This window comes from Panthera uncia, assembly GCF_023721935.1.
Source record: "Panthera uncia isolate 11264 chromosome A1 unlocalized genomic scaffold, Puncia_PCG_1.0 HiC_scaffold_17, whole genome shotgun sequence".
In the NCBI taxonomy this organism is placed as follows: Eukaryota; Metazoa; Chordata; class Mammalia; order Carnivora; family Felidae; genus Panthera; species Panthera uncia.
In genome coordinates, this window is record NW_026057577.1 from 67,509,901 (window position 1) to 67,564,852 (window position 54,952).

The following is a 54,952-nucleotide window of genomic DNA, read 5'->3' on the forward strand; positions in this document are numbered from 1 at the left end:
TATAGATACACACACATACAACATACACATATACATATACACACACAATCTCATCTACTTGGCTTAATTAAGAAAGAAAACCCACAACTTTGGGCACTTATGAGCTTGAATTTTCATATTGTCCCAGCTTTTCTAAATTCTGTGTGTGTGTATATGTTTTCTATACATATTCTACAAGTATGTCTATATGTGTAGTTATGAATATATATGAATTATATACATACATATACAAATATAGTTATGGTCTTAGGAAAATAGGAGGTACACACCAGTTGTGAATAAGATCATCAGGAGACCAGGACACTAAGTACATTATCAGCTAACCACACCTCAGCAGAGACCAGCCAATCTCCACCCAAGGGCAACACAGCTAACCCTGCAGACCCAAGACCAGCCCAAGACCAGCACAAGATAAAGACGCTCCTCTTGGACCCCAGTGCCCTGAGATCATCAGTATTTCTCCTGAACCCAAGGGCTATCTTGGGAAAAAGGAAAGGGAGGCAAGGAAGAGATCTGTGGACTAATCAAAGAATCAATTAAACTGGAAGAGTCTGAGATACCATAAGCACTACAAGTCTAAAATTAGACATTAGGATTTTTTTTCCTCTGCTACATAGAAAAGTTGGGGTCAGATGGGGGAAATACCAGTGAGCAAGATTATATGAGCTGTAGAATGAAGAAGTAATATTTTCTCTGGCCACATCATAGACCATGAATACATCTTTAAATCACTACAGAACCGACACACATTTGAGATTTAAAAAGAGAAGTATATAAATAATTAAAAAAAAAAAAAAAAAACTTCTCCTCCTTGGTCACTCTCCTATTTCCTTTCCATTCCCCTCCCGTCTTGGTTTTATTTGCCTTTGAAATAAGATAACATAAAAACTGAAAAAACAGAATGGTCCTTGAAAGTATGAGTATTCGTTCTGCCTGCTGTTTACTCATTTGGGTACCAGAGCACAGAAATTACATCTTTCTGCACTGTTCTATAGGTTCTATAACATACGGATGCATACAAATTCACTTCAAATAAAGTTGAGAGCAAGAGCTTTAAAAAAATGCTTGTGAAGCACTTTGCAAATGTTATACAATATAAATAATTCTATATTTTTTCAACTGTTCCCAAAAGAGAATCAGGGCCTTGTCCTACTCTCTAGAGGTCAAGACAGAGTTAGAACTCCCTACTGCTCTGTTACATTTCCTAGTACCTATTGACCGAACCAGATGTTGGCAGGTATAAAATCTGAGACAGCTGGTTATCCAACCCCTGAGGGCCAAATGCTCCAAAAAAAATCACTTTTTTTGCAGCACACATCCTGATTCAGAATCTCTAAGCTAATTATCAGGGTAGTGATTCTCAACCTAATCATTTCTACTATGCCTCCAGAGTAAGAGGGAATCTCAAAATTAACACTTAGTGTGCGGAATTGTACACAGATAATGTGCAGATGGCCCACACAGGTTTAAATCCTTAAGGCAGTTTCCACTGCTGTTTACATTCCTCTTTGGTTTATAAAATCATCAGAAATGATTGACTGAGCTCCTATGGCATGCAACCAACTTCAGAGTGACACCAAGAGGTAAACTGTTTCCTAGCCCTTATTGAACTCGGGATTTGGGAAAAATATAATGCAGACAAAGATGTAACTATGCAACTGACATTGCACAGAAAATAAGCAAAAATCACAAACATGCAGGCTTAAGTTCATGACTTTGGGCAAAAGGCAACCAGTAACAAGAGTTATGGGCCATATCCTTTGTTTTTTCCCCTGGTCTGTTCACAAAGACTATCTGGAGTCAAGATTCAAAGTGCAGAAGAGCGAAAGAGGTGGGGTTTGCCAGAGAAGAGTATGAAATTATCCTGCTCACAGCAGAGAGTGACTACAAAAGCACAGAGAGGAAGAACGGAAAAAAAGATTTTTCTGGCAGTTGTTGACATTTTGGTTAGTGCTAAACAAAATATACAAGTTACCTGCCATCGTTATACATCCCTATCATCATACATACTGGGGAACAGGGTATCTGGGGTCAAAATCTGGCTCCTCTACACACCAGCTTCATAACCTTTGGCAAGAAACTTACTCTCAGTTTCTTCCTATGTAAAATAAGAATAAGAATGGCATCTACTCCATGGAGTTGACATAACAATTAAGAGATAGCACATGATAACTTTTTAATATGAAGTCTTCCATAAACACTGAGTAAAGTTAATTGTTGATGTTGTTGTTATTTTTATGTAGAAATGGGTTTCCTGTATCAGTCTTGGAAAAAATGCGAATTCCAATCCTAGTTACAATCTTGTTATGACATAGTACCTGATACTAATAGTTTATCTATAAAAAATAGAAAAAAATTGCTTATTCACACCTTTAAGTATATTATTCACTTGCAAAATAGATATATTGCTATTTTAGATCAAAATTCTTTGAGGATTAAATAATAGCAGGCAGGTAAAATGCTTAGCACAGTTCTTGCCACATACATAGTAAGTGCTCAAAACTAAGTTGCTCTTATGATCATCATCATTTCAGTTATTCAACATTATCATGATCAATTAAGCAAGGAAAAATTGGGACTCAGGTAAAGGACGTGTTACGGAGAAAAGAAATGAAAGGAAACGTGTGGAGGATGTATTTTTCTCTATGTGCATAGCAAACTGGGAGATGTCGAATTGATTTTACTGCCAGACAGATGACGGCTGCAGAGTTGATGAAGCTGACACAAGCAGGAGGCTTGCTCTTGACCCAAGAAGGAATTGTTAGTATGCTTTTACTATGTGCACCAAGCATTGTGCCAAGTATTTTATAAACATTAGCTCTTAAAATCCCCACAACCACCCTGTAAAATAGGAGGTATTGTCACCACCCCTATACGATCAACATTTTAATTTTAGCTGAAGAGGGGAATTGTCTTGATCAGAGTCTCGTGACTAGCAGGGGACAAAGTCAGGTCTACCAGGTGCTAGTTCAACTTCTTATGTATAATGTGACATTGGGAACTTTGAAGGAGGAGCCTGAGAGAAATATAAGGAAACAGAAGGGGAAAGTGTCTGTGACACAGTGGTTTTAACTTAATAGCCAGAACTGTTGAAGCACTCTCCTGTTACAGAGAGACCCATTCTTCTAGAAATGTGTTTAGTTTTTATCACTGATACTATGCACATTTTAGAATGTTTTTCTGGGAATTTCAGTCTTGAAAATTTTTCCACTCATGCTGGGAATCTTCTAGAATATTTTGTAGCGCTTAGTCTAAACAATTCCCAGGTGAAAAGGAAACTTGGCTTAACTTGAAAAATTAATCCTAGTCATCAAAAGCAAGGATGTAAGTCAATGAGATACTAAGGAAATACATATATATGAATAAATTAAGTATTCGGGATAGGAAAGCAAACTTTAAAAAATACTACTTATAACAATGAGATACTTTCCCCATACTCCACAGACACTGTCAATTTCCTCATCAATAAATGTCAAAGGTCAAAAACACCCATATCTTGGAAAACCATGGCATTTGAATGCTAAACAAGAGTACCCATAATTGAGGAAATAATAAATCATGTGAATATTTACCTTTGGATATTATTTTATCAACCATAACTAACTTTTTTTTTGCACAAGTAATAAATGCTCATTTCCTCGCTGTAAACAAAAAATTGAACATTATAATAAAAGTCCCCCAGCATACACACTTTGATCCCTCTTCTGAATAAAATTATTAGGATAAGACACATCCTTCTAAACATCTTTATATGTAGGACTCAAATCGTGATGCCTGGACCAGCAGCAGCAGCATCACCTGGGAACTTGCTAGAAATGCAAATTCTTGAGTTTCAACCCAGATCTTATGAATCAGAAACGTTGGGAGTAGCACCCAGGGCTGTTCTGAATAGGCCCTTCAGTGACCCAAGATGTTCAGTCAAGTTTGAGAAGGGGCCCAGCTCCCCATTGTCCAGGAAATTAACAGTGCACCTGGGCTCTTGTCCTCTAGGCCTCGGCCATGTATCCTTCTCTCTCTTTTTTTTTAATGTTTATTTATTTTGAGAGAGAGAGCATGCACTTGCGAGTGAACGGAAGTGAGGGAGGGGGGAGGGGGGAAGGGCGGGAGAGGGTGAGTGAGAGAGAGAGAGAGAAAATGAGCAGAGGAGGGGCAGAGAGAGGGAGAGAGAGAATCCCAAGTAGGTTCCACACTGCCAGCGCAGACCCCTTTCTCGAGGCTGCATCTCACGAACCATGAGATCATGGCCTGAGCAGAAATCAAAAGTCAGGGTTTCCACTGACTGAGACCCCCAGGAGCCTCTCATGTAACCTTCTAGCCTCCCCTTGCCTAAACGAGCCATCTTACCTTTACAGCCCAAGTGTACACATCCGCAGCCCCTAGTTCTGGCCCCGCTATCTTCTTCTTTCAAGGCAGGTCCCTAAATGCTCAGGCTCAGGGCACACACGCAAGCGCCTTAGCAGCGCCCAAAGGCAGGACGGGCGCCGCCTCGAGGGCAGTGGGTGGCAAGAAGCCAGCGGAGGCGAGTTTGGGGCAGGCAGGCAGGACAGCCCGCCAGCAGCGGGAATCGCTGTGCTCCTCCAATCGGAAGCGAGCAGATGAGGGGTCCAATGAGATCCTCGCATGCGCAAGAGAGGGTGTTCCTGTGGCCAGCAAGTGGCCGAGCCCTGGGGTCTGTGCTGTGGGCAGCGGCCAAGCCAACCTTGGGGACCTCCTCCACCTGCACCAACCATAACTAACTTTTAAATAAACTGACTCTCTCGTCTTGAACATTCCTGATAATGTGAATCTAAAAGTAGGAACGATGCAGTAGTTTTTATTTTTTCACCTTTGGTTCTTCTTTTTAACTCCACGTAAATAGATACAAGCAAGAATTGTAACTTACTCTACTAAGTACCAAGAACTTTAGAACACATATTACAGATCTCAGTTAAATTAAAAGTTGAGTCAGGTAGAACACACAATCTCTCCACTGTCCTGTTAAATTTCAGTTCAATGGGGAATGCTGCCATTTCTTCCACAGGTTTTCCTGTTACACTCTTATTTTAGGCCAATACCATCAGTACTCTGAAGCAAGTACTCTCAGATCCTAAGCAAATAGCATTATATTACCAAGAAGCAGGGTGTTTAATTGTTTCTAATTTTTCTACACAATCATTGCTTTGGTGTGAACCATCACAGATTGTTTCAAAACAGACCCCGGGTGACTACTCAGCAAAAGTCAATAGGCAAAGCAGAGGCCTAAAGTTTTCTCTTGGGGCATCTCTGCAGTAAATTGTGTTCCTTACACCAACTTCCAACTACCTAATTTTTCAAATCTTGCTGGAATAACAAGTGGCAAATTAGTGGATCTGTCACATGAATGCTATTTGCAATTTACTTGTAGTACACCCTTACTTCACATTCAGGTTTTGTCTTGATGTAATTGACTTAACAAGCAAGTATTTATCACACTTACTGCTCGAAAACATTAATTACCTTTGATCCTGCTGAACCTCACACCTACTTATTTTTAAGAAAATTTGACCAGGTTAAAAAGTTACTTAGATAATTACAACTCATTGTGTATTAGCAATTCCTCAGTATAGAATGTTGCATCCTTCGGAGTCCCACATACCTATTCAAACGTATTCAGAAATTTGAGGCAAAATATATTTATTACTCAATAGAAAATTACAATATTCCAGAAGAAACTGAGCTGTACAATGAAAATAACTTCAATAGTTATACCTTTTTAAAACTGATGAAGCTGAAGTATTTTAGAGTGCAATACCATATGTCTGTGTTAATGTGGCCAAGGTCCTGACGGAGAGATGCAACGCATCCCTCTTTATTAAAAAATAATAATAATAAAATAAAGACATGTGATCTTCAGTTTCCAGGATAATAAAGATTTTATGTCTTAGGTACAAGATTCATTGCTGATGAAAAAAAGTTAAAAGTCGTTTCAGATGTTAGAAGTGTTCTGAACACAAATCACACAGTGCATAGCATTTAATTACTTCATTTAAAAATTCTCAGGATGTCCAAAATCGATTCTGTGCATATATAATTGTATGTTCAATGGAGTCGTGGTCTAAGCACATTTAACTTATGTCAAATTAATAATATGCATTTAACAAGTTAAAAAATAAGGAGGGCAGGCGATTCTCCTCACTAAAAAGAGGAGGCTTTCACACTAAAAGAGCCTACAGTCTGGGATGTTAGAAATGGGAGATGTGGCTTCGTGTCCCCTCAGTCATCACAGTTTTCATATATGTCTCTCATAACCTTAGCATCCTATCAGGCTGAGTATGAGTCTGGGGTTTCATACTATGCATTTTGAGGTTAGTGTGTCCTATCAACAAGTTAGCTAGTCATCTGTTTCTCAACTAAGGGAAGAGCAGTTTTTTAAAGACGAGGAGGAAAATATGGGTATTTCGGACTCAATGAGACAATAGGTCATGTCTAGACCCCATGTAACAACTTCTTAAGGGAATTATAGTGTTATTTTGACTCTGTGTAATTTTTGTCCCTCTTGTTTATTTAAGAAGTTGATCTACATATAAAAGAAGAGCCCACTGTACCTAAAACTCATTGCAGCCATCTATCATCACATGTTCATACCCAAGTTCTCTCAATAGTGCCAAGAGACACTTTACCTCAGTGCAAAGTAGATTATATTTGCATATTTATAACTGACATGGAAGCGGCAAATACCCATAATGCACGGCATACTCATAATGCAGCTTGATTTAAATATGTAAATACTAATAAACATGAATATTTAAATCTCAATGAAGAATTCACATAGAAGTAGAGCACATCCAGAATGTAACTTGATATTTGCCTAATATTATAGCACAAACAAAAAGTTAATGCTACCAATTGGAGATGCCTAGTAAACAAGCCTATCTCCACCACACCGAAAAAGCCTGAGTAGGTCTAACCTGAGTAGCATTCTAGCCAGGAGATTCTCTAGGACTGAAGACAGTGGATAATTCCATCAGAATACTTACTGGAAATATCAAACTTTCTTCTCTAGCATTCTTAACACAGATGAAACCCAAATGTGGTTAAAAAACAATTCACAAATATTTACTGAGTCCCTACCAGGTATAAGAAACTGTCCTGGTTACCACAGGAAATTTAAGATATTTTTGCAAGAATTCTAACTATCCACTTGGAAACAAAATCATATCCACGTGAAAAATTATAAGTTAATTGTAGGATAGTTAGAAGTCTAAGTGCAATAATCTAAGGAAAAAGTGGTGATGGCCCAGAGCAGGATAGTAAACGGGTAATGATGAAGGGAGCCTTTAGAGACACTTAAGAACTAGCAAGTAACTCCAACTGAAGTGTGAGAGAGGAGTCAAAGTGGTAGATGGCGATAACATTAACCAAGGCAGAGAATACAGAAACAAGAAAAGGTTTAGGTTGGGAAAGATAACACTTTTTTTTAACTTTGTTGTTTGGGGCTTTGTTTCTTAAAATGGAGATTGGGGGGCTTTTTAAAGGACTGTTTTGTAGGAGGTTGTGGATCATCTGTCTCAAGCAATATACAAGGTTCTACTGATCTGTATAGATGACTGTCACTGATCTGTCACAAACACTGTTATATAGATAATTATTCAATCAGTGGAAATAAATGAAATATCCAATGAGTGTACAGACAGTATAGAGAAAGAATTGAATCTAGTGGTGTCCACATTACGAGCTCACAGCAGGAATAAAGATGGTGAGATGGGAGTAAAGAAAAACTTGTGGAATAAGGAACTGGTGAATTCAAAGAAAAGGAGAGTTTCAAGAAAAGAGGGCTCAGCCATTTCTGTCTGCTATTATGTTGAGGTCAAAGAAGATAAGAACAGAAAATATACTGGCATTTATTTTAGTAATTAGGTCACGTGTACCTTTGAGAAGACAAGAAAGGAGCAGGGGAGAAAGCCATATTTTATGCTAACAAAATGGAATTGAGGGTTAAAAAATGGTATTAGAACTCTACCAATCATCCAAACAAGAAAGGAGAGATATCAGATGGTCACAACAAGTTAAGAAATACATTTTTCAAAGTAGGGTAAAACCTTCCAGTAAGAGATGATCACAAATCCCACAGTGTCTCTTAAGAGCAGTCTGAAGCATAATTTCTTCAAACCTCTTCCCCTCCTTCCAAACTCTCCCTCACACACACTATCACCCCCCACCAGAGCCATGCTTTTCTATTGGAGGCATGCCAAAGTTTGACATGTTAAGTGAATGTCACATCTGTCTCAGTACATGAAGATGGCCGAGATTCCATCTAGCCTTTCTTAGAGTTCATCTTCATGAATACATGGAAAAGCTGTTCACGTTAATCTAAGAACAGAACGTGTGTGCTAGGATGCAAGTTCTTCTTGGTTTAGTAGAAAATGCAAACTCTAACATGGGGGCTAGTTTCATCTTGAAATGTTGTTGAAGAAACATGATACTAAATCATGTATCCAGATAGTACAGCCCCAGGCCCATCTCTGACCATGAATATTGCCTGTGTAGAACTAGTCAGCAGAAACTAGTAAGTAGGAGAAAAGTGAAAGTTCAGTTCTTAACCATCATTGTGTACCTGGGATCTAACACAATACCTAGCATGGAGCTTCAATTACTTTTTGTTAGATTGAACAACATTTTCTTTTTTTTTTTTTTTTTAACGTTTATTTATTTTTGAGACAGAGAGAGCATGAATGGGGGAGGGTCAGAGAGAGGGAGACACAGAATTGAAACAGGCTCCAGGCTCTGAGCTGTCAGCACAGGGGCCCGATGCGGGGCTCGAACTCACGGACCGCGAGATCGTGACCTGAGCCGAAGTCGGCACTCAACCGACTGAGCCACCCAGGCGCCCCTGAACAACATTTTCTAAACATTTATCCATTCTAAAATTACTCTATCGAACAACTTGTGGTAGGGACAAAAACATAAGACAAGGACACAAAAGGTTAGGGTTTCAGGCCTGCTCTGGAACTTTTTGATAAGTCTTTTATCTCTAATAGTTCTCCCATCTGTATTCCCATTCTGCCATACTTCACAGGTTTTAGAGGGGCACACATAAAAAAATACACGTGAAATTGCTTGGTATATTTTTCTATACTATACAAATATTAAGGCACTTTTTATTGTTACTATTAATATATCATTTAATGTGATCAGATGTTGACATAAAATGTGCATTTTTTTCTGAGTTGGTTTTGCTACAAGTCTTATTTTATTCTTATTTACTCCTGTTTATCTAATCCCTATTTGAAATCTGCTAAACTATTTGCCTATTTATCAGGGTGGCCCTAATTTGGAATACAGAGACTAATGGCATTGGAAAATTGCACTGAAAGGAGTCACCCATGTATTATGATAGATCATAAATATGGATGACTAGAAAGTAAGATGCTTCGCTTAAGATGCAAATTAGCAGAGAATGAGATGCAGTGAGTTGTGCACCAGAGATTCAAATCCTGATGGAGAAGTCCCTGTAGGGTCACTGACAAAAAGCAGGTTTCTGCTGTTACTCCCCGGCGAGGCTGTAGACACTCCCTGGGCTTGTCATGCAACACTAATTGAACAGGATACCAATAGGAGAGAAAGTGTGCCAGCCCCATCCCTGAGTGCGTAGCCACCAAGTCAAGTCTAGGGAAACACTCCTTGCAAAAAGCACACAGACACAGAACTACAACCTAGCAATCCACAGCCAGGCCAATCCTAGCAGCAGAGTGACTGAGAAATGAGGAAGGCAGAAAGGGAGAAACAGAAGCTTTGCAGGAAAAGCAAACAGTCATAATGAAGATAAACGGTTCTCCAGGGAACTATCACACTCTGTAATCCAAACACTCCTCCTTGCCCTCCTATAACTTGCAAAGTTTATCCCCTAAGTCCCCCATCCTGCCACCCTCCCGGATAAGATTCAGACGATGAGATTCCTGGTGTGATATATCAGACAACAGAGGTTTGGAGTATGTTCATTCATGTAGGGATGGTAAGAGTGTATGAATATGTAACCTTGAGTATGGCCAATAGCAGTAAGAGGGAGAAAATTAAAAGTCAAAAAGAAAGAAGATCAGCATGTAAAATACAAAGTGTCTGCTAGAAAAGTCCTTAATACAGGCAGAAAGTAACCAGAAGCATAGCTTAGTTGGTATGTACTTGAATTGCCTACTTTTTGGTGCTCTGTTAGTCCCCAAACCTTCTCTCTACTGCCCGTGTTTTGAATCTCTTCTCAGAACTGACGTTATAATCCAAATATGTCATGTTCTTTGTGGCATTAGTGGGAGAAGAAAAGACCAAGGGAAAGAGGATATATGAGAAAATAAAAATGGGAACAGAAAGTAAGAAGGAATATGAGTGAATAAAAAAACCAGGGTTCCATTGTCATGATTCCAGTCACCTAAGCACCTTTCACCAATTCTAAAACATATGCAAGGCCACATTCATCAAAGCCACAGCCTCGGGAACACCAGATTGGGAAACGTGCCTCTCTCAAGTCTGTCTTAAATGACCATCTTCCCAGAAACATCATCTGTTAAACTGAACTGCAAATTTCTCAAAAGCAGGTCACTGATCCTTTCTGCTTCTGGTCACAAGATGAAGTCTTAAAAGGAACTGCCTTTCTCCAAACACAGGAACTTGGGATTTTAAAAAGCCAAGAAAGGAAGATAAACAGAAACACATTTAGAGCTTCTATTCACTTAGTGATTCATATTTCACAAACAACTTGAGTATCCATTTAATAAAGGAAAAAATTACTATCAAGAAAATTTGTAATTTACCCAAATCATATTTAACACAAATAAATTCAAAGCACTTCAAATCCAATAGCCAAATCATTCTTTTAAATACATGAATGGATATATCAAATGATATTTATCCATTAAGAGATCTTTATTGAGACTCAGCTATAACGAGCTTCAGTAAATCAGTCTTGCCATCAAGGACGCCATCTTTAATAACTATAATCTGGGCATGGGGGTAGGTTGTTGGGGGGGGGGGGTCCCTATTAAGCCAAGATACCTACTATAACATCATATGCAATATAACTCAGAGTCTATAACAACATGGGGAAGAAGTGGCAAGCCACAGAGCAAAATAACTTGAGTGTGATCCCCATGTGAGGAGCTATCAACAACAGCTACAGATCATATATCAAAGAAGGACAAATGGTAAAAATAATAACTAACATTTATTGAGCTCTCACTATTTGTCAGGCACTACATATTATCTTTTAATTCTTACTATAATATCATGAGATAAGCATTATAATTAAGTAACTGAGCTCAAAGAAATTAATTTGCTCAAGGCCACACAGTGAATAACTGGGCAGATTTTGAACCCAGAAACTTGACATCAGAGCTTCTACTAACCCCGATGTCAGACAGCCACAGGCTCATCCTCAACCCTGCCCCTCTATGTGCTTCTATCATCTACTCTTCTACATGGATCTCTCATTCTTTCTCCTGAGTGTCCTTCCTTCTCTGAGACTACTTTTGTCTCCATTAATTTCTCCCTCTTTTTTTTAACATTTCTCTTTTCTATCCTTCTTTTTCCTTCTCCTCCTCCTCTCCCTCCTCTTCCTCTATCCCTCTCTTGTTCTCTAAATCAAATTAAATATGGCATTCAAATAAGTTCTTAAAATGATGACTATTTTATATCCCATGGGTTTTTTTTAATTTTTATTTATTTATTTTGAGAGAGAGAGAGTGAGCAAGCATGAGCAGGAGAGGGGCAGAGAGGGAGAGAGAGTCCCAAGAAGGCTCCATCCTGTCAGCACACAGCCCAGTGCAGAGCTCAATCCCACAACCCCGAGATCATGACCTGAGTCAAAATCAAGAGTCAGACACTTAACCAACTGAGCCACCCAGGGGCCCCATATATCCCATACTTTTAATTCAAAATGCATATTGGCAGTACAGCAAAAGGAGGTACCCTTTTATATTTCTAGGTTCCTTCCTCCCAAAAGAAAATGTTAAAAATAAGTAGCTTTCTACTTCTTTGTGGCCCTTGGATGATCTGTTTCTTGAATGAAGACTTACTTACATCAAAAGGTTTCACACTATCTACCATTGATGCTGTACAGTGAATTGTGCCCTTCCCAAAATATGTATGTTGAAGCACTGGACCCCATGTGACTGTTTTGGAAGTAGGGTTTTAGGAGTGATTACGGTTAAAGGAAGTCATAAGGGTAGAGCCTTGATCCCACAGAACTAGTGTCTTTGTAAAAGAAGAAGACATATCACAGATCACTCTCTTTGCACCACATAAGGACATTGGGAGAAGAAGGTGGCTGTCTGCAAGCCAGGAAGGGAGCTCTCACTAGGAACCAAATCAACTGGCACATTGGTCCTGGACTTCCCAGAACCTAGAACTGTGAGAAATAAATTTTTTGTTGCTTAAACTACACAATCTATGATATTTGTTATGGCAGCCTAAGCTAATACAATTGGTCTTAAAAATATGGCTTTCTTTATGCAAAAATTTCATAGTTTAAATTGTTAACACTATGATTTCAATATGGGTATTTACCTCATTAGTAAACAGCTTTGAACTTACTGAGCCTTGGTTAAGATGTTTCTTGGACAAAGAAGAAATATATTCCTAAAATGTTTATAAAACATCGATTGTTTAAATCACATCCAAGATTTACTGGGTCATTTAGGGTAGAAAAACATTTCCTCAAAAGCCAAGAGATTTTGACAGATGTAACCTTGATCCTTCAAAGAAAGAAAGAAAGAAAGAAAGAAAGAAAGAAAGAAAGAAAGAAGAAAGGAAGGGGAGGCCCCTATATTGATATACGTGAGTGTGAAATTTGGTGACATGTTGTTATTTTATTCAATATCCAATAGATGACTCTGCTACCAATTCCATCCATATATTTTAAAAGAAAAATAAACCATTCATCCAACTATCAGGTCCAGAAACTGGAAACAACCTAACACAAGAAAAATACTTTTTCAAAGTCTCTTTCTTCTCCATGCTAACAGCAGTGTGAGTAATATTGTTATGCAGCAGTCACTTGACCTGTTGAAACATCAAACAATATTAAGAAAATATCAGTAATTTTCATTAGTTCTCCACCAGGAACCTTTGGCTTCACCAAAAAGGGTATATGAGTTGCTTAATGGCCAAATGGCAAAGAAAACAGTACAGAGAATACTTCCACCAACATCCCCTTCCAGGTTTCCTGAAACTTCAACAAAATACAATTTGACGGCCTCTTGGATGACCTCTGAGAGGTGGAGAGTCACTGTGAATTCCTACCTCTTCTTCCTGTGAAATAAGCTGAGAAATTTCAGAAGAGGAGGCCTTGTAGCTGAGCCTGACTCAGACATGCTTTTTCTGATTCAGCCATAGCTTTGTTTGGAAACCTGTACGTCATGGCCTTGGCGGGCCCCCAAGCTTCCTCCTATGCAGTCTGCTATTTTTCCTCTAGCTTACCCAGAATAGCTGGGCAGAGATTTAGTACAGTTGGTATGCGGTGTTTATAGGCCAAAGTGTTGTCAAGTTTCTTTCTGTGGGCAAGCAGAGGTTCTTGAAGACTGGCAAGAACAAAAGGAAAGGTGCTTCTGGCCTTCTGGTTTTGTTTCCTGGAAGAATTAGAGATCCACTTTCCCTCTTCCAAACAACCCCAGGATTAGAAGAACTTTACCATGTTTAACCTCCTTCTTTATCTTCTTTATTCTCTGAAAAGTTTTTACCTCTTTATGAAACCCAAGTGCTTGGGATTATGGTATATCATTAGTCATATATTTAAACATATTTATTACCTAGGATCCTGCACAGGCAAGACAGGTATAGAAATCTCCTTTTGGAGACTTTTCTGGTATATTATTTCTAAGTATTCTATTTTAAAATGCCAAGTCCAATATTTGGGAATAGAAATGCAAGGATTAAAGAAAATAGGTCCTATCCTAAGAAGAAAAGAAGAAATAGATTTGCTAACTTTTAACTATTCGATCCAGAAGCCTTGTTTCTTTCCCCTTACAATATTTACACCTTCACTTCCCAGTCTTACAAAAATGGAGACCCCAATTCTACACTTCAATCTCCTCTTTTCTGCTCAGTGTAGTTCAATAAAATGGAAGATGGTCCAGATCTTTCTCATCTGTCATATTCCCTTGGGTAAATTGCTATTCCTTTTGCAATTTCCTAGTCACACCATTGCTGTTCCATTAGGCCATGGTACAAATTAAGATTCATGTTGGTGACTTGATTCAGGTTTTACTCTTTGAATGCCCAATTATAGATCAAGCATATGTCTCTGCCATGGAGAAAAAAAAGTCAGGAACAAAATCACAGATTACACTCAGGAAATCTTCCCACGTAGAATCCCTGACTTCTTCCTGCAGCCACAAGAAAAGCCACTCATGGCTCTCAGCTGCTATTTCTCCTGGCTAAGGCAGGATTATGAACCTTGGATGCCCTATGTACTCTTAAGGTCCCCTACTCCTAACCCCAATGCATCATTAAAAGTAAAACCCATACCAAACCATGAATGATTATATTATAGTTTTCAAAATTACACCAAACTCCTATGTATGCAAACACGAAATTACATTCTGCTTACATCTACTAATGTGCATTATGTATCTGTGTTTGCTTTGCTGGGCTCTTAAGTGCTGGGGTCTTGAACATGACCGTGTAATGCAGCCATGCTTGAGACTCCTGGCTTGGGTGCTTCTTTCTTTACATTTGTATGAAATGACTGACCCAACCTGACACGGCTCATCCCTGTGGAGGATGTCCCATGGAAACGGAGAAAAATATCAGAGAGGATCAAATACCAATGTTTTGTCCAGCTTCCAATGTAAGATCTCCCTAATAATAGGTTGGAGGCACCAGGAACACTAGATGTTTACATTTATTTTAAAAACACCAACTCCGAAAAAGAGTTCTTCTTGGCTCAGTACACAAACATCTATTGTGAACCCTTCATCCCCAGCACTTTTTAAGCATTACCTCATTAATCTTCAAAGCAGCTATGTAAGGCAAGTAGAACTATTTGCTCTGCAATTTTCAATGTCCCACTTAAAATGGATAGGAGAGTGTGCAGTGACAACACTACCAAGGTAGGCTCCCAACAGTACAGACCACCATACAGAGAGATGGAACCGCACATGGAGCTTCACCTTCCCAAGTCCTTGCATCCATTTCCATCTCCCCAGAATACTTCCTATTTCCTTTAGGACTGTATCCCATCTATAGGAGCTTCCCATCATATCCTTGCCCCTAAGCTCCCATTCAAATATGCCCATGTTTCTGGAATCCCCATACCTTTGCCTTTGTTCCTTCTTTTTAAGTTTATTTATTTATTTTGAGAGACAGTGTGTGTGCACACACATGTGCATGAGCAGGAAAGGGGCAGAGAGAGAGAGAAAGAGAGAGAATCCCAAGCAGACTCCTTGCTGACAGCAGAGAGCCTGATGCAGAGCTCGATCCCACAAAGCTACCCAGGCACCCCTCTTTGCCTTTATACTGAGCAAGACTTAGTTAATCTAAAAAATGTCTTTGTGTTACACAGTCAGTATGTTGTACATGTTAACCTTCTATTTATATTCTTACAGAGACCTTATGAAGATGTCTTAATACAAATATAATGAAAGGAATAATACTTTAAGCTGGAAGATCTGGTGAATATCTCCTACATGACATTAGACTCTTGTAGGTTTTACCTAATCGTGGAGTCTATGCAGTGAAAAGGTAAAGAGCATAGATTGGAATGAAGTTTAACCACCTCTCACTCTTCTTTATCATCTAAAAACTGTGTATGTGTGAGTATGTGTGCAACTCTTTAAGACTAATACTTTGTAGGTCTCTACTTCTGTACTCTAACCTTCATCAATATATAGGTCATCTGTGTTTTCTTTTACCTTTAGATATTAGTTTGCATTTTAGAAATTCCATTTATTATTAGTGGAGGAATAAGTGATGCTTTGTGCTTTCATCTTTAAGAAAATGACTAGGGGCGCCTGGGTGGCTCAGTCGGTTAAGTGTCCGACTTCGGCTCAGGTCATGATCTCACAGTCTGTGAGTTCGAGCCCCACATTGGGCTCTGTGGTGACAGCTCAGAGCCTGGAGCCTATTTCCGATTCTGTGTCTCCCTCTCTCTCTGACCCTCCCCTGTTCGTGCTCTGTCTCTCTCTGTCTCACAAATAAGTAAACGTTAAAGAAATTAAAAAAAAATTAAAAAAAAAAAAAAAAGGAAATGACTATCCAGGGGCATCTGGGTGGCTCAGTGAGTTGAGCATCTGATTTCAGCTCAGGTCATGATCTCATGGTTCATGAGTTTGAGCCCCACTTCAGGCTCTGTGCTGACAGCTGAGAGCCTGAAGCCTGCTTCAGATTATGTGTTTCCAACCCCTTTCCCCTCCCCAGCTCACACTCTGTCTCTCTCTTTCTCAAAAGTAAATAAGAATATTTTAAAAATTAAAAAAAAGAAAACTGACTATCTAGAGCAGTTCTGGAATGATTAAAGGCATCAGAAATATTATTATATTTTTACTGTAACCATTTAGAAATATTAGCTTTGAGAGGCAAAAGAGAGTTATCTAATACTATTTATTGGTTTATGTGTGACTTCCTTCCTATTCTAAAAGAGCACTAGTTCAGTTTTATTAAATCTTCTCCATACTTACTGAGATTTCTTCTTAATGGCACAATTCCATTTTAATCACCTGACCAGACACCATGGCTTGTCAAAGGCAGAATTTGCCTCCTAGTGTATTCAGAACACTTGTTGTATCCTTACTTAGATTTTATCTCAGAAATTACATTAGAGGCTAACATTTAATCTACATAATGACAGTTTTGTTGACATCCCAAGTCTCTCTATGCAATTTGCATACAAAGACACTCACTAATCCAGGAGGATTCCTCCAGGGACAGTTTGAGAGATAGCAAATTTTACATTAACCTAAGAAAAAGAATCAAGTCCCCACCAAGAGTAGACTTCTGGGAGAAATGAAATATAGCATGAAAAATAGCTTCTCATTAGCTTTTCTACTGTTTAAAATTGTACCTATAACACTTTTTCTAAGATGAAATTCTAAATTGGCTTCCATGTTTATATTCAGATGAATACATACATCTCCAGTGCCCAGCACAGTGTCTGGCCTATAAAGATGCTCAGCAAAGTTTCACTGGAGAAAAAATGAGTAGACAAACATTCAAATGTCAAATATTAATAATTTTTGGACTATCCTTTATTTTATATTACCCAAACCTCAGCTTTCTTCCATTAGAGGAACCAATCAGAAGTTGGCAATAGTTTAATTATATTTGAGAAGATATACAAAATCATAAAATCTATGCCTGTAAAACACGAGCCAAAAAACATCTAACGGCCTAAGTATGGCCATTCTCAACTGCCCTTCATTTCCTTCTTAAGCGCCACTTAAATGTTCCCTTATTGCCAATTCCAGATATGTGTCTTAAATAAGTAATAAGATAATTAGCCCTGAAATATACACACGTAACAGACTAACAACAAAAATAATAGAAGACCTTGGGAAAAAAATAATGCATCCTAAAAAGAAATCATGAAAACCCAGTGGAGAGTGAAAAAAGCTGGCTACAGGGCAGGACCAAATCAGATAAACATGTACTGCCGTCTCTATGATTTCACTTCAGCATGGAAATTTCTGGACACAGAAAGGATTGTCATGGAGATCAGAAGATCTGGGATCTGGCCTAAATGTAAAACTAACCAGCTCTGTGAGCCTCAGCATATGATAGCCTCCAGTCTGAATTGTGTTTTGTTTTGTTTTGTTGTTTCACTTCAGACACTGAGTAAGTATTTGACCCAACTTTCCTCATCTGTAAACATGATCATCTCAAAAGTCCTTTCTAAAACTAGCATGCAGTGATTCTAACATTTTAGATTTCAGTGGTGTGGAACAAGATACTAACTACAATTAGAAGAGGGTAAAATGTGAGGAAACTGCTTTCTGAAATTCATCTAAATACTGGATCCACCCCCAAATCAACATGAAGACTTCCTATTTTCTCTAACACTTAAATGCCTTATGCCCAAAATGTGTTATTTCACACTGAAAATCTGAATATTTTGAATTTTAAGAAATCACATGGGCTTGGCTTCGTGTTTGTACTTGCAGTGGATCCTCACATGAGAAACAGTATTGGAAGCCCTATCATAGTCTAGAAATCAACAGGATAGATTGGGCTAGATTGTTCCCTTAACTGCAGTTCTCTCACATCCCAGGGACATGTCTACACCAGCACCCCTAAAGCAATCCAAATTGAGATCTTCAAGTAGCCCAGTTGATTCAGCTGAGTATGACTAACCAGGTGCAGCCACCACCTAGAACCAGTTGGACATGACCATTCAGTAACCATTTCTTGTGGTCCTCCTCTGTGCCTGGTACTATGTTAGGCAGTGAAGATTAGAGGCGAATATTATGTACCTTCCCTTCAAAGTTCATAGTCTAGCAGTTCATATACAGAAGTTAATAGAGAAATATAAACAATGATATATGTGTTAGGATGGGATAAAGACAGAATGTACAATAGTACAAATGAGAGGCATCTAACAGTCTTTGGAGGTGAGAAGAGGTGATATCTGAGATCTGAAAGTCAACTGGAGTAGGACAAAGTGAAAAGACCATCAGGAAGAGTGGCCTTTCTGGTAGAACAAGAAGTCCAATGTTGGCCAGCAACAGACAATGGAGCAGTGTTTCTCTCTGCCCACCTGCAGAGTCCCACCTAGGGGAGCTGCTAAACATGCAGATTTCTAGGCTCCTCTGCACCCTGACTAAATCAAGAGTCTCTTGGGGATGTGGCCCAGAGATCTGATTATAAAAGTTCATCAAGTGAGTCTGATGAAAGTTGAGGTTTAAGAATCACTGCAATACCAAGTAGCCTCTTCATGCATGTGGCTGCCAACATCTAAGAGCTGAAAATAGTCACATATATGTACAGGAAGATAGTCAACAACAGAGAATCATGAGTGGGTTCCCAGCCATCAGGTTGAATTTTGGAACATATTCAAGTTATGTAAAAAAAGGGATTGTGGTCCTGGACAAATTACCAAGCCAGGATTCCACCACAGAAGAAAATGCCAGGATTTGGGGACCAGAACTAGAAGACAGAGTAGAACCAAGTTACAGGAATAAAGGGAAAGTTTAAAAGATAACTAGCTCTTAAGACCAGAGATAAACTGACAGCATGGGTGATCTCCTGAGTGCCAGAATGTTGGGCCAGGTCTGTGTCCAGGAGCCGACTGAACTCTGATGGTATAAGAAGATAGTGTCTGAGTCTGATAAATCAGGCAGACCCATATATACTCTGGGAACAGATGACAGGGTGTGGTGTACCAGCTTATAACTTAGTATTCTAATACTATTCATTGTATTCATTGAAACTTATTATGCCCTATTTTCATTCTCAGTGCTGGTAGATACATGGCTCTCATTATTTCAACATCCATATTCTTTATAATTAAGTAGAATCTGTTCATATTCCTAACCAGACCTAAATATCAAATTGAGGTATCCTCCAAAAGGATTAGAGACCCACTTTTTTGATATTTGAGATCAATACAAGTTTGTGACTGTAATTTGGAATCACTGATCAATGCTGGACTTTCTAGTGCAAAACAATCAAAAATCCTTTTGCTGAAAGCATTTTTCTGACTTAATCTGCATTTAGAGGGTAATTAATTTCACTTGTTGTCCCTAAATGATTAGCACAGTTTCTTCAGGTCACAGGATCAGTCAAAGGAACTATGAGCAATACTGAACAAAAAGCCCAAGCTGTGTCCTGTTATATTAATGAATCCAACACTGGTATTCATGCCCTTGGTATAACAGACTGGCTGACATTCAACCACTTCCAGTACTTATGGTAGTTCTAGTCAAAAGGTGTACAAAAGCCTCTTCAACCAGGTTTTTTGAATAAGAAAACAAAGTGTAATATATGGCATGGGCTCTGGAATCAGAAAAATCTGATTTAATGTCAACTTACATTAACTTGTGTAAACTTGGGCAAGTTATTTATCTCCGAGATGCTTATCTGTAAAATGACAGTATTAATACTACCTGGCTCTGTAGCTCATTGAACTGCTTTAGAGATTGAGATAACTGTATGTAAAGCATTCAGAAGAGCACATGGCCAGTTAATTGCTATCATTCTTGTCCCTATTTTAATTCAGGCCGCTCCAGCCAGCAGGTACTGTGAGATCACATCCACAGGAATCACCTGTGTTTTACTGGGACGCATCTCCTCTTGATAATACAAAGTGCTCCACAGATTTCCCCTGGAAATTCGTAAGGGAATGTTGCCTGTACTCATGACCAAGTGCCATGTACTACAGTGCGGTCTCCATCATGTTCTTCCTCTCCTGCTTGGTGCCCTGAGTAATGGCGAAGGTCCATGAGTTGATAGTACTGTCAGTGCTGCTGGTAAGAATGCTCATGTCTGAACCTACACTGTTGATTTCTCATATTCTCAAAGCGTCAGTTCACTAAAGACCCAGTGATGTCACACTCCACCACCAGGAGAAGGGTAATCGAGTACCAGCCATCCACAGCTTCTTGTGAGAACATTTTTTTCAACTAGTATGTGCAACCCCAGCCTCAACAGAGTTCAACTATGAATTTATGCATTGAGCCAAAGTAACGATTTCTGAAAGAAACCCTAGGCCATCCTTCATCCTCATTCCCATTCCAAATTCCTTTCACCAATTTCCCACAAATCAATATGCCAATAAACCTATATTATAGCAGTGATCACTGGAAGACAGTATAGTTCAGTTGTTAAAAGCAAAGGATCGGAGTCAGACTGTTAAGTTTAAGGGGGAAATGACAATTCCTCTGTGCCTCAGAGGATTTTTGGGGTTTTTTTTCAACAATAAAATTGATAAAATAATAGAGCCTAATTAACATAAAAATTTTAGGGGCCTAAATAAGATGAAATATCCAAAGTACTTTAGCATGGTGCCTAGTACATAGTATTGGCTCAATAAATGGTGGAAATAGACATTAGCTGTTATTCCATTTCTGGTAGTCACATTTTATGGACTGAATGTTTGTGTTCCCCACAAAATTAAAATTTTGAAATCTAATACCCAGTGTGATGGTATTTGGAGGTGGGCCTTTGGGAAGTAATTAGGTCACAACAATGCAGTCCTCATGAATGGGATTAGTCCCCTTATACAAAGAGGCCAGAGAGCTAGCTTGCCCTCCATCCACTACATGAGGACACAAATTGGCCATCTACAACCTGGAAGAGGTCTCTCACTGGAACCTAATCATGCTGACACCCCATCTCCAAATTCCCAGTCCCCAAAATTATGAGAAATAAGTGTTTTTCATTGAAGCCACTCAGCCTATGGCATTTGGTCGTAGCAGCCCAAACTGACTGAGACACCACAGTTTAAGACAAAAATAAGACTTCTTCCACAATCTAACAGAATCACAAATGTTTCCATTCCCATGGGTTTTTTTCCCCTTTTAATATTTACTATGTGCTCAATAGCTATTGAAATAAAAATCTCTGAAATTATGAGAAAATTATATGGAACTTTGTTTTTCAAAACCAATTACCAATTATATCCTAAGTAAGGTTAAAACATCAGATATGCAAAAGATGCATTCTTCATTTTACATAAACTTGCCACCCAAGCAGATTAGTTGAAAACTGTGACACACTGATATCATTACAGTTTTATAACCACTGTTCCCTAGAATTATTTCCTTGTTGAAAAAGTGAAACACAAAAGGCATTCACATAAATACGTATCAACGCATACAATAACATTTATATATCACCTAATAATATAAAATGTTATTTCACTTTCGTAATCTAATTTAATCCTTACGGCAACCATGTAAGGAGAGCACAGCAGATACCGTGCCTATGTTATAAAGAAACTAACGCTCAGAGAGAGGTAGGTAAATGATACTAGTCACACAGCTGGCTATGGTGAAGCTAGCACTTGAATCTAAGACTTTCCAAATCTTGTACCAATGCCTGTTTACTGTGACCTTGTTAGTTAAAACTTAAGTGTTTGCTTTCCTTAATTTTGCTATATATGTACTTTGGTATGTCAGTCCACTACCCTCCAATTCTTCCCAATTCACTTACTGGACATTTAAAAAGAATCCATTCTACCATGTATTACAGTATGATGCCAAGTATCATCAGGATTCCTTCCCCTTTCTGACCTCTTTCGAGTTGCTCACCTAGGAAAGACTGTGGACAAAGAGAATCCAGAAAGCAGTTTAGGAAGGAGTCAGGAACCATGAATCACCATCACTGAGTTCCCTTGACACAGGTTGTCCTCAGTTTTCTGAGGCTCTGGGGGACCTGTGGAAAAACATAAAATTGAAGAACTAGGCATAATTTCAGACTGTGATTTCTTCCTTCTTCCTTCTAGCCCAGGTTCTCAAGTCCAGTTGTACCTTAAAAATACCTGAGGAGATTTCCAAAATTCGAAAAGCCTGAGCCCCACCCAGGCCAATTAAATCAGAAAGCTTACAGGTGCATCCAGGGTTTGAGAGCCAGTGCACTGGGCTAACTTCCACATCTCAAGCACAAGGGTAATTTGGGGAACAACAGTTGCTTTTAGGAAAAGCACTCACCACTATTATGGAGAAGGGCAAAGACTATAAAAAAAATAAAACACACAAAAAAACACACAAAAAAAGTGTGTGCTGGTCCGTGGAAAAACTGGAATCTGGGTCAAAAGACAGCCAGATCCAGACCCAACACATCAGCGCTGGCAGCAAGTGCTATAACACAGGGAAAATTCTTTCCCCTGTCCAGGTTAAGTCTCCACTCCTATACGTTGCATGAGTTCTTTCTATGCAAAAGGATTACCCTAGTCCCTATTTTCATTTGGGCCTAATGTGACTGTGTTGTTAATGTTAGGGGTTTGTTTTTTCATTAGAAAAGAATCCAGAAATGTGGAATCTAACATTTTTATTCCCACATTATATATATATATATATATATATATATATATATATACACACACACACACACACACATATATACATATACATACATACATATATATATATATGTATATGTATATATATCTTTTTTTTAATCTCTGAAATTTCTTTCAGACCTGGATTATTTTGTGAATTAAACTCAAACATCAGTCTTAATTATAGGTATTAAATGTTGAAGAAATAAATATAATAAGAAAAAATAAATATAACAAGTAAAATAATCTTCACATTTGTTTTATAGTATGTTTAATTTACAACTCCTATTCTCTCATTGTTGCAACTGCTGATATTTACAATATAACTAAGGTTTCAGCATTTGTTAACCTTTCTTTAAACTTAAAGTAAGTGACCCATTGTTTTATGCACCATAACTCACTTATGAGAAAAATCCTAAAATTGCCCTTGATTTATATGACTAAAAATATTTTTGATGTGAAATTATTCTTTATATGTTTGCAGTATATTTCAAATGAAGATGTAGGGGTTTTTTTTGCCACTATTCTGAACTTCTCCCATCTGCCCTGATAAAAATACAAGTTATAGATTCAAGAATCTCCATAGGAATTCTTTAACTCTGTATCAACAGACAAAGAAATCATTCTTGAAATACATCTGATGACATGATAGACTGGTAAAGTCAAATCTCTCCAGAAGCAAAAATTAACTATGATTACTTGATGTAAGACATCACTCAAACCAATCAAATGTTATTTTGGGAAATCATAAATTTATATCCAGCGTCAGTTTGTCACTCATTAAGTTCTTATAAGAATGATTAGGAAATTATCTTAATAAGTAAACGTTAGTCTTAACCTCTTCTTAGTTTGATGGCTTAAAAATATAAGTTTATATCCATCCATTGAGTCTCACTAAAAGTCTCCGCCTGCTTGGAGAGTTATTTATTCTAGTATTAATAAAATTTGTCCAAGATGGAAGAGGAAATTCTTGCATTGCTTCATTCTGCAACAAATCTGCCTATGACATGTTAGCAAAGCCTTCAAAATATGGTTTCATAGTTAATCTTCGTAAATATTGACCAGGTACCTACTCTTTTCCAGGCACTGTGTGAGCTGCTGGGAATATATGAAAATCTCATTATCTAAGTGTTCTCATACACAAAAACCCTGGGAGCAGATTGCAGTCTTGCCAAGGTGTCGTTTTAGTGACTGACATGGATCACCACCTCCAGCAGTCAATAGTGACAGCAGGCAAAGCTGCTTAACAGGGAGTTACTGATCCTGCAGCTGTATTTTGCTTGTCGCTCCTTTGAAAGATGCTTACTTTGAAGATCTTGATCGTGTGGAAGAGAGGAAGCACGAAATAACCTATAAATCAAGGAACAGAGGGTTTTAGAGCCACAAGTAAATCACCTTGCCAGTAACTCAGAGAGATCACAGAGGAGGTAAACGCAGTGAAGAAAATACAAAAAAGATTCCGTGAACCTTGTGATAAAGGAGTCAATTTCTTTTCCAATAAACATTTTTTAAAGTACTGCAGCAAGAATAGAACTGAAGAGTCTCCCTCCCGCCCACCCTTGCAGAAGGGAAGAAAGATCTAAACAAGGGAACCTCTCCAGGCTCTTTAAGATACCACAAGGAATAGTTCTAGTAACCTCTACCTTTTAATGAAAAGTATGCACTCCTTAGATTTGCTTCCAAATTGCTATCAGTACTCTTTTCCATCCTTATTGAACCTGAAGAAAAACAAATTTCAGATACATTATTGATCATTTATCAATCCCTGGAACTGATAATAATAAACTTTCTTAGGTTGACTATTAGGCCTTGTTCCTCAGGGTTATGAAGAATGTGTTTATGTGGCTCTGGGTTTTACATCTGCAGAGATTTCCTAATTTGCCATAAAAATCATGTAACAAAATGGTGATATAGTTTACATTTCATCCAATTTATTATATTTTAAATACTTTCTACATGGATAAAATGAAGAAACATGATCGTAGAAATTGTCTACAGATAGGAGCATGGTTAATGTCTTTTAATTTGGCCTAATCCACCTAAATTATAGTTAAATCTCACTTAATTGGACTTTATTAATTTTAAATGTGACAAATCTACATGACATTTGGCTAAAGTTGGTCTGTGAAATTAGATGTAGATTCGAATACCAGTTTACCACTTCATTAAAAATTGGTTACACTCATTCTATGACTTATCTGGAAAATGGGGACAGTCTGTCATTTATTTTTACTTATTCTAATCACCCATACTGTTAACACCCTATTGTAATCCACAAACATCTGGTGCACAAGACAATGCAAAAGCCTCCAATTAGAGCCTTCCATCTCCATTCTTACCCACCCACCTCCTCAAAAATATAGGCTATTATTTACACAGCAGTCATAGTGATATCAAAAATCTAAGTCAGAGAATATTACCCCTTTGCTTGAAACTCTGTAATGACTTCTCATTTTACTCAGTAAAATCCAAACTGCTTCCCATGGCTGACAAGGCCTACCTGAATTTCCCACCTACACCACTTTTCTAATCTCATTTTTCCCCGACTTATTGAGATATGACTGACAAATATTGTACATATTTAAGATGTACAATGTAATGTTTTCATATAGATATACATTTTGAGGTGATTACATTTTGAAATGATTAATGAAGCTAATTTAAAAATCCATCACCTCACACAGTTACCTCTTTTCTTCTTGTGTATGTGTATGTGATAAGCACGTAAGATCTATTTTTTTAGCAAGCTTCAAGTACACAATACATTATTATTAACTATAGTCACTATGCTGTACAAAGATCTCCAGAACTTACTCATACTTACATCTGAAAGTTTATACCCTTTGACCAACATCTTCCTATATCCCTTACCTGCAGTCCCTGGTAACAACAATTCTGCCCTGAGTTATACTTTTTTAGATCATTTCACTTAGACTAATGTTTTCTAGTTTCATCCATATTGTCACTAATGACAGGTTTCCCTTTTTTATTAAGGATGAATAATTTCCCAGTGTACGTGCGTGCATGTGTATGTCTGTCTCCTATATATATATTTTATATATATATATATATAAAATATATACGTATACGTATATATTTTATATATATATAAAATATATATGTCTATATATAATATAATATGTATATGTCAGTTTCATTTGAGGTCTAAGATGTTCCTAAACATGCTATCTTGCCCTTAATGCCCCTAATAAATTGGTTAATTAAATAAGAAGTGGTATAAAAATTCTACTAATTCAGTGTTAAGAGTTATAAACTCAAAAATCACAAAAGCTGGGTGTGGTGATTTTAAAATATGGCCACAAATTCTTTGACATTTCTCACGTTGGGTGGATCTACCTCTCTCCACTTGAATCTGAGCAAACTTGTGACTTTTACTTAAGAAGCTAGGTCAGAATAGGTCATGCAGCTTCCACCTCATTCTCTAGGAAAATTCACCATTGGATAAGCCAAGCACCATGCAAAAAGTTTGACCACTCCAAGATCTCTGTGGTGAAGAGGACACGTGTAGGTGCTCTCATCAACAGCTCCAGCTAAGTTTGCAGCTGATGGACAGCATCCACTGTCAGGCATCTTGGATGGCCTGGCCACCAGATGGCCATGGTCCTGGCTGACATCTAACAAAAAACACATAAAAAAAAAAACCCAGGGAAAACTGTCCAGTCACGCCCTTCCTAAATCTCTGGCCCACAAAATTAAGAGTAAGAGCAAATAGTGGTTGTGTTACATTTTTAAGTTTGGAATCAATTTATTACAAGGTAACAGAGAATCATATACTAGGAAATGTCAAAATTGAGTTTCCTGTCACATGCTATTTCACCTGTATTATTCTGATTCTACTTGCCATGTGGTAAGAAAATGATTCATATAAAATTTAGCCAAGTGTAAACATTGACTTTGATTCACATAACAGGATAGAAAAATATTAAAACTGGAAAGTATTGTTGATTTCGTTCTCCTGAAAATGGAGCCCATGGAGGTTGTGGCTTATGAGGAGAGCAGGTGCTCAAAACACGGGACTGCAGACTAAGCCCAGCCCACCTCCTCTTTTGTATAAAATAAAATAAATATGGCCCACAGGACCTCAAGTACTTACTATCTCACCCTGTACCAAAGAAATTTGCCAATACCTGAGTTAGAGAATGGCAAAATTGAAATGGGAACAAAAGTCCTCTGATTCATAGGCAAATATTCTTTTTCCATTATGCTGCCTGACAAGAATAAAATTTTTCATTAACATCAGCATATTTTAATGAGCTTATTTCATGATCCTATGAGTTTAATTTATACCAGGACATCTTAAATTTTGTAAGGACTTTTTGTTTTGGGGGAGACTGTTGTTTTTGTTCTTTTTGTTTTACCTTTGCTCTTGAAAAGAGAGGTGTTAGTCACAAGATGGTTAATATATATTATTGAAGGTTTTCTATGATACCATCAGTGAGGAAAAGAGAAGAAAACTGATAGATTAGCAAGCTTTTTCTCTAAGGGTCGGAATATCTTTTGCTTTGCAAACCAAACAATGTGTATCACAAATACTCTACTCTGCTGTTTAACACAAAAGCAGCCATAGATAAGCCTTAAATAAATGGGCATGGCTGTGTCCAGACTTCATCTGCAAAAACAAGTGGTGGGCTACAGTCAGCCTGCAGTCCTAGTTTGCCAACCCCTGTCTCAGATAATCTGAGACATATAAATGTGCGTGAATGTGCTGCTACTGCTTAGTAAGACTGTAGTTACGAATTCTACCCAGAGAAGTAGGGGAACATCAAACATGAGGTTCATGTAATAACAATATTTGCCAGTGTATTCAACATGTTTTGCTCCCTATACATTATTTTTTTTTTTTATGTTAGAGAGAGAGAGAGCACATGTGCAAGCAGGGGGGAGGGGCAGAGAGAAAGAGAATCTTAAGCAGGCTCCACACTCAGTGCAGAGCCCAATGCAAGGCTAGGTCCCACAACCCTGGGATCATGACCTGAGCCAAAATCGAGAGCTTGACACTCAACCAACTGAGCCACTCAGATACCCCTTGTTCCCTATACTTTAAAATAATACTTAATATCCAGTCTGAGCCTACCGCAGAATTAGAGTTGAGTTAGTATTACTGAAAGACCTTGTAAGTTAAACTTCAGTCTTTATTATTACAGCTTGAAAGTCTTACCTTTTTACAGTTAATTTATTTCTCCAAGAAATAAAAAGAGACCATTCTAGATGTCAAAAGCCCACTAAAACAGCTGCATCCCAGCCTTAGAATCCTAAAATGGGGTCTGTTTTCACTCCATTGCCAAACTTTCCTGAACACAGTATTTTCAGACTGTATGAGATTTTTCCTCCTGGTTTGCAGAACCCTTGAAGTTCTCTCAATACTGGGGGGAAAGAAAGGCTTATTCTTACCAGTTAGAAGAAGACAATTCCACTTGCAGATGGAAAGAATTTCTATCCTCCATAGGGCTTTACACCACCATAAATTTCCTGGACATGCTGTCACCTATATAAAAGGGACCAATGCCACCTAACTATGAACCTCCCTGGGATAAAGTGGATAAGGTGAGGAAGACAGTAACCCAGCTACCATTGCACTAAGTTGAAGGTGATATTAAAGTAGACTTTTAGGGTGGAAAAGTATGCTTTATTTTTCAGCTTGAGGTAAATGCCTACTTGAACAAAAATAACAAAATTTTTTCCAGTGCTAAAAGCAAATAAGTGGATTTTCCAGAGCTTTAAAAAGAAAAAAAGTATTTCCTTTGTGCCTAAGATATATGTAGATTTCAGAAAGATTTTAAAAATGCATTGATAAGGTAAGCAACTAACCAACGACAAATTCATAGTAATGTTAATTACATAAATATATGTGTGTATATATAGTAATAATTATGAAAAGCAAAATGCAAATATTATAATATTACTTTCAACCATTTCAATTTAAAGAATAGGAAATTTTGAAGTGAATTTTGCTTTGAAAACTCATAGAATTATCCACATATGAAAAATCTAAAATCGCTGTAAAGTGTAAAAATTATCCTTTTTTCCACCTACAGGTAAGTCAAAATTGCTGTGCAAATTTTCTTCAAACTTTTTGAATAGGAATTATCCAGAAAGAAAATCTCTGAAGCTACACACTAAAAACTTCAGAGACAGAAGAAAACTCTTCTCAGTGCCTGCATCTACAGAGCACAGGCAAAACCACCCACCCCCCTCTGCGTGTGCACCCATGTACATGCTCACACACACGTGCACGCACACACACACACACACACACACACACTCTCTATAGTGTATATGATTAACTGATTCAACACAGTTTTATTGAGTGTCATGTACACTAATGTGTGTATGATGCACGTGTACAAATTTGTGTATGTTATGTGAATATAACCTCATGTGTGAATATATCTGTGAAAGCAAAGCCAAGAGCAAGGCCTAAGGGCAAAGAGGACATACGCAGGTAAGATGACCCCCAGCTACCTAAGAGCACCAGCAACTATTCTCTGAAGCAGGTTATACACGCACCTTTCCTCTCTACATCTTTCAATTCAACATTTTAAAGTGAAATTATTTTTAAATGTTTCTGAAGTTACATGGAAGACTGCTTAAACTTGTGATTTTTTGAGTTGCAATTTATAAGGTAACCGTACCACTGTTTTCAGTACTAAAGTAAGAGAAAGAGGGCTGGCCATTCACTTTTCTCCTTTAACTCTGGCAAACTTCTATTTCAACAGCCTTTTATATTCATGAAACAATGTACCAAGTTTGGGTACTAGATGTGAGATGCTACTCATGTGGGAAGCCATTCACGTTGACACTACAGATAAGGATGCTCTTGTTGCAGTGACACAGCAATCCTCTGGTCTCACAGGCCATCATATGTGTCTGAGTTAGCAGGTGGATATAGCCATCCTAAGAATATAACTAGGAAAAATCCAACATGGTAGAACACTAAGCAGTGACTTCTGCAAAGATGAAAACAACTTAGTAATTATAAAAGTCAGACCCTAGATTTCCAAACTAATAGAGATCCAGTATTAATTCTGATTTAGAAACATGACATACATTTCAGAAGTTATTACTTGGTAAGAAAAACAATTAGAAAAGAAAAAAAAAGCCCTGGGGGTAGGAGTCAAGAAGAAACAGCTTAGTTTTTAAAGTGTCAAGACTGACATCTCACAGAATACAGGGGGAAAGAAAGGAAAAACAGAACATTCCTGTCCTTGATGCTCCCAGGGAGATCAACACTCGCCTTAACAAGAGGAAATGGCCAGCTGTGAAAAAACAGGACCAACTGTGAAGCTGAAGAACCAAGAAGACCTGACTACTTCAGACCCAAAAGTCAACCCCATGAGACAGAGCACTAAAAAGAAGGGAACTTGGTGAGTCCAGAAAAGCATCCAGGAGGAGCACACAGGCCTGGACCCAATCACTTTACCACAGTTAGCTTCAAACTTCCTTGGAGTATCTGACTTCAAACACCAAGATCTCTCTGTCCCGTCCTTTAGAGATAGCATCAGACTACACCTGTTCACCTGTTCATCCTGTATTGCCACCTAGATCAGCTCAGGACCTCATTGCAGATGGCCAGATAAGGTCACCTACTAGGCACTAAAGGAATGAATTCAGGACATGCCACCCATGAAATATGCCACTTTGGTATATGGATTATTTTGAACTGAAGACACATGAAAACAGCAAATGCAGAGAGGCTTTCTCTAAAGACAGAACCTCCAAAAGGAACTCAATTGTTATAAATCCTCTCCCTGGGAGTTTAATCAACCAAGAACGATGGAGTCTTGTCACAGAAAAGACTAAAAGTCAACACGACCCCCTGACAAATTTTGTTACAAATTATCACACCTCCTGTCTATTCTAAGGGCCCATTCATCTTTGCTAAGTGGCCTACATTTCCACCCCCTTTCTCCTATTAAGACAGTATAAAAGCTCTCAAATCTCACCATTTGGGGGAGGATATTTACTTTTCCTGCAATATCCCCATGTATATAATACTAAAAATTAATAAATAAAATAAAAGCTCTTCTCTTATTAATCTGCCTGTTGTTCATTTATTTCACACACCTCACTATCAGAGAGTGGAGGGAAAAACTTTGTTCCCCTACACAATCTCCTCTCAGCAACACCTCCTCTCGACCAGGCTACAGGCTGCCCAACACAGGCACTTCAAAAGGAAATTTTAAAAGAGGAAAGAAACAGTCTTTGGTATTTTGAGCAAGATGATAACTTCTTGGTAAGTTGCACTGTAATAGCACTTTTGTTAAATAGTAAGCATCTCTCCTGAGCCTATGCACAGTGACCTGCCAGTTCTCCTTGACTCAGAAGCCATGGCTCAGGCAGCTAGAGCATTCTGTGTCTCAGATCAGAGAGTGCTGGGAGTTTGGCCTTTGCCTCTACCAGGCCCCAGCCCCACTTTCCTACCAGAGGCTGCTAATAGCAAAAACCACCCTGCTCAGCCATCACAACTGGTCCACAGCCAAGTTGGCTGAAACTTGCCTGCACCAGACCCAATATGGCTAACAAGAACCTTTGTTCCCAGTACAAAAATAGCATTGCATTTCCCTCTAAAGAAATGCAATTTTGTCTCTATTACAAGTAGTCTGATGTGTGGTAATCGAAGGGAGACACATTTTAAATTTGAGCTTTATGTTGTGACTAACATTAATTTAAATACCCTACATCAAAGAGCTGTGCTATTCTTCCAAACTGCTTTAAAACCCACCATGATTTTTTTGTTGTTTCAGAAACCCACAGTGCAATCTGCAATGCATTATAAATTTTGAGCGCAGAATCTTATCTATATTTTCTTGCGCATTCCAAAACCCCCCAAAATACTGATCAGAGACAGTTCCCACATTCCAAGACTAGTGCCACAAGCGTGCTGCAAGTTGAGAGAGAAAAGATTGAAAGTAACAGATGTTTGGGTTGCCTAGTCTTGTTATTTTCAAGACTTCATCAACAATGCAAAGTTTTAAATTAGAAATGTACTATAGTTCTATTGTTCCCTATGGAAATTTCTAACTAAAACCAGAGTCTAAGAATTCATTTTCAAACAAAAATTCTAACTTTGGTTTTAAGAGGGGGGGGAAAAGTATCCTCTTAGAAGGGAAGACAGTTCAATCTGATGAGCCTCCCCCCTCCAGTCAGCACTGCAGAGGAGAGCAGGATTCAATGAGTAGCAAGTGTTCTCCCACCTCTTGCAGACTTGGTGACTCCATGGGGTATGCTCCCTGGGCTCCTGCTGTCCAAAAGGGAGGCCGTAGGGGATGCTCACAGCCCCACTACAGTGAGAAAGTTTTGTAGGTCTGTTCTCACTACACTCAGGATAGCTCCACATGCGCTATCCTGACTTGCTTCAAAGAGAGGAGAATTTTAGAAGCCCCTCCAGAAGGCTTGCCTGCATCAACTCCACCATCCATACTGCTCATCCCCTGCTAGGTTTGGCACACCCTGGAAGGAAATTATTAGCTCCCTCCTGGACTCAAAGGGAAGTGTGAGAAAAGTCTATTGTTTGCTCTCAAATCTGCATCCCTAGTGGCTGTCAGTTCACAAATTAGCCTACTTCAAGGAGAGAGCAACACAGGGCTTAAATGATACAGGATTTCACAAAAGCTCTGATCCACGGTTTTCTGGCTGAGGACGGACCAACAAGTGAAACTGATAAAGCAGAGACAGTTTTAATTGAAAGTAGATTTACAGAAGGAAGTCAGTATCCTGTCACTTTTGTTATTGTTGTTGTTGTTGTCCTTAAAATCCTTTTGCCCTTTTATCCCAACCCTTACGTGAAAACATTCCTGACTACTCTAGCCCACAGTGATCACTCCATTCTCTAAACTCTTAAAAATACATATGGTTTCTGCTGCCAACTAAGCACTTTATTATATACCCACCTGTATTAGTGTCTGTATTATATTTTTAATACTGACTCCCTAAATTGATTTTGAGTGTCTCAAGGGCAGACAAAATGTCTTACACTTACTACCAGGACCTATCATGGAGATACTGGGGATGGGAGAATCCAAGAGAACCATTTGGCATAAGCCTCATATTCAAAAACAAGACTCAAATTTAGATTTTTGATGATATCTCCAAATGAGATTATACCTAGACTTTCATAGACATACTGGCAAGAGTTTTTAAAAGAAGCACTTCGTCCAACAACTTTAAATTCATCACAGTTTCTATGATCCTTTTTTGGCATTACTTTATTTTTCAATATCCCAGGAGCTTCAAGGAGAGAGAGAGTGACAGAGAGAGAGACAGAGACAGAGACAGAGGTGGCTCAGTTTGCCTCAGATTTCCTGTATTATCTGGCACCATGTTACAAAGAATATACTCAGAAAATATTCTCTAATGGTCAACAGACAATCTGTGGCTTGATGTACAAATCTGGCATGGCCCTTTCCTATAACCCAACCAGAAGTCAGAGACCCAAGCAACTGAAAAGGACTCTGGGTAGACTGGCTAGAGTCCATCTCCAAAGCGATTTTGTCTTCAGAGACATCCCTCCTTGTGGGGAGCAAAACATTAGTATCAAAAGAAGGATGATGTCCTCTTATTTTGTTAATGAGGTACCCCCTGAAAACTTGGCCCTTTGAAATTTAAAGCAACAGAAATCAGAGACAATGGCTATGCTTACTTAACCAGCTATGAGAAAGAGCCATACAGGCAACTGTCATGCATAGACAAAGGGATCTAAAATTCCCAGAACTCCAGTCAATGTATCTCTAAAAGTAATCTCAGGGAAGCAGGACTAGAATGTGATTGCAGTCTTCACAATCTCATAGATTCTTTGAAGAAAGATAGTGTAAAGCAAGTGTGTGAATAGTAAAGGGAAACACAAACTAGTCATGAGTTCATCGTGTGAGTTCACTTTGTAAAGAGACTCCAGGGCAGCTGGTAATCTTCAGGGGACTTGTCCTAAACTGCCCTTGTCTCTCTCAGGCACCTCTTTCTGCCCCATTCTTGACTTTATTTGATGTGGTAACCATTAGTTCTGTTTGCCAAATCATTCTGCCCCTCTGCCTTCTGGAACTTTGTAGAATGGCATTCCCTCCTTCTTCTTCGCAACGAGGCATGGCCTTGTAACTTGTTTTAGTCAATGAAATGTGAGTGATCGAAGAACCAGTGAACAATTCACTATATCTCCATTGTCCTGCCTTGCCTAACATAACATGGATCCTAAAGCACAGAGGTGGAAATTCCCTCTGCCTGGGCCCTGAGTGAGAATGAACACAAGGCCTTCACTGACTCATGGGGACCACTTGTCATGAGGACAAAATAAATAAAATTTATTCTTTTAAGTCATTGAAATCTTAAGATTATTTCTTACTACAGTATAACATACCCCATTCTGATATATAAGAGCAGGGAAGAACTCAAAATGATTAATCCCCTGCCTCCCCAAACTGAAGTAACTTTGGGGTTTCACTCTTATATACCAGAGGATTGTAGAAGCCTCAGACGCGAGAGGCCCATTTTATCATAGCATCCACTGGACTTCTGAATTCTAAATGTTATTTTTATTTCAATCTCCTCAGAGAGTAAAATTTTAAATGTTCTCACTACAAAAAAAAAAAAATTATTATGTGATGTGATGGGAGTGTTAACTAATACTAGGATAGTAATCACTTTGTAATATAAAAGTATATCAAACCAACACATTGTATACCTTGAACTTATACAATGTGATATGTCAGGTATATCCCAATAAAGCTGGAAACAAATAAAGTAAGTCTCTTGTGGAAAAAGAAATAAAACATTATTTTTATTTTAAGACAAACACACACAGACGAGTACAAAGTGCCATAAATTTTTAAGATAAAAGAGAAAACGTCAAAAAAATTTTGGAAGCATAGGTTTAGAGGATGAAACCAGGAATCAGAGCAGAGAAGGGACCTTAGAGATGAGCAGTGTCAGGGAACAGAGGAGGAAGGTGTGGTGCAGAGAATCTACATGACTTATCCAGAGTCCCCAGCCACTTAATGCAGTCCTGGCTGGCTGATTCCGATTCCAGTACTCTTTTTTCCATACCTTGACTGTGTAGGATAATGATTCTCCTAGTGTTCTCAACAATACAAGGGAAGAAAGGGATTCTCACATAAAAACCAGGCATCTTACCTTCACTGTTCACTTGCAGGTGATTCCTTGGGTGGGTGCAATAAGGTGCTTATGAGATGGCAATGAGGTGACCCACTTCAAACTGTCACTTGTTCATAGAGAGATCTCATCTTATGTTTTCCTTTCTTTCCCAACTCCTCACTTTACCTAGGGAGAAAGATTTTTAAAAATAAACAGACTTGCCTTCCCCCACCACATGCCTCCAAAATTTTCCAGCTTTTGATCTTTAAATGTAATCAATTGTCTGTATTTTGGGGTCATTAAATATAATGAGCTGTTTTATATATATGCATATTAAATATGTATATATTTTATATATGCATATATAATACATGTGTATATGTTTATATATATGTATATGTATATCAGAGAAGGTTCCTCAGTGCTAAACCACCCCTTTTAATAGCTTTCTTTGGAACAAAGCAGGGTTGAATAAAAAGCCTGCAGCCAGTTTAGTACTAGATCATTCTTAAAGTTATCTTAGGTAAGATTCGGAAGTACCATGTATATTTTCTTTTTTAAGTTGGAACTTAGTTTTTTCATACTGTTTTGGAAATTTGTGAACCCAGATTTTCAAGTGGATGAATTCAAAATACATGAAAAGCGATCAGATTTTTAAAATTTTTAAAGGACTTAAAAATCATTAACCCACAATTTCAGATCAAGAGCCTATAAAACTCAACATTCAAGTTCTACATCTTGTAAGTAGGGCCAGTTTCTGCTACAGACATTATTGAATACTTGGCACTGTGAGATGCTCCGAGCCATGTTAAAGTCCATGCCATGCAATGTCCCTGAGCATTGACCCAGGTTCTTGATCACTCATTTTTTTATGCACATTACTCACAAAAGAGGAATTTCTTTTGCTTTTGCACAAACCCCTCCAAGCCTTAACAAATCAATGTGTCTTTCCCTATTGTCCTCTCAGTAAACAAAATTTTTTCTGTGATGCTCTTTAGATGAAAATTGTTTCTAAAACAGTCAGTACCATTCGAGTCAGATTTTCATGATTCCATTGTCATTGTAGGTATGGAAGGAAAGTTTGCAAGACATTTCCAAAAGCTCTCAAACTAAACATCACAGGAATGTCTCCATTCCACCTATCCAAATTTGTGCCCCGTTCCCCCTTACCAAAACCTTCTCTTTTAGGGTCATCTCTCCAGCAGTATTTCACAATGATTCCATTTCCACTCTTTCCCTTGTATTATTTTACCACATGCACATACCCCATGTCTGTGTTGCACAAACTCTTCTCTCTACCCAGCTACCAAAGCCTAACTTTTGAAGCCTAATCCAAGTTCCAAAATTTTCTGGAGGACGCTCCCTATTAAATCTACCTTCGACAATAACCCACTTCTGTGAATTCCAACCTCCACTGCCAGGTTTGCCCTTCATTTGGGTGTTTAGTCTTCTCTGCTTTGCACCATCATGTAGCTGCTTCATTGCAAATGTTTTCGTTCTTTGATTTGATCAAAATGTCACAGAGAGGAGGAAACATATGTAAACCAGAGAATGAAATACACCAGGAAAATCCTATATAGCTAATAAGACCTTCCTATCTTGTCCAATTCGTAGTTCAGCCACTTTCAGAAATATTCCGGGTCTTATTTACAATGGCCCAGGGAGGCAGACAGAGCTTTACCTCTACCCATTCACCACAATAACCACCCCCCAAATTGTTTGCCCTGTGGAGTCAGACTAAAATAAAGGCCCGAACTCAGATAACCCCAGGGAGCCATTCTAGCAAATGGACTGTTCCACCAATGGGGCTGAAACATCAGCCAAGGCCAGGTGGTGAGAATTTTACAAGCTAGCAGACAGTGGTGATGTGTCAGAGCCAGAGAAAATCAAGACCCAGCCACAGTCAGCTGCAGACTCTGCCGTCATTCCCTCCAGGTATAATCTACTTCCAGAAATAGTATGCATCACAAAGATGACCACAGAGTATAGGCATCCTTGACACATCAGGAAATAGGATCTCGAAAAGGCATGTACCTATATCCTATAAGCAAGTTTCTCACTGTAAATAAAAGTAAAGATGGAAGATTGCTATTACCTGTGAAAAATAATATATACTTCTATTCACATTTCAAAGTTTTGGCTGTGTGGCGGGTTTAGTGGACAGTGGAGAATTTTCAGTGGTTTTTTTTTTTTTTCTGCATTAGTCAGTAACATTGTTGAGATGGCAAATCAGTTCACTTTTCCTAGCCTCACAGAGGTACTGCTGTGTATGCACACACACATACCCATACATGTACACACACACTATCTTTCTTATACTTTACTTTTTTTGCTTAACATTACAGTCAATGTGTGGCACAGGTGGTGGTCCATACAGAGGCAAAAATGCTATTTTAAGTTTTTTTTTTTATTTATTTTTGAGACAGAGAGAGACAGAGCATGAGCAGGGGAGTGGCAGAGAGAAAAGGAGACACGGAATCCAAAGCAGGCTCCAGGCTCTGAGCTGTCAGCACAGAGCCTGACGCAGGGCTTGAACTCACGGACTGTGAGATCATGACCTGAGCTGAAGTCAGATGCTTAACTGACTGAGCCACCCTGGCACTCTGCAAAAATGCTATTTTAAAGTTGCTTTCAGTTTGTTCCTGCCATTCTAGGGCAGCCATTCTCTACCAGGGGTTATTCTGCCCCCAAGAGACATCTGAAAATGTCTGGAGACATTTTGGGGTGTCATAACTGGGGTCAAAAGCTACTGGCATTCTGCTAAACATCTTACAATACAGAGGACAATCTCTCACAGAAAAGAATTATTAGGTCCAAAATGTCAATAGTGTCAAGTTTGAGAAACCCGATCTGATCTAGGGATAAAAGCAGTACATAGTTTTAGGAAAAGAGTACATCATGTTTAAAGGAAAGTACTTTACTGGCCTTTGTTTTATGCAAAAGAAAAACCAACATCGGGTTCTGAAATAGGGAAGTTCAGACTAAGGTTGAGTGATGGCTTTATGAACAGCATCTCTGTGGAAACCAGTATGTTGTTAACTTCATTTTAAAATTTTTGGCTAGGATGAGAAATGAAGAGGGAGACAAGAACAAATGTCCCAGATTTCCGGGAAGAACTGATTTGAGAGGACTCCCTTTTTAAGGGAGATAAAATGACCCTGAACAATGTCACAGTAGGCAAAGAGCTAAGAAGAGGCAGTCAAATGAATGCTTCCTGTGATGAGGATGACAGATGGCATCTAGAATTGGTGAGATTTGAACCAGTGGTAAGTTTTCCCTTTTCATTGTTATTATTCTCTTATAATACCTCCAAGCCTTCAAAAGAAGTTTTGTAAAGAAACACAACCTTGTGTTTATTGTGTTTAGGGCATAAAGATAACCAAGCCAAGGGCCACCTGGGTGGCTCATCAGTTACGTGGCTGACTTTGGCTCAGGTCATGATCTTGCTGTTCCTGAGTTCGAGCCCCACATTGGGCTCTGTGCTCACAGCTCAGAGCCTGGAGCCTGTTTCGGATTCCCTGTCATCCTTTCTCTCTGCCCCCTCCCCACTCGTGCTCTCTCACTTTCTCTTGCTCTCTCTCACTCTCTGTCTGTTGCTCTCTCTCAAAATTAAACAAACATTAAAAAAAAAAAACAAAAAAAGATAACCAAGCCAAGGATTTCGTTACAGAAAAAAGTACAGATTTCAGTACAGATAAAAGTGAGGAGAGAGCTAGGGGAAAATGGAAAAGGAGTGATATCCACATGCAAGCCATACTCTGAGGGCCCAAAGAGGGAAAGAAGGTTGGATGGACTCACCCAACAGCCGAAGGGAAAATCTGCAAGGCCATGGATAAGTCTATGAGTCAATGTTGACTGTCTGAGGAGTTGGGAGTCTCCCAGGCATGAGTTTGCCCTATTATGCCTGCCTGGCTCAGTTATTGGCTAGGAAGTGTGGCCTCGGTGTGAATATGGCAGATTTCAGAGTACAGCAGCTGGGGACCCTTGGTCAATTACAATCACTGTACTTGGAGGTCTGCTGGGTACATTCTTATGATCATCTCACAAATATGACCATAACCAGGTATTTGGGTCCTTTGGACACCAACTTTTAACGGCATCATCTGTTCAAATGCCCTCCTTTCAGCCACTTGCACTGATGCTGTAATTATTGATAAACATCTCAATAGTAAATAGTTTCCACCCAACCGAGAATTGAAAGAAAGAAAAGCCAAATCCTCTAGGATCACAAGAGCAGTAGGAGAAAACTAGCAGACTTCACGGTGCCCAAATCAAGAAAGCCTTCACCTATGTGATACTTTCACCTGCGACTGACCCAGCCTGTGCTACTTGGAATTCCAGCTAAGTACCTTAGCATGTCACAGACCCTGTCATACAATGACTCCCAGCTCCCTTTCCAGACTTGGAAGCACTCCATTAGAGACCCATCATTATCCACCATAGAACTTCGAAGAGAAAATTGAGTTGAATAAATTATTAGCAATTTCATAATAAACTTCAAATCATCTTCCATACATTTTCCTCAAACTGCCAGAGTAATTTGTATATTAAACATTTAGATCGTACCATCCTTCCTTGTCAAGTCTCCCTTGTGAGAGATTGCTAAGCAAGGAGGAGGCCATTACATTCCAGGAGAGTGTAAGTTCAGAAGGGCTCAAGGCAGACCGTGAGCTGGAAGACTTCTCGAAGGTTTGCCAGCTCTGTGATTTTGTAGTTTTATGATTTCAGATGAAGAACCCAACAGAACACTGAGAAACTTTCCCCACAAAAGAAAAGGAAGTCAGTGGAAAAGCCAGCATTAGACAATGCCTGGCTTCTTAAGCTATCTCCTGAAATATGAAATATAGTTTTGAACCATAAATAATTGTGTTTTCCCTTTATTCAGAACCTCTATTGGAAGAAGTGGACATTAGAAGATAGTACTTGTTTGCATTTGTAAACATCCCAAAAACAGCACACAGAAGGACAAAAGAGCCTGGAAAGACCATCATGAGATTCTTGGTTTGGGTGCCTAACAGAACTCCAAGCATGAGTAGCAGTTACATTTTGGGTAACGGTGTGGACCTAAGCTCATTTCTTTCTTGTATCTTACACAGTGTGTTTACACCTGCCCACCCAAACAGAAGAAATATTAATACAGTGATTTCAGACAAAGTTACAGTCAAGTTGGCCTAAAACACTGGGAACATCAGCAATGTCCCTTAGTGAGTTCTTCACACAAATCCCTATGATTTGGGGTTGCTCTGACATTAAAATTACCCTACATATTGTTTCCATCTTCTTCTGTTTGCCCAGTGCTAGAACACAGAAATGTTATTAACTCATAGCGCACACATACACACAAACATACTCACGCACACACACACAAAGAGCTCAGCTTGTCAACAGCTTTGGTGGAATAAAATACAAATGATAATTAGAAACATGTGTCCCCAGCAAAGAGGCACAGAAACTAAAAGGTCATCTTTTTCCAAATGACCTAATTAGAAAAGCATGGAGTGCTGGCTACAGTATAATGGTTTTACACAGCTTTTAACTCAGACTTCCTGTTTTAAAACAGTGCAATTTACTGCTCCTGTAGCAAATATGAATTGTCACTTAATGCCAACAGAATTACGCCTCACAACACCACCTGCCTCCAGCAATCTCCTCATTGTTAGACCCATCAGCTGAGGACTGCTGATTTACCATCCCAGAATGACCATTTAGAACCTACTGCCAGGACTGCTGCCAAGTTGAGAACAAGGATTTCACGTAGAAGAGAGCCCACGAGGTACTTTACATTAATGCTGATTGAAATATGCATGAATAGAGCAAAGGGAAAAGCAGTTCCAAATCAGACTATCAGTGAATGCTTCTTAGATTCCTTTTTCTGGTCCCAGAGCTAAGATTTTGATGCTGAATAATTTTAATTGCCCAGAGACAATAGACACACACACTGGCTGAAAATGCCGCATGGTAGAAACTCACACAGGCACCCAAATAGAATTGCCGTTTTAAATAGATGCCTGTGTAAATTTGTATTTAATCTCTCTCATATTTATTCAATATGTTGTGATGTTTCATTAAGTATTCATTTTGCTTGTCTCTTTCATTGCCTCAGTTCTCCCAACTGAAACACCTAACTAATGCTATGAGGAAGAACATTTATCCAAGGCTCTAAAGAATTGAAAATACAATAACAGCAAGTGGTGCCCAACTATGAACTGTTTTTCCAACCTCTCTTGTAGCTAAGTGTACTCATATGACTAAGTTTAGGCCTGAAGGATATGAGTGGAAGGGATGAATACAACTTCTGAGTCACCTTTGTACAAACTGTTTGCCTTGAATCCTCCATCCCCTGTCACTGGCTGTGGAATGGTGATGACCTGAGTCATCTTGGGTGACAGAGCTGCTCTTGACAGCCTGCACCATTCACCTATACACTTTTCCGTGAGAGAAAAATAAATTGATAGCACTCTTAAGACATTACAGAGCAGGTACACATTGTTGGATTTTTCTGGCACCTACACATCTTTTACTTTATTTTTTTTTTTGGAGTTTTGAGCTTTTATTTAAATTTTAGTTAACATATAGTCTAATATTAGTTTCAGGAGTAGAATTTAGGGACTCATCACTTACATACAACACCCAGTGTTCATCACAAGTGCCCTCCTTAATATCCATCACCCACTTAAACCATCCTCTCACTCACCTCCCATCCAGCAACCTCCCTCTCTCTTTATTTTCCCCAATGTTCATCTGTTTCATTAAATTCCACATATGAGTGAAATCATATGGTATTTGTCTTTTTCTGACTTATTTCTCTTAGCATAATACATTCTTGCTCCATCCAAGTTGATGCAAATGACAAGATTTCATTCTTTTAAATGGCTGAGTAATATTCTATTGTGTATATAAATGCCACATCTTCTTTATCCATTCATCACCTGATGGACATTCGGGTTCTTTCCATATTTGGCTATTTTTGATAATGCTGCTATAAACATCAGGGTGTGTGTATCCCTTTGAATCTGTACTTTTGTACTCTTTGGGTAAATACCTAGTAGTATAATTGCCAGATCGTAGGGTAGTTCTATTTTTAACTTTTTGAGGAACCTCCATACCATTTTCCAGAGTGGCTGCACCAGTTTGTGTTCCCACCAACAGTGTAAGAGGGTTCCCCATTTTTCTGCACCCTTGCCAACATCTACTGTTTTCTGAGTTGTTAATTTTAGCCATTCTGACAGGGTAAGGTGGCATCTCATGGTGGTTTTGATTTGTATTTCCCTGATGAGGAGTGGTGTTGAGCATCTTTTCATGTGTCTGTTGGCCATCTGGATGTCTTCTTTGGAAAAGTGTCTATTCATTTCTTCTGCCCATTTCTTCACTGGATTATTTGTTTTTTGGGGTGTTGAGTTTGATAGGTTCTTTATAGATTTTGGATCCTAACTCTTTATCTGATATGCTATTTGCAAATATCTTTTCCCATGCCGAAGGTTGCCTTTTAGTTTTGTCAACTATTTCCTTCACTGTACAGAAGCTTTTAATCTTGATGAAGTCTCAATACTTCATTTTTGCTTTTGTTTCCCTTACCTCCAGAGATGTGTCTAATAAAAAGTTGCTATGGCCAATGTCAAAAAGGTTGCTGCCTATGTTCTCCTCTGGGATTTTAATGGTTTCCTGTCTCACATTTAGATTTTTCATCCATTTTGAATTTATTTTTGTGTATGGTGTAGGAAAGTGCCCCAGATTCATTCTTTTGCATGTTGTGGTTCAGTTTTCTCAACACCATTTGTTGAAAAGACTACCTTTTTTCCATTAGATATTCTTTCCTGCTTTGTTGAAGATTATTTGACCATATAGTTGTGGGTCCATTTCTGGGTTCTCTAGTCTGATCTATGTGTCTGTTTTTGTGCCAGTACCATACTGTCTTGATCACTATAGCTTTGTAATATAACTTAAGTCCAGAATTGTGATGCCTCCTGCTTTGCTTTGCTTTTTCAAGATTGCTTTGCCTATTTCAGGTCTTTTGTGGATCCGTACAAGTTTGAGGACTGTTTGTTCTAGCTCTCTGAAAACTGTGGTATTTAGATAGGGGTTGCATTAAATGTGTAGATTGCTTTGAGTAGTATAGACATTTGAACAATATTTGTTCTTCCAATCCATGAGCATGGAATGTTTTTCCATTTCTCTGTATCCTCTTCAATTTCTTTCATAAGTGTGCCATAATTTTCAGAGTACAGATCTTTTATTTCCTAGGTTTGTTATTAGATATCTTAAAGTTTTCAATTGTGAATGGTATCAATTCCTTGATTTCTCTCTGCTGCTTCATTTTTGGTGTAGAGAAATGTAACAGATTTCTATATGTTGATTTGGTATCCTGCAACTTTACTGAATTTGCGTGTCAGTTAGCCTGTACCTCACCTGAGAAAACAGAAGCATCAAGAAGTTGCTCCCTCTCATTGTGCCTTTGATTTTGTGTATATCTCTTGAATTGTTCAGTTCATTAGTGAACCAAAGAGAAAGTGATCTTAGACTAATACTTGAACCTAAATCAGTCTTAAAGACCAAACATAGTTCATGGGATCTTTTCTAGAAAATGAGGAGGATGAGTGTTTTAGAGTTTCAAAATCCTATGGTCTAAAGTTCTATACTTCACTTGAAGTAGATCACTGAAGCCAACTGATCACTTGAAGTAGATCAGATATCAATTCTTTTCATCCATTATATCAAAAAAGATATATCTATAAATTCTGTTTCTAGATAAAAAGACTTTTGATACACGCACTTCCTTCATTTAATACTTTTTTTGCAATACTTTAAATTCCTCTATTTCTACTGGCTCCTTCTCTGTACACTTAATCATATAAAAGTCTTTTTCAATTTATAAAATGTTTTTGTTGGATTCTTCTGCACCTTAGATAATTTAATTTTATATATTCCTTTCTCAGTCTAAATTTTGCAAATGTGTGGGCTAGGTCGACTATCTCTAAGACTACATTCTCATTCTCTTCTTAAATCCCTGAAACCTGTGCCTCTCTCTTTCCAGTTTACTAAAATCTTAAAAGACAACTACTCTAAATAAACATTAAAAAAAGTGGGGGTACCTGGGTGGCTCGGTCAGTTGAGCGTCCAACTTCGGCTCAGGTATGATCTCGTGGTCTGTGGATTCGAGCCCCGCGTCAGGCTCTGTGCTGACAGCTCAGAGCCTGGAAGTTGCTTCAGATTCTGTGTCTCCCTCTCTCTCTGCCCCTCCCCCGCTCATGCTCTGTCTCTCTCTCTCTCTCTCTCTCTCTCTCTCTCTCTGTCAAAAATAAACATTAAAAAAAAGATAACTACTCTATTTTCCTAATTCTTATATTCCTGAACCATTGTCATTATCCAACAAACAATTGTTGAGCCTCTCCTGTGTAACATGAAAGAAACGGATTAGAATACAAAGCAAAGTTCTTGAGGATCTCACCTCTTTGTAGCACTGGGCTCTTTTAAAGAATTTCCTTGAACTTGCCTTGATTAGCATGGATACACCATTCTGCTTCTCATACTATATCTATGATTATTCCATTATTCTTTCTTGGTTATTTTTCCTCTGCCAATAGCCCTTAACAGGGGTTTTCTCCCCCGCTCAGTAGCAGGTCCGCTGTTGTGTCTCTCTACTCTCTTCCTTTGGAAATAGCATCAGTTCTCCTGGCTTCAATTATCACCTCTTATGAATGATTCTCATTTGTCTCTAGGCATAAATTTTCGCCCAAGTTTCGGTTTCAAATTCCTAATTACACCTCATTATCCATTACATGTTGAAATTCCAACATGTCTAAAACTAACCTAAATTAATTTTCCTTGCACATACTCCCTACCCCACACTCTACCTAATACATTCCCGTAATGACATATACACTAACTTCCTTATCTCTCCCTTTCTCTTCATAGCAGGCCTTCCTGTACCACATAGGAACAGAAGTTCCAATCGAAGCAACTTATTTCCTTGGCTGCTTTAATTCGAGCAACTCAATCACGGCAAAAGGAGAGCAAGCATTTGCCTTTTCTCAGAGTATGGTTTCTTCAATACAGTGCCAAGTAGTTGGGAAATGAAGGAAGGTCAATAAGCAATTACATAATTTACTACCAACATTAACCTGACAAGAATTAGTGGGAGAAGTAATGTGCTCAATCCCCAAAGAGATCTCAAATACTCAGGCTTTGATGAATATATTTATAAAAGCATTTTATTGCAGAACCAATTAGATGAGTACTCCTTGTTCCCTCCATTTTTGTATTACTATAAAATGGTAAAGTACATGTTTCCTTTCCCTTCCATGACTATGGTTGATGCTAAACATACCTGTCTATTGTCCTTTTACTTTTGGTTCCACTTTCTGTCAGAAACCTGTTTTTCTTGGATTATGTTTAACATGTTTACATATTTCAAAAAAAACTATGAGACCTACTTTTGTATTATTGTATAGAATAAATAAACACACACATTTCACACACACATATTTTTTGTTTGCTTTATCATTTAGAGTTCTTGGATACAAGTGGACACAGAAGGATTCTTAAAGAATGCACATAGAGTGTTCAAGATCACCTAACAATGAGGCTTAGAGTCTATTTAATCAGGAGCAATGCCCAAACCAAACTGAAGGACTACCCAGAAAAGACCCCACCTACACAGCCCAAGGCACCCAGGACAGGACGCTAGAATGTATTCTATTGATGCTCTGGAAGGCCAGATATCCCTGCCACCACCTTCACCTGAAATGACTTACTCATTGGGCCTCCTTTGTCCCACTGCTCACTTCTAAACTGAAATCTCACTGAGAGCTATCTGATTGGTGATACCTCAGTTGCATGACTATATCATATCTGTAAGGGAAGTTGTGAAAGTGAATTACTACCCTCAGCTTCAGAGAAGGACTAATAAGGTAAGTTCTATTGTCAAACTAGAAAGGGTATTCAGGGATTCTGTGCAAATAAAAAGGTCTGACAAATGTCCTCTACATTCACTGGCTTCCCTTCCCATCTTCTCTCTTTGCCCATATTACTGTTATTTCACCAATAACCAAGGCTTCTACTATGAGTCATGTGTGTATCTTTTTTATTCTTCAGTTCCTGGATCCTATCAATCAACAATTATTTTCAAGTCATTCACTACTTGTCCAGACTATGTATTGGTGCCGTGGGGATTCAAAGAGAGTGTAAGCCAGAAGTTCAAAAATCTGTAATTAACATATAGAAAAAAAATTAAAGTATTATAAATGGTAAAATAAATTAATTTACTATAACAGAATTTTGAGGAGAGATCTATCAGAGTCAATAAAGAAGTCAAGAAAGAAAGATTTTATAGAAGAATTTAGGACTATTGGGCCTTAAGTTTGGGCTAAAGATCAGGATTGTACACATACAATCCTGTGTTCTTCCTAGTACCTTACTAAAATAATATCAATAAAACAGAAAATTATGAACCTATAACAAGTGCTACTTACGCAGGAACAATGACCAAACCACACTAAGGGAATGCCCAGGAAACATTCCACCTATGCTACCCAGTTGCTCAGCATAGAATCTGGAGAGGATCCATTGGCAGAAGACAGGTTTAGATGTTAAACAGTAGAGAAATAATAACTGATGTGGACAAAACCACATATTAGAGGACTTTCATAAAAGGTTGCAGTTAATAAAGAGGTCAATTAGCCCCCACAAACTCTAGACTCATTTGCCATGTATTACAGAAAACACTAGCAACTTGTCTCTACACCCTGGAAAGGAGAATGAATGAATGTTTTCACCTCTGGAAAAACTGAATGAGCTTAGAGAAAAACCACCACATTCTGATGAATGGCACTACTCTAACCATAAGTGTCAACTTCCCCAAACAATAACTTCAAAATAGTTCCTTCTATCCATGAGCTACATCCAAAAACACAGAATCATCATTCAATTTTTTTGAGGTATTTCTTCTAAATATAAACACAATCATGAGACTTACAAAAAATGTTAAGGTGTAAGAAAGAAATAAGAACAGTCCAAATATATGACCACAGAGAAAACAAATACTGAAAACATTTGTAAACCCCTTAATCATTATGCTGTGTCTGTAACTCATAAATAAGGTGCTATAAAAAAAAAAACAAAACACAGTAGTCAGAGAATAACAAAAACCCTTGAAAATTAAAAATCTTAATGAAATAAAAACCTAAATGATGGGTTAAAAGATAAAATGTAATTAGAATCAAAAGACAAAGCAAAACAGGAAAAAAGATGGAAAGTCTGACAAACTATGTAAAAGTTGTGATCTAGAAGTTTCTACGTGTGATAAAAGAGGGAAAGAACATATGGATAGAAGGAAATTATCAAAGTATGAAATAAAATTTCCAAAGTTTATGAGATTAGTTCCCATCTTTAAATACCCTACTAAAAGAACAGAAATATTAATAAACAAATGAAAATGTTCATAAAAGGAGATGTCCTAGCGATATTTAGAAGAGATTCTAAAATTTTCCTGCAAGAAGAAATATCCAATTTTCTAATGGAGGAATATAAATTTAGAATGCCACTTCTCAACAACTGAACCCTGGTGGGAGAAAATGGAGCAATGCCATCAAATTTCAATTTGATTTTCAGTATTGATTTCTGTAGAATTTAGCCAAACTATAAATAAAGTGTCTAAGTATAAAGACACTATCAGACATGCAAGAACTCATACAAGTTTCCTCTCACAAACCCTTTCTTGGGAAGTTATTTGGGAATGTGCTCCAGCAAAAGGAAGAAGTAAGATATAAGCTGAAAACGTAAACCCAAAGACATAAGCTAAAAAGGTAAACCCAAAAAAATCAGTTGACTCAAACTAGGAAGGTATTGAGGGAAGTTCTAAGATTATTACTTTATGGCAGGTTTGGTGATAACCATCCCACATGGAAAAAAAAAAGAGTCCACAAGGACACCAAGAAAAATATTTTTAAAACTTAAAAAAAAAAAACCTGATAGGATAAAGGGGTGAAAAAGAAGTCAAAAGTTATTAGAAGGAAACCATGATAAGAAAAAAAAAGAATATCTGAAACTTCAGAAAAAACAAACATCAGAAAATGAAATGAAAATAGTGATTTACTTAGATCTGAAGAGAACAACATTCACATAGTCATAATAAGGAAAATTGACTCGATTAAATACAATATTACTATAGAGAGAGTATAAACAGGGGAAATGAAGAGTGTGAGAAGCCTTTATCCTATGTTCAGGGCAGGAAGTAAGCAGTTTCTAAAATTGTTGATCACAAAACACCAACACAGAGAGTTAAATAGCTAAAAGAAAATTCTTTCCTCTGGCAAGTAGTTGAGGGGGTTAGGGAGCCAGGAAGGGTTTAGCTTTCTTTATGAGCCTGTCCATGCTATTTGCTTTTTACCAGGTGTTAAATTTTGTATTTAAATGTGTTTTTGTTTTGGTTTTTGTTTGTTTTGTTTTGTTTTGTTTTTTTAAGTTGAGAGCTTAGAAAGGCAGGTAGGATTTGGCAGAACTGAGGAGGACACACACATCAAAATCATCAAGGAGAACTAAACACAGTGTTCATCTTAGGCAGGTGAAAAGCCTTGTTGATCAGAATTGAAGTGTTACTGTAAAACAGAGCTTGAAAGGAAGTGTGTTGGGAGCTTTCAGACATACCTGAATAACACCTGGATGAAAGCAATGTTTTAGGAAGATCTGATTGGCTCTGGTGTGCAAGATGACAGAGAAGAGGGAAAGATTCAACTTCCAGTGCACCCCCCCCCCACCCAATCTTATCTGGTCTAATATGTCTGCTAATTCATTTTTCCTCATAATCATAAAGCATAAGCATCATGCACTCTTCTCATTTGTCAACTGGTGCCATAACAAAATCAAATGAGCATGAAGGGCTCTTCATGATCGAGATCAGTGGTTCTTACTACAAGCTTCACGCTAGTATCATCTAGGAATACTTTGAAAACACACACACACACACACACACACACACACACACACACACACACATCATTTCTGGGCAACATTTCAAACCAGACTTTCTGGTAATGGTTCTCAAAATAAGGTCCCCAGACTAACATCATCAGTGTCACCTGTAACTTGTTAGAAAGTAAATCCTTGGGTCCCACCCCATAATATTGAGTCAAGCCGGACCCTCCAGGTGATTCTGATGCTTGCTAACTAAGCACCACTGCTGTTTGGTATACTCATTCTGGTCGAGCATTGGAGTCAGGCAACTACTTAAATGCTGCTGAGCAAATTTCTTAGCTGCTCTAAGCCTCGAATTCCTCATACAAAAAAAATGGAGATAATAATGTCTACCTAACAAGTTTATGGAAAGGATTAATTTGTATAATAAGGTTAGTGTATAAGAGCTCAATAAATGATTTTAAAATATTAGGGTTTTAAAAAATGATATAAACTATATACTTTTATACTATATACTATAGGAACTATAAAGTATACTTTTATATTCTCCATGGTCCAGACAAGCCAATCTACTTACCATTCGTGCACCTGTGTCCACATTGGATTAACTGTCGGTGAAATGGTTCTTCCCACAAGAAACTCACAACGTTATGGAGAACCACATATATTTACACACCAATGAAATTTAAACGCTGGGATGCCTGGGTGGCTCAGGCGATTAAGTGTCTGACTCTTGGTTTCAGCTCAGGTTATGATTCAGGTTTGTTAGTTCAAGCCCCACATCAAGCTCTGCTCTGACAGTGCAGAGCCTGTTTGGGATTCTCTTTCTCTGCCCCTCCACTGTTCATTTCCCCCGCCCCCTCTCAAAATAAATAAAATTTTAAAAACTTAATAAATGCTCAAACTTACATTTAAACAAAATGCTATTAGAATAAAAAGAAATTTCAAATTCAGTCTTCCTTAAAATGGCTCAGAGAAAAGCTTAACAGAGAAGGTGGAATGGAAAGACTGGTAGGGTACCAGTAGCTAGAAAGGGAAAGGAAGAGTAATGCCAACAGTCCCAAGAATGTGTGGCCTGTTGAACCTAATTCCTTTCAGCACATTTAATGCCCTGTAATGCAACCCCTCCTTCTCTTACTATTTCCTCCTCCAGCTGATCATAAGCTACATTTCACCTCCATGATGAACAGCACAGGTAGTCTTCTGAGAACAAACAGAGAGTTCATTACATGGAGTGTCCGGGGCATGCCTGGACCTTCAGGCGAAAATTTCAGTACTCTGACCCCACAACTTTTCTTCTCTTTGCGTCCTCTCCCCTTTTCATCCAGCTCCTTTCTACTTCCACCATCCTGCTCTCACCCACATAAACTCTAGGCCTCCGAGCTCCATTATTTTCTGTACCAAGAATGTTCTTCTCCTCATGTCTCTCAAAAATCACATTTTACTTTCAGATAAAAATTCTAATGTTACCTTCTTTTTACCATTTTTAGAAATTCCCCACCAGAAATAGGGTTTTCCTAAGTAATCTCAGAGTATTTCTGTGTTTATAGTATAGTCTTTAACATGTGCATGCTTTCGTATAGCTACCAGCATACCTCCTACTATACTTACGAAACTTTAAAGAGCAAATATCATATTTTGCTCATCTTACTATGCTTCTCTATAGTTCCTTACATGTAAGTTTTCAGTTCTTGTTAGTTGAACTGAACTGAATTGACCTCTTACTCAGAAATCTCTAGTTATACCCATGTGTCTGTGCCATCAAGTCCAACATCAGAATCCTGCCATCTTTTGTGGCTGCCTAATGCCCACTCGATTTTATTTCCTACTTGACCTTAACACAAAAGTGTGAACTTGGGCAAGTTAACATCTCTGAATCTCAGTGTTCTGATATGGAGAAAGTTTGTAATACTTTGATCAATTGTTGTGAAGATTAAATGAAATAAGCTATGTTAAACGGTTAGCAAAACATCTGGAAATAGTAAGCAATCAGTTCATAAATACAGTTACTTGAGTGAAAATTTCATACCTAACTTCTTTTAAAGCAACACTGTCTTGAGAAGAAGCATCTACCTTTTAAGCATTTTCTTCAGAAATAAAGATGAGTATCCTTCAGGCTTTATGGCTATATCTAACCAGATTATTTCCCCATACTCAAACTTAACTGCGTTATTATTATGTTAGAATGTTCATTACATAAAATGTTCTAAGTCATTTCAGTGCTTATGGATATATCATTGCATTATATGCAGTTGCCTACCACTTACAGATTTTAATTTAGTTACTAAATAGTAGGAAATTCTGATTAAGAAATCGCCAGAGGGAAGAAACCAAATTGAAGGGGAGTGAAGTCCGTATCATGGGCCATTTAGCTGAATTAAACCCAGCTTCCATGGGATGGTACGGAGAATGATTAGAAAGCCACATCTCTAGTTACTACACTGAGTCGATTACCAACCAATCTGCACCTCTACATTTTCACACTCACCACCCATGACTTCAGAACATTTCAATAATGAAACTCTACAGGGAGAAAAACTTTGAGTGTTTTTCCTTCACCTTGCCTAATCTCACTCAGCTATCTAGCACAGTAGCATTGCCCCCAAATGACACCACTGAGAAACATGGGAAAAGGGAGCATGAAGGGAAGAAGGGAGAGCAGGAAGGAGGCAGGGGATAAAATCACAGATCGCAAACATACGACTATAAAAATCAATGGAAATTCATTATAAAAAATACAGGAAAAAGTGTTCAGATTTATTTACTTTGCTCTGAACCCCACTCTTCAAAATGTTTTATTGTTTTGCTATTTAGAAAGTGCTAAGAGATTTTTACAACAGAAGCACTTCTCTGTTTTATTAAAGATTATTTTAAAATGAGCACTGAGCAATTTATAGAAAAATCCATGTTCTCTTCGACTCATGTGATTCAACCCTACCTGTTAAAGGCTCAATAAACTGTTATTGCTTCGTATTATTGAATCGTTGCAAGTATGAAAACAAAACATACCAGCTTCACATTCCCATTCGCCCTTCACATTTCATCTCCTTCTAGAGCTTTATTCTTTCTTTCCTTCACCAGTGTCTTTGCTTTCACTATGTACACACATTCATATTATTTAAACAGTATTTCCAGATCAAAACACAAGTTTTCATCTGAAGTGTATGTGTTTAGCAATTAAAAAAGAAAAAAAGCAGCTTGACAGGTTCAGATTTTTACTGTTCAATTTCACATACTTGGTATAACTGAGGCAACTTCAGACACAGAAGCAGTGTGATGTACACAAACTGTTTCTTCCCTCTATCAAAGCGTATACTTAAATGGTCATCTTATTGCCTAAAAATCAATTAACAGAATTTTTGGAAAATTTGAAGGGCCTCATCTTCGAATATAGAAATTACAAATTTTTTTCTCTTTTCAGTTTTCAGTTTTTGTTTAACGAATTCAAGTCAAAAACAGAAGTAGTAGCGTCTGTTGATTCTGCCTAATAATTAGTACAGGCGGCAGGGTTACAAGGTTAACACAAGGAAATCATTTGTTTCTGCCTACACATAAGAATATGAAAACACTCTTCAATATAAACATACTTGAGATGCTGAGGTACATTGTGAAGAATTAAACTCTGGGTCTTGTGTAAATTCCCTTGTCTGACAAACAAGAACATATTTCAAAGGTTATCTATGCCTGGAAGCTATACTAGGCAGAGAGACTCCCCCCACCCCTTTTTTATGTGCATTTGGGACCCAGTGGTGATGATAATATGTATTATGAATGAAGTGCAGAAATTAAGAAGAGTGAAGGAGAAAAATGATCTTTTTTCCGGTTAACACAAATTGGTTATCACTTGCTCCTCCAAAGGCCAAAATTCTTTAGCTATTGTGAAGTCAATGAAATTATTTTCCAATCTTATGAATTGCCATAGCAGAATAGAAGATCTTCTTCATTTAAAAGCTTATTTTGCAGTCAAAACAATCCCACCAAGCCTTCAGTACTTGGTGGCAGTGTTTGGTCGCAGTGTTTTGATCTTTGAGAAAGAATACACAAATGAGAATTATTTGGGGACCCACTCACCACAAAGTGACCAGTTTTTAAAGTCAGCATTAGTGCTAGCATAGCAACACCTACTGGTACGTTTATGAAGTAAAGTTGAAACCAACATGGCCATAAATTGGTTCCTCCATCTTAATAAGAAAACTTGCAATCTTTTTACATGTGATGTTGACACATAAAAATGACTACTTCCAAATCAAAGAATGGAAAGGAAAACTATAGTTGTTGAAGAAAAATAACTCTATGTTTAGAGTTCCACTAAGATGATTGTTACCCTTCTCTGTAAACTGAAGTTGCCATTCAGCCTGCTTCTAAAAATTATGTCATGTAGTTCATGTTTGAGACTGATGATCTCCCACCCGTCTCCTTCCCCCTCCTCCTCCCTCTCCTCCTCCTCCTGCTGCCCCCCTGCCTCCTCCTCCTCCTTCCCCACCTCTTTCTTCTTCATACATTCTTTAAAGGGAGTCTAAATAGTTACAGGAAGCCACTCAAGAGAGAACTGAATGGATTGAAGTAAGCTGAGAGGAATAACATTTATTTTTACCACAGATATGAAGTCTAGTCACCAAACAATGAATAATACAGCATGTAATGTCATAGTGTGCCAGCTCTACCAACTCCTAAACAACATCTTAACTTAAAGAGACATTCCGGAACAATAAGGACCACAGAGAGCTGCAGAGATTGTATTAAGCACCAAAAGGAAAATACACCCAGATCACTACCAATCCCGACATTCAGTAGTATTTGACCTCACGGATATTTAGAAAACCCATAGCACCTGGTAAACTCCTCTGTATTGTAATAATTGCTTGAAAACACCAGCCTGAGAAAAGTAAATAAGAAGCCACATGCTACTAGTTAACCAAGTTGTAAGCTGGGACACTGCTTGACTGCCCCTCTGCTTTCTCGAGAAAGGTGACAAAGTTTTCATTCACTGACAAGAGGTCCACTGAAAGAATTCAGGAGGTAGGTAATACGAACTCTATACTAATCCATGGAAACTCAAGGCCTATGAAAAATAAAGAAGATCCAACCAAGACAAGTCTGGTCAGTTTCCAAAACCTTGAAATAAAAACACTTTCCCTCCTAGATAAGGTAGTAATTTTTACTTACAGTCTTCAAGGATTATATAAATTGAGTATCTGCTACTCTTAGTCTGCAATTCTACATTTCAGTTAAGTTGGACACCGTAACAGTTTTGTTCTTTAGTTACCAATGCAGATACTTTCATAATCCTTACAGCACATTTTGAAGCATCCCATTTGACTTAAAGCTACTGAGATTAATGACCTTTTAGGGAACATTATGGAATTTTGTACTCCCAAAAGAAAGAAATGTGTGGGTCTTATACAGAGCTGGAATAAGTCTTGATCTTTATCACCTGATGCCTGGCTTCCTAGGACCACCTCCTAATTGCTCTCTTTAACACCAGACTTACCCCTTTCTGAACATTCCTGCCAGATTTATTTGCCTAAAGTATTTCTTTCACCAAGTCATGTACCTTCTCAGAAACCCTAGTTTCTCATCTCGCCAAAGAGCCTTCAAACTCCATAGCTTAATGTTCTGCTTTCGAGTATACATTTCAGCCATGGTATTCACTAGCCCCATAACACAAACTTTCCTCTCCTGTCAAGCTAACCAGCAAGTTAATCAGCCTCTGTCTCTTAGGCACATGTTCATTAATATTGCCTCATGTTCTGGGGTGCCTGGGTGGCTCAGCTGGTTAAGTGTCTGACTTCAGCTCAGGTCATGATCTTGTAGTTCGTGAGTTCGAGCCCTGCGTTGGGCTCTGTGCTAATAGCTGGGAGCCTGGAGCCTGCTTCAGATTCTGTCTCCTCCTCCTCTCTCTGCCCCTCCCATGCTCATGCTCTGTCTCTCTCTCTATCTCAATGATAAATAAAAGTTAAATATATATTTATTTATATAAATATATATACATATATGTGTGTGTATATA

General features: G+C 38.2%; 1 long non-coding RNA gene across 1 annotated transcript; it reads right to left on the reverse strand.

The window, feature by feature from the left end:
* Positions 1 to 24,010: 24,010 nt before the first annotated feature.
* LOC125935147 (uncharacterized) lies at positions 24,011 to 35,204 on the reverse strand. The gene is made up of 3 exons (XR_007461609.1): positions 35,075 to 35,204; positions 24,577 to 24,651; positions 24,011 to 24,283 (listed from the first exon to the last, which is right to left on the reverse strand). It is a non-coding gene; the product is annotated as an uncharacterized LOC125935147 (long non-coding RNA).
* Positions 35,205 to 54,952: the final 19,748 nt, after the last annotated feature.